Raw genomic sequence first — 60,948 nt, 5'->3', positions numbered from 1 at the left:
GTACTTCACCTACATCCAGAGAGCACTGTGGACTCAAACAATGATGGATCTGGACCAAACTTGGCACAAATATTCCATACTCAATATGCCCAAATGTGGACACTGGTGGAGTGTGGGAGAAAGTTGAGAGTTGTGGTTGCTGGGATTTATAGTTCACCTACAATCAAAGCTTACCAATGATATAATTGGACCATATTTCCCACATAGACTTACTTAGGCGATCCTTTGTTTTCCGAGGAGGATTGTCTTCCAATAGTCTTGTGGGTCCGTATGTGGCTGTGGAGCCCTATTCTTGCTCTGCATCTTCTTCCGCAGTGAGAGCATTGGTTTCCAGGTGGAAGGTGGTCTCGATTGGGGTTGGTTCCTCTTGGCACACTTCTCCCTTTCGCCCTCCATTTGTACCTCTTCAAATTCTGCAGCACTACTGGTCACAGCTGACCTCCAGCTGGAGCGGTCAAGGGCCAGGGCTTCCCACATAGAACCCCCATGACGAACAGAAAATAGTGTTTCCTGGTGGTCTTTGATTACTCCCCCCCCCCCAGGGTCTTGATACCCAGGTTGTGAAACACTGGCTTAAAAGGAAAGGGCTCGAGGCTGTTAGCAATGGTGGGAGTCCAAGTCCAAAACACCTGGAGGGAGGGCCCAAGTTGGCCCATGCCTGGTGTAGAACCTTTGTTGTTGGTGTTGTTCATTCGTTCAGTTGTCTCCGACTCTTTGTGACTCATGGACCAGCCCACGCCAGAGCTCCCTGTCGGCCGTCACCACCCCCAGCTCCATCAAGGTCAGTCCAGTCACTTCAAGGATGCCATCCATCCATCTTGCCCTTGGTCGGCCCCTCTTCCTTTTGCCTTCCACTTTCCCCAGCATAATTGTCTTCTCTAGGCTTTGCTGTCTCCTCATGATGTGGCCAAAGTACTTCAACTTTGTCTCTAGTATCCTTCCCTCCAGTGAGCAGTCGGGCTTTATTTCCTGGAGGATGGACTGGTTGGATCTTCTCGCAGTCCAAGGCACTCTCAGCACTTTCCTCCAACACCAGAGCTCAAAAGCATCTATCTTCCTTCGCTCAGCCTTCCCTAAGGTCCAGCTCTCACATCCGTAGGTGACTACAGGGAATACCATGCCGGATCTTTGTTGCCAGTGTCTCTACTCTTTACTAGAACCTTAAAGTACCCAATTGCAGAGCCTTTCCTGCAAAGCCACGCCTACTCCCAAACCGAAGCCCCGCCCCTTCCCCTTCTTCGCCCCGCCCCTTTTGTTTTGGGCTCCGCGCTTCCCGCTTTGGCTCCGCCCACCGTAATGCGTGATGACGTCGGGGAAGCTCGAGCGCTCTGTGTCGCGGCAGAGCTAGCCGGAGGGAGAAGGCAGGCGAAAGGGAAGGACGGCGCAGCCTCATCACCGAGCGGAGGGGGAGGAGGAGGCGGAAAAGAAAGAGAGAGACTGAGAGAGAAAGAGACGGCGGAGGGAGAGCAGTAGATCGGCTCCTGCCGCTGGCCGAAGGTTGAGTAGCGAAGCGGGAGGTGAGTGAGGGAAGGAAGGGGTTGCGTGACGACGACGGCGCTCTCTCTCTCTCTACGTTTATTCGGAGGCCGGGCCTCCTCCTGGGCTCGCGCTCTCTCTCTCCCCCTCCCCCCCCTCCCGCGCGCCCCAGCTCTTCTGCCTTAGTTCCGCCTCCCCTCCGCAGCCGTTTCTCCTTCCGGAGCCGAACAAAGGCCCCCTCCGTTGCCGCCTGGCCTTGGGATCCAAGGCGGGCTGGAAGTGGAGAGGGGGGGGGGGGAGAGAGAGAGAGAAAAGGTTTCGCTTGTCAATCCAGCGAGCCTGGCCTCCCCCATTCCTCCCATAGGATTCTGTAGGCACTTGTTGGAGCAGAGTATGATTGTTATTGTTATATCATCGTAATATTATTGTCGCATTATGTGGTTTTTTTTAAAAAAAATAGCCTGCGTTCCCCTCCAAATTGGGATTCAAAGAGACTCACTTTTTTTTTTAAAAAAAGGGCAGTCAAAACATACTCCAAGTGGATTTTAAAATAGAACTAGGCAATCTATCTATCTTATATCATTCAACTCATATTATTAATTCAGTTAAAATAGTATCCTTTTTTATAATTGGTCATGCTCTCCCTTCCAAATTCAAAGTGACTTCAATTTAAGAAAGCGCGATGCAATCCAAACCTATGCGAAGCGGATATTAAAACTAGAGTTAGGTTGTTATTATTATTGCTATATTTACCCTGGCATTAAGTCTAGTCATGTCCAGCTCTGGGGGTTGGTGCTCATCTCCATTTCTAAGACGAAGAGCCGGCGATGTCCACAGACACCTCCAAGGTCATGTGGCTGGCATGACTGTGTGGAGCGCCATTACTTTCCTTTCCTGCATAAGTGGTCCCTATTTATTATTTATTTAAAACTTTTATATCCCGATCTTCTCACCTCCATAGAGGGACTCAGACCGGCTTACAGCAAGGATTCAATGCCACTAATACAAGTTAAAACATCATACAATATAAGATTAAAATACATATAGATAAAATACATATATACCAAATCACCAGGGTAAAATCATGTTCAACTCAGTCCACATATGTGGTCACGCACTTTGGTCTGTAACCAGTCTCAGCCATTATTCTGGGAATGCTTCATTCCATAACCAGGATTTCACTAGCCTCCTGAAGGACAAGAGGGAGGGGGCAGATCTCACCTCACTCGGGAGAGAGTTCCATAGTCGAGGGGCCACCACCAAGAAGGCCCTGTCTCTCGTTCCCACCAATCGCGCTTGCGAAGGTGGTGGAACCAAGAGCAGGGCCTCTCCGGAAGATCTTAACATCCTTGATGGTTCATAAGGGAGAATATGTTCAGACAGGTAAACTGGGCCGGAACCATATAGGGATTTATAGGTTAAGACCAGCACTTTGAATTGTGCTTATGTTTTCAAACTGCTAGATTGGCAGAAGCTGGGCCTAACAGTAGGAGCTCACTCTGCTCCCAGTATTCGAACCACCAACCTTTCAGTCAGCAAGTTCAGCAGCCTAGCGTTAAACCCACTGTGCCACCAGGGAGGACATTGCTATATTTATTATGTTATTATTTTGTTATTATACTTATTTACAGCCTGCTTTCCTCCTCGGAATTGGGATTCAGAGTGGCTCACAATGCAGCCACAATGCAATCAAACACCTACACAGTGAATATTAAAACAAAATTACACTGTTAATAATAATAACTTTGTTCTTGTACACCGCCACCATCTCCCCGAAGGGACTCAGGGCGGCTTACATATGGGGCAAAAGTCCACAAACATAAAACATAAAAGCAAGACAATCTATAAAATAAAACACAATAAATTGGTGCATCATAAATACAACAACCAAGATAAAATACACTAAACCTAACATAATAAAACAGATTGCATTGGAGCTCCATTGGACCGCATTCAACAAAACTAATGATTGGATTTCTAAGATGGGCAAGGGCCGGGCAAGGAATAGTGCAAATAGTGTATTATCTAGCAACCTAGGGGCTGGGTATATATAACTAGCGACTAATCATTAATAATAATACATTTATTGCAATATTTTGTTCTACATACTTTTACGTTCCCCATCAAATTAGGATTCAAAGTGGCTTTTAAAAATACCAATGCAAGGAAAAGTCTACCTGAAGTGAATATTAAAACAGAATTAGGTTATTATTACTTTATTATTATTATTATTATTATTATCATGTTTTTATACTTTGTTATATCCAGCTTTCCCCTCAAAATTGGGTTTCAGAGCAGTTCAGTTTTAAAAAGAACAATGCAGTCAAAAAACCTACAGAAACTGAATATTAATAGAGAATTAATGTAACCACCTTCTTCCTCGCTGCCCTGCTCCAAATGCCAGCCTTGCACCAGAGGCTGACCTTCCTGCGGTGGAGGTGCGTGGGGGAATTTTTGTCTTATTTTTCTGGATGGAGTGGAAGATGAGGCAGGGACAGCAGTGTTCTTGGCTGTCACGAGCACTTGTTTCTAGGGCTTGAGTCAGTTTTCTGCCTCCTATTCACGGTCTTTCTCTCCCCTCCCCCACCCTTTATTTGTTTGAGGCGGGGAGGGCATGTGTAATAATCACAACACACCAAATCTTGAGAGGTTAGAAAAAGAAGGTGACTTTGGTGGGAGATTGTCTTGTTCTGAATTTGGTGAGAGATTGTCTTGCATTTTATAGCTGTATGGCATTTAAAAACAAAAAACAGGATGGTAACTTTCCCTTGGGTGGGTTGCTGTTTACAATATAATTAGAAAGCTTTATTGCAAACTTTAAAAGACTGGTTGGTATGGTGCTCTTGTACTGTTCACCTCAAATGGTAACAAAAATGGATGGGGAAATGGCATAGATGTTTTTTTCCTCCTTGTTGGGAGCAGAACAGAACAAAGAGCCACATGATACCATTGACAGCACCTGATACTTCAGGTCTTTTATTGTGAGAGCAATATGATCCATATATAAAGATAGATAAGATTTTATTGTTAGCTGCGTTAAGAACCATTATGGCTGAAAAGCATTGTACTACTATTAAATATTTAACCTTGGCATGTAATTTTGTTGGTTTGTAATGTTTTAAGAAAACATATTGGGTGAAGAGATGTTGAATCCTTTCCCATTGGGCTTGTTGCTGATTTTGTCATGCAAATGTTACATCTGTGAAAATATTTGAGGTTTAAGCAATAACAACTTCATTGGGCAAGACAGACGTATAGTTTCTATCTTATTATGGGATGGATCCAGAATTTTTCATGCTGCAGTATTTATGGAGCATTGTTTAATCACAAATGATCTGTCCCCTTATTAGTATCTTTATTGCAAACCTGAATAGGTCTACATTCAACAGCAAACAGTGAACATTACTTTGTCATGACTGCATTTCTTTAATCCGCTGACCGAAGTACAAGTTTTCCTACCATCTCGAAGAATGACTCTTAATGTTTAGAACTCACTTTTAAAGTCACATTTGGTGCAAAAATAAATAAATAAATAGGCCATTGCTTTTCTTTTTGGAGCTTTATAGGTGTAACTGAATACGTGTTATTATCGATAATGTGAATAGGTAAAGTTTCTTAGAAATAGTAAACACTAAATAGAGAAAGAGTATTCCTATTGCCTGGAAAGTACTGTTGATTGTACATGGTGAATGTTAACTGCGAGTAAAGCTTAGATGAAGGCAGTCTTACCTATGTCAGTGATTTATTTCCTGGGTTGTAGATTTTTCTGAGTTATATGGCCATGTTCTAGAGGCATTTTCTCCTGACGTTTCATCTGCATCTATGGCAAGCATCCTCACTACCTCTGAGGATGCTTGCCTTAGATGCAGGCGAAACGTCAGGAGAAAATGCCTCTAGAACATGGCCATATAACTCGGAAAAACCTACAACAACCCAGTGATTCCGGCCATGAAAGCCTTCGACAATACATTGATTTATTTCCTTCTCAATAGTTCATACTGTCCAAACTCTACAGTGCTGGTCATGTCAGCTAGAGCTTCTGAATGTGGAAATCCAAAATATCTGGAGAACCAAATGTTGAAAAACACTGGCCTAGGGAACTACACACAATAGGAGTCTGTACACTCACTACTGTTCTAAGATTTCGGTCTCCCATCAGTCTTCCTGTTTTTTTGCAAGTGTAAGACACAATATCCTGCAGACACTACATGATATTTACCTGTGAACAAGTAGCATATTAATAGTAACATTGGATTCTCGGGATTTGTTCTAGTCCCTCTTACATCACATCATCCTACTGTATATTATAAATGCAACAGAATTAAATACATAAATATTCTTCTCTGAAGATATCTTTTTTTCTAGCATGGTGAGCTCTAGATTCTTTAATAGAGAGGTTGGAACTACTTCATTGTGCCTCACAAAATATATCCTTGTATAGCCATACTTTGTACCATTAGATGAAAACCATCTTCCTCCCCATCTCAGACCTACACAATGCCTGCTAATGGAAGCTCAATACACAATTACAGGATTGAGGAATGAAATGGTTTATGGTAATTTATGTCCAGATCAGAATGTATTTTGTCAAAGTGAAAATGTACCCACAAATGTTTATCAATGGCTGCAGTTCAGGTTAGAGGTATTGTTTTTTCAGCATCAATTGGATTTGTGTTCTGCTATTCCCCAATGCTTGTAAACATGGCTGTGTGGGTTATGTCATCCAGTTGTATTTGCTTTCTGGTGATATTTAATTTTTTTCCCCCTCCACTCAAATTTATATTGTAAAATGAGCTAAGGCAATGGAATGTAGAGTATGTACTTGATAATATAAAACGCCGAAAGGTAGCAACTAAGTGCTTTAAATGAAAATACAATTCCTATTCTTTGTAGCAATCAGGAGCCTTGGGATTTCCTCACTGGGTTTTACTGTACGTATATAAGAGATGGAAATCGGTTTGTGGACTATTTTTTTTTTTTTTTTTTTACAAATGAACACAGGAGATTTTGCTTCTGTGCTGAATCTAAAACTTCTGGGAATAGTTGGTAAATAGAACTTACATTTGGAGCAGCAAATTGAGTAACCTATGTCAAACATTTTTAGAATCAGGTACTCTGCATATTAGTGTAGTTTTGTATGTATGTGTCCTTGCTTGCAAGTTTCAAAACTTGGTATCAGAAGCAAGATGCTTCATTATTGTCCACATTTGACAAAATGAAGTCTGCAAGCAAGACAACTGTAGGCCAGTTTTCTTTTACAAATTGAGGCTTGTTGCAAGTACATGAACAGAAAAAAATCCTTTATATATCATCTATAAGAAGTCCATCTACATTGGTAACCACAACAATACAAAATATGTTGGGATAGCTATGTGTGTTTGGAGTTGAACATTTTGGAATCAAAATCTGTTTTTGATTAAATGTGTGGACAAATATTTTTGTTCCTATTTAGTATTGATTTCACTGTGAATGTTGAAACATCTTCTGTTTCAGGGAAAAGCCATAGCATGCTGTTATTAATGCCCATTTGTCTCTCAGGTGTCCATTCAGTTATATGACAGTCTAAAACTACTGTCCAAAAAGTTATTTTCACTATAAGATAGGGAGAGGCCATTCAGAAATAAAATTCTTATTATTTTATTATTATAGATAGTTTTATGCAAACAACTGATGTGTATAGAAGAGCAAAACATGAGCAAGTGTATTTCCTGGCTTCATAGCATATTTGTTTTCCCACTGTATGTAAAAAAATTCACACCTATCCACAGAGGATACTTTACTCTATCTTGCCAAGTACCGTAGCATATTAGACATTCAGAGAAAACACTTACTAAATGGAAATGTTAAAAACAAGAAACCCCGCCCCCACCTTGTCTCATAGCTTAAATTAAAATATAGCCTTATCTAAGAGGAAAAACTCATCAGCCTAATCAGAATTGTAGGGAAGTTTTAATAGTCAGTGACATCAGACAATGGCAACTTGAAAATAATAAAAATACAATACTCTGATAGATGTTGCTTGTTGTACTAGCTGCACAGCAATGCCTCAACTTAGGAAAGAAAACCTGTGCCTGTAAATGTGATGCCCATTGGAACGAGCATTTCAGTGCATATACTATCATTGATTTCAGCTGCCATATCTGTTCCTGATATAACCCAGACTGCACAGTGAAATGAACATGCTGTTACAAACAATCTAGCATGGCAGGTGGCATCTACATTAAGGCATGCATTTTGATATGTACACATCTTTGTTGTTTATATAGCAGCATCAAATTTGACACTTTACAGTTTAAACATGTAAAAACAATGGGTTGTGACAAAGGTGTACCATCTAAAATATATGCATATACATATTCACACAGAGGGAAGGAAAAATAACATCAGAAAACTATACAGTACAATCGCACAACAAATTGTCCACATAAAATGAAATGTTTTAAAAAATACAGCTTCAATGCAGGGATTAACCAAATTTCTAAATTTGCTTTTAAAATGTACCTGGTAAAGAGCTTCCTTTTCAAAATATTATAGGTGTGCTATGATAAGTCTTGTAGAGATAATTAGTTGTTTTTTATTTCAGTAAAAGACATACTGTAAATGTGAAAGTATGATTTGATATCAAGTTTTGACAGATATTTTAGGTGAAAGTTTTAAACTCTACTTTGATGGTTCATCATCATCCATATGTACAGTGAACTGGTACACACTTGCAAATGGCAAGCATTATGATATTCAAAGCAGTATATACTCTGATGGTATTCCTTTTGAAATTTGCCCCGTCTCTTCATTTAGTGGTATTTTTAAGAGAGATATATATAAAACAATTCCATTAAGCATACGGATTACTTTAAAATGAAGATCAATATTCAAAAGCTATAATTGAAAGACCAGTTTAAACTTTCCCAGTGCTCTTTTCAGAAATATATATTAGCATTAACCTCTTTGCACAATCTGTCGATTTTTTTAGCTTTACTTGCCTGCATACATGAGATGATTCTAATGTATGCCCTAAAATTTCCCTTAAATAGATCTGCCTAGGCAATTTAAAAGTGCTGCATACTCAAGTGCAATAAGAAGTGCCTTTCAATATAACCCCTTATGCAGCAAGTGAAATGTAATGTTTCTTGATTAGATAACTGTCTAGAAAAACCAAACCAGAGTATTTCAATTGGCAAGTTAAATAGTAAGCTGCCATGAGAGGATGTTGAAGACCATACAGAAGAGGGTGGTCACTGCATTTGGTTAAGTGGGGAGACTTGAACTTGGTTGAATCTGCTCTGGAAGCCACTAGTCAAGAGGGCATACAACAGAATGCTTGCTTTGAATAAACAACTGGTTTCAGGGCCTATTCTGCTGTACAAGTTTTGTTTCGGTTTTTCCAAGGAGCAGCTATATTATATTTGTTGCAACAAAACCAACTCCTCATACATTCTTTACAAAGTCCCTAACCTTGTAAAGTTCCTTACAGTGGCAGCTTACTTCAGTTGCCAGTGTAGATTGATTGTTCCATTGATCTTTAAGGCATTTGAGGGCATGCATAGCAGGGGTTTGAACTAAATGGCCCTTTCCATATAATAATTGAGTCATATTATGGAGTCCCATTGAAATAATTACGTTTTAGAGGGCCATGGCTCTGGAAATGACTCGTTTGCTCCCTTCATAAGCATGATTAGGACTGTCATTTGTCTTCTCCTCCCCCAGAAATGGCTGCCCCAGCTGAAATAGTTGCTGCCTCACTATGCTTATTTTCCCTATTATTTCCCCATTTCATTCTCCTCCTGTATAATATGCCTTACGTTAACCATTGTTATAAACCGTAAATGCTTATTAGTGCTTAAGATTATACAAAGGTGAATATTTTGTTGTGTCAGCTAAATGTCATAGTTTTTTTTTTCCCCTTCTCTTAACTTGCAGAGGAATTCTGGCATAACGTGTATTCAGCAAACAGCATGCAAGAGGAATAAGTTCATCAGTGGAAAACAAGGCACAAAGTTTTCATCAGATACATTGAAAGATGTCATATTAATTTTGCAATATGTTTCAAGAAGAGCAATAAGAAAAAGAAAAGTAAGGTATGGTCATCTGAGCGATCAAAATACTTTATATGAATTGGGAGTTTAAAAAATAACTTGTGTGAGCCTCTGGGTCAGAGTGGGTAAATATTGCAGCACTGGAACAAGGGAGTAACTGTCCCCTTTTTAAAGCATTGGTTGCTGCACATTACGCCTGTCATCAAGCTCTATAACTTCGCAACAGAAGGTTAATTGTATTGCTTAGTAAAATTCTGGATGCCACATAGGAACACACCAGCTTGAACAGTTACTTTATTGAGACATAGCATATGGTGCCTTGGAGAAATAATCACATCCCCCCTTTTAGCTTTTCCCCATTTTATACAACTTATGTGCAAGACACTCAACACCGTTAAAGTAGAAAAATTGTTTTATTTGAGTGTCAAGGTTGAATAAACAAAAACAAATGTGCTTTCTGTTTGCAGAAGTATCCCCAAACCTCCCCCCCCCCCCTCAAAATCTGTAGAAATACCTTTGGCAACAATTTCAGCTAAAATCTTTTTTTTCTTTCTTTTTTTACTTTTTTTAAAAAACGTGGCAGTTGATAGGGGGTAGGTTAACATTGCCCACTCCCTTCTAGATAGTTCGAGTATTAAAAGTATTGCCTGACTTCTACGATCTTACTTCGGGAGAAATTCGTTTGACAAAATTGTCCTTGTCATCACAAGATTAAAAGACTGACTTAACTGCCTGATCACAATTGCTCTATCCTACTGTGCTATGGGCAAAAAGGGAAGGATGAGGCACTATTGATCAAAGCCACTATTTTTTATGGAAACAGTCCCAGTGATCTGCTCAATCTTTGAAGAGAAATCTTAGAAAGGCCTGCACCTGCTTTCACTTCCATCAGCATTCTGTAACTTTTGCCTGAGAAATTTCAAGTAAAATGATGCAGCATTTTATTAATTAAATCCTGCTGGCCCTCATAATATAAGTCTCAAGCCATCAAACAATAATCCCCCCCCCCCCATGACAATAAAGGCAGTAATCCTCCACCCACGGACAGGAAGCACAGTGTGCCCACTTCCAGTTTAGGCAGCTGGTCTTTTTTTAAGTGTTATCTTCCCATTATAAATAAACCATAAAGGCAACTTACAGAGGAAAACAAATCAAAATGTTACCAGATAACAAATACGTTTGGCAGCAACGAGAGAGAGAGTGCCTTCTTGGTAGCCACCCCAGCCCTTTGGAACTCCCTCCCCATTGAGATTAAAACTGCCCCTTCCCTGTTATCTTTCAGGAACCAATTGAAGACCTATTTGTTCAAGCAAGCTTTTGACAAATGAATTCAATTACTAATAACAGCAAGGTCGATCTGCACTGAGCTTAACAAAATATACTATTTAATTGTTAAGTCTCCACAATAATTGTAATTGGTTTTAAATATTTATTTATATTTATTTATATCTTATTTCTGGAAGTTACTATGCTTTGTATGATTTTTGTCTTATATTTTATGTTAAATGTGCTTTAATTTGTATTGTATTATGTTCTGAGCTGCTTTGGGTCCTGTTAGGGAGAAAAGTGGGATATAAATAAATATTATTATTATTAACCAAAATCTACATAGCAAAAACACTTTTTGCCAATTTTCACTCAATAGGTTGTGAATTTACTAAATGACTCACTTTTAGAGAGCACTAAAGTATCCTAAATTGCATTTAAGAAGCAGCAGCAGCATCAGCAGCTTTATTTATATCCTACCCCCTCTCCAAACAGGACTCGGGGCAGCTTACAGTAAATAAGGCACAGTACAAAAACACAGAAATAAAACATAATACATAAACAACAATTTCAAAATCCTAACAGAAAATAAAACACAATACAAAAATCAAGGCAAAAATAAAAACATAATACATAAACAGCAATAACACAATAGAAAATAATGCCAATTAAAAGTTTTTGCTGGATTTAAACATCCCTAAGATATAGTAGTTTGGCCTTTTGGTCTTGTTTTAAAACACAAAGAATTCAAGGAATGTTGTTTCAGAGTGTTCTGAATTCTAGCTGAGCTGTTTTAACCCCTGTAGTAGAACATCAGATATATTTTCTATCTGTAGAAAGATCCTTGCAGGTTGCAAATGAGAGAACTCACAGTAACATTCTGTGATAGCATATTTAGCTCAGTATGGTGTATGTTCTTATTCAGTTGACTCTTCAGGCAGTATTGAATGACATTTATATATTTCCTCCCTGAAAATTAAAACAATTGCAGAATGCTAATAGATACATCTGCACTGTAGATTTTAAAAATAGTTTCTAAATACATGTGAAAAAATGGGACTCCTGAGCTTTGAGATAATTAAAAGAATCTGCCAAAAAAGGGGATTGCAAATATTCCCAGACTATAAGTGTTGGTCGGAGGTGAAAGAAATCTGGGGTGAGCTATCCTGATATATTGTGATACTTAATTCTGTGAACTCTGCTTTCCAGGACTCTGAGCAGCACATATTAAAGTACCTCATTTCATCATCCTAAGAATCTAAGGAGATAATGAGCTTCATGCCTAAAGAGCAGTTTGAATCTAGTTTTTCTATCTCATGGACCTTTACTAAAATATGTTGCTCTTCATTATCAGCTGATAGATTACAACCATTTGTTTTAAATGACTCTTTATTTCCTTTGCATATTTTTGTAATTTTAAAATATTCAGTTGTTGGGGCAAAAAATATTTGGTAAGTCATGTCACATTATGTAATACTTCTGCTCTTCTCTAGGATGGCTGGCTGTGGTGAAATTGATCATTCAATCAATATGCTTCCCACCAACAAGAAGACAAATGAATCATGTTCTGGTGCAGCGCCATCCCTTATGGTCCCTGAATGTGCTATCTGTCTGCAAACATGTGTCCACCCCGTGAGTCTGCCTTGTAAACATGTCTTCTGCTATCTGTGTGTAAAAGGAGCTTCTTGGCTGGGAAAGCGCTGTGCACTCTGTCGGCAGGAGATCCCGGAGGACTTTCTTGATAAGCCAACTTTACTGTCACCCGAGGAACTGAAAGCAGCCAGTAGAGGAAATGGGGAATATGCTTGGTACTATGAAGGCCGAAATGGCTGGTGGCAATATGATGAACGTACCAGTAGGGAACTCGAAGATGCCTTTTCTAAAGGTAAAAAGAGCACTGAAATGTTAATTGCTGGGTTCTTGTATGTGGCAGATCTTGAAAACATGGTTCAGTATAGGAGAAATGAGCATGGACGCCGCAGGAAAATAAAACGGGACATAATAGATATTCCAAAGAAGGGAGTGGCTGGGCTTAGGTTGGACTGTGACTCTAATGCTATCAATCTAGTAAGAGAGAGCTCTGCTGATGGTGCAGACAGTATACCAGTTCTAGGAGCTGCTGCTGCTGCTGGGCAGCCTCTAGCAACGGTTGCTGTTAGACCCCTACCTTCACTAGATGGTCAGCTGACAAGTCCTGCAACGCCATCACCTGATGCAAGCACTCTAGAGAACTCTTTTGCCAACTTGCAAATAAATGGAGACAGTATGGTTGAAATGAGTCATAGGGGTGAGGGAGAGGAAGACCATGAATCATCGTCTTCTGGTAGGGTGCCAGTTCTTGACACCTCCGTTGAGGAGACAGAATCGGATGCTAGCAGCGATAGTGAGGATGTGTCTGCCCAACTTCAGCTGCCTGTATCCGCTGCTCAGCAGAGACACCTGAATGCAAACCAGCCAGCCTTGGATAGACCAGTGGCAGGGAGTGGGGCGGGAAGCACCAGCGTAAGATCTAGGAGGCCTGATGGACAGTGCACAATAACTGAAGTTTAAATTTAGAGCCATGTTTTTAAAACTCAGTCTTGTACATGTACATCCTGTCTGCATTGGCGTTGCACTCCAGCCTCGCAGTGTATTTAAAGTGTTTCAATGTGGGAGAAGGGGAAAGAGAAAAGCAAACGTGATCATCCAACTTTAACCTTATGAGTAGTCTCTTAACATGTCTTGGCTGGAAGACTCAATGTTAAAAACATCTGGGTACATGTTAATGGTTTGATGACTACTTAGCTATACCCAGTTTTGTAAATGTCTCATATTTTATTTTGTAGGATATGCCCTTTCCCCAGTAAAACTCCTGTTCCTCTTTTGACCAATGTATATCCATTGTACAACTTGAAACTGTCATTATTTGTTGCATTAAGTATATTTACTATCTGCATGGATTGATGTATGGAAGGAGTATTAAAACTGGAAATGAACAAGAGTTCGGATTTGAACAGGATGCTTAATTTTAACATAAAGTAGGTGTGACTTCTGAAGCTCAGATGTTTTACTAAAACCAATCATCTTGCTCACTGAAATGTAAAATAACTTCTGTTGCAGAGTTTTACATGTAAGCACTTCATGGTGTCTTCATTGGCTCTGTGTCTAGTCCCTGTAGCTTGTTTGCGTCCTTCTCGTATTGTCTTGGTTTTGTTACAAAATTTATAATTTAATAAACTACATTTTATCAACCATCTGAGCTGTTTCCACATGGGATGGTACCCATGTCACATTGCAGGCAGTTCTGAAAGAAGGGAGGTAAAGCACTGCCTTTGACGAGCTATCTATGACTTAAGTGCAGGGTTTTTTTGGTTTTTTTTTTAAAATGGAAATTTCCAGAATATTGTATATGAGGAAAATAAAGACTTTGCCACTATAGGTCCTGTAGAAACAAGAAAATATTAGGCATAATAATAGTTAAAATTCTCCCCTTTCTCTGAATGTGCCTATTTTTTTATTTTTACACACACACATACTTACATATGTACCAGCCTATAGAGTTGATAGAAAATTGGTTATGTAGTGAAAATGCCAAAATAGTAACCCATGGCTTGGCATTCTGCCAGAGCTCCATCTGTCAGAATGTACTTTTCCCAACCATATTTAAGTAACATATGTCAAGAAAAAATTTAATATGAATTTTACAGCAGTACAGTGTGAGAGTGAGGACTAATTGATGCCACTGCATAGATGTTGCAGTAATATAGCTAGAATTCAGGGGCCCATGCTGTGGTACTAGAAAGGTAATTGAGAGGATACTACTAACTGTGCTGTTTACTGCTGGAGGCGTCCAAGGGATAGCAATATAATTGTTTTGTTCACCAGTACATTCTGCAAAAAGGACATTGCATTGAAAACCCTTTTATAAAGGCTGCTTTTTGCTTCAAGGCTGTTAAAACAAGGAAAAATGATACTTTTGTCAATTACCTGTATTTTTCAGTGAGAGTATTTTAATAGATGTCTTTTGAATGTAGTAATTGTAGCATTTGCTATCTGAAAATGAAATTATAATAGCCCTTGAACTATCAAGTCTTTTATTTCAGACCCTGCTTTGTGCTATCATAATTGGCTATCCATATTGAGCACATTGCCAAAACTCAATATGAGCCCCCATGCGTTGTAAAACTTCTGCAAGATTTAGGATGAACCATGTGGAGGTGCTATATTGTACATAAAGTGGAAATAATGTAGCCATATGATATATTCAACTACAGTTATTATGTATAGTAACCATGGTCTTATGATCAACAAATCATGGTTAGCTAGCTGGTTGTTGGATGTGCCTGTGCAAGATCTGAAAGGGAAAGGAGGAGGTACGGCAATAGGAAAATTTCCATATTGAAATCAAATCTGACCTTTTTTATTTTTATTTGGTGGGCGTTGGAAGTGGGGTCATCTTATATGGCAATTATATCCCAAACTATATTTTAAATGGGAAAGTTGGGAGTCATCTTATACGCCCAGTGGTTTTATACACCGGAAAATATGGTATATACAACATCAACATTTCTACTTGTTCATAATTATCATAAAGAGCTTGGAGCCAGGAAACATCACCAACAAAATGTGTCTCGAATAGTAACTTCTTTTACTTGAATTAGATCTTTATGGAGATATACATTTCACAAGATCTAGCCATACTCTGTGACACAAATGAAAATAATACTGCCATGTCCAAATCTTCAGGTAAGAGACAATCTGAGATACAAAATACATCTGCATATTTACCTGCAAGTAGGATTTCATTGGGATTTGCCTACTCCATCTTGTCCAAATGGAAGTGTGTTGGAAGTGAAGTATAGTTAAAAATGTGAACAGTTCCTACCCCTAGTATACAGCAAACTACTGGAAGTGAAATGTTAGGAGCCTACAGAGGATTATTATTTGCTTTCTGGATTTTTCAAAACCAAAATTCCTTTACCTCCATTTTAGAGATAATTAAAATAGATATTTGCAATTTAGGGACAAATGAACACTTTGGAGCTATCTTGGGTACAATCATATAATTGCCTTGGTGAGTTTTTAACTACCCAGGATTTTATATGGATTCTTAATTTTTAACAAGTAGATCTATGCTTATCCTGTACATCATCTGCTTTCTAGCAGCAATTTCCTGTACTGTGTAGAGACAGGCATTGCTCTGCTACATTTTCAAGAGTTGTGACTCCCCAAAGTCATGTGTCTCGGATACCTCACATTAGTTCCAAAACGGTTAGAGGGGAATGGAGAATTCTGGGTTATAAGGACTCTAAAATACCCAAGTCATATATGCAGAGAAGCCCTTGTATACCATTAAACAATTTCTGACTTATAGCAACCCTAAGACAAATCTGTCACAAGATTCTCTTGACAGCATTTGCTCTCGCCTTCCTCTGAGGCTGAGAGAGTGCCTTGCCCAAGGTCACTCAATAACTTACCATGACCAAGCAAAGATAGACATTCTAATATCGCAGTCTCAGACATTTCTCCAAAACTGGCTCTAGAGACAGTACCTATGCATCTGATAAAGCCCCACAAACATGCATACATAAATGTGGAATATAAGCCCCTGGTCCCTCCTACTCATAAGACCACAAATGCAACCCTTCAATCTGCTGCCTGGGATCTTCCCCCATTCCCAGGGTAGCAGAATTATTCTAATTTACCTAAAACCTATAGTTGCCTGGCTGGGTGGGCATGCCAGCAAAAAAAGTAGAGACGGGAAGTGAAAGTAAGATGGGTAAACAAAACGTGCTCTGCTTTGCCTGGTAAAAAGGATTTTTTTAAAGTGGCAATGCTAGATGCCCACTTGTGGTACCAACAGATGCTACATTATTGAACGCAGGTATGGGGCAGATGTCCCAGAAAGTTTAATGTCTACTGAGGTAATAAACCTTCATAATGGTTTCGCACAAATCTGTTTGGCAGAAACTATTTGCAAAAGAACCATTTATTTTACACATTACTCATTTATGTTTTGTTCTCTGAGCCAAGGCATGCAAATTGGCAGGACCACCCCAAACAGTTCCAAAAATCTCTTTTTCTGTCCTTAAGGCAGCTTCTAACTGTAGCTCCCTTCCTGCTGAAATGACTTTCTTCACAGCCCGAATTACTTCTGGCGGACCCTTAGTATACAGATTGAGCCAGGTGTGTGCTTCTTGTAAAGTTCTGGGTTCCTCTGATGAGGGCAGCACGGCTTCTATCAGGCCAAGGCGAAGGGCCATCTCGGCATCCACTTTCTCAGCCCCACTAAGCAACCGGAGGGCAGGGCTGCTGCCAAGGATTTGGACGAGCCTGGCAGCTCCCCCCCAGCCTGGCACTAAGCCCATGTGCTTGTGGACAAATCTCATTTCGCTCTCCGGGGTCATTAACCTGTCAGTGAGAAATAAGTATTCTGTTGTTAATTTATACTGAAGCTTAGCAGTCAGGCCTTCTCAGTCCTCTGCTTCATTTCTATGCAAAGCACAATTCTGGGCCGCAAGACTTGCAGACAGTACACATTTTCTAATGTCAGGAGGCTAATCAAGCACACCCAGGAAGTGATTTTCAGTTTATTTTGTCCAAAACAAATGGATTGTGTAAAAATAATCCAAAATCCCTTAATACAGTGTGTTCAAACATTCATATTTAGGTATAACATTGGTATTCCAATTCAGAAATTGGGTCAATTCAGTGGACATAATATTGGGCAAGAGAAAATCTTTTTCAATAGCATCAGCTTGGATTTTATTCAGATAAAGAAACAACGTATGTGTTCAGGCTATAATATGTGTATTAAGTCTGGTATTAGCATGGGACCTCCATAACTGGCAGAGCTAGGACCCATCCAAATACAGGTGCATAACTTACCTATACTTGCAATCATCATGCCATTAGCTGACCCTCCACTGATATCTCAGTCAAAGAGATGCATTGAGAACAGGCAGCTGGAAGGTACTTCTCAATGTGACCAAGAGAGAACTTCAAAAATCTCAAAAGGTAAGTTTTTGAGGGTCACATTCAGGCATTAGCAGCCTAAACATGAATTCCAATCTTGTAACTTCTGAACAGGATGCCAGCCATTGTTCTCTTTTGTTTTCTTGAGCTCTTATAACCATTAGGTTAAGGCACAGAACATCGATTTCAGTTTATCTACTTAAAGTATGATTGCATCAATATTCTATCTACTGCCCAGGATTATAAACCAATGACATTTCAAGAGCTTTCTGTAACAATGGCTATGCTGTTTGGGCAGCGTACACTGCCAGAATGTAAAGACTTATTTGTGGGGAAAGAGAGTTCTGCAGATATTTTGCAGCTGATTATGGAGAAGTTTTAATAGGGGAAGATTTGGAACCCAGAAGGGGAACATGCAGAAAAGTACATTTTGTAGAATGAAAATACATTGCAGTAAAATAACGGGTATGATAAAATACATGATGTAACGCAAAGAGCTGAAGGTTATTGAGTTTTTTTGGCTCAAGTCTGCTTGAAACTGGTCCAGATAGTGATTAGAGCACTGAAAAGAAAGCCAATTTTTCATGTGCTTTGTGTGAAAAGAGAAAGTCAAAGACAGTTTTGTAATTTAGACAAGATCAAGAGAATGGCATTTTAGAGAACAAATCAGACAGCTTGCAGTATTTGGACATGGAACAATGGCACAGAAAATACAGATTTGGCCAAGAGCAGAATTGGGGATTTAATTCGATATTACAGCAGTGTAGCAGGGAATGCTTAATTGCCAGTAAAGGGAGGATGTTGCATTTTGTTGCATCTCATGAAAATACTCCCATTCTTTATTGTACTGAAGAAAGCACAGGGACCACAGTACTCTGCACATTCCTAAATGTAATACTGGACTGGAGGATAAAACTAAAGGATGCTAATGATATCTCTATCTTTTTTGGGCAAAGGCCGATGACTTGAATAGGTATCCCACAGTAAGTCGTTTGCCAACAGCTATTGGTCTGCAGTTACATCTCTTCCAACATCTTTAAATCTTCCTTATCTTGTATTGTGTTTGCAGAGATAAACCCTTGCCAAAAAGTGCTTTACGGAGGATAGAGGAAAAAAGCAGCATAGATAAGGAAAGAAATGCAGGGTTGTGGAAAAGTGACAAAGACAGATGGAGTGTGAAGAGAGAAGTAGACAGAAAAGTATGTTTACTGGAAATTGTAAGGATATCGTTATGAAGGAGGAAGAAAGTATATGATTGTGGTGGGGATCATTCACACAATGTGGAGATTAGGAGATGCTGCCATAGGTGTAGGGTGGTGAGTATACAACGTATGACAAGCAAAACTTCACACTTCTTAGCGGCAACTGAGCTATTAAAATGTGTGCAAACATTTTTTTCCCCAAAACAACTGAATTGCCAAAGCTACCAGAAATTAGTTTAACTTGTCTAACAAGCAGGATGTTCTACAGTTATGGAGCTACCCCTGCATAGGTACTGTCCATACATAGACTTCTGCTGAGTAAGCAGAATAATGAGCAGAGCCTCTCTCTTAGGTTAGGCTGAGTGTAATCAAAGACATTTTATAACATCCTGAAAAGGGAGTGCTTTAAAAGAAATTAGGATAAACCTGCCTTCCACAAACTGATTTCCAGCACTGAGGTTTCTGCATCAAACTATTTTTAGATATCCAGATTTTTATGGAATACTGTTCTTCATAGACAGGTACTTCTTTAACAAATAGAAAAAAATGCAAGTAATTAAACAATTCAAAGCATATTGCTTGCTGCTGCTGCTGCTGCTGCTGGTCTAGAGATTTCACTTGCATTGTTTACAGCATGGTAGAACTTGACCTGTATGCAGTTAAGATACACATAATAAATTGCATCCAAACATACCTTTCCACAAATGGAAATAACTTTACAGTACAGATTCCCTTTGTTGGAAAAAGGAAAGGGAAAGAGACCTTTTCCATGTATCCTTCCCTGCAGCCTTCTGCACCATCTCTCACATTTGCTGCTGATCCTTCAGAGCTGCTTTTCAGTGTGCACAGATAAAATATCCTCTCTCCACCAAGAGAATCTTATGGGTGCAGTTCAGTTTACAGGTGGCTCAAAAAAGATAGCCGTGCAAAGAAGATTCCCCACTTTCCATGATACTATTTGAATATGTGTTAAATTATCTAATCAAAAGATGTGATTGTGGAAGTTAGTTTCTTCAGGACTGAAGTTGGGTCATGGGCACACCATGAACTTAATAAGAAAGTACAAGCAATCCCCAAGTTACAAACATCAGACTTACAAACGACTCATAGTTAGGAATGGGGGTGCAACAACAGGAAGTGAGAGAAATCTACCCCCAGGAAGAGAAAGTCACTCCTGTAAGAATTACGTGGGGAAAAGATTTCTCAGCTGAAGCTTTATCAACCAATCCTTGTTTCCACAACAAGCCAATTTTTTTCAAATTTAACTTAAGAACAAACCTGCAGAGCCTATTATGTTCGTAACTTGTGGACTGGCTATAATGTGATCTGTATTTTGAACACTTTACTCTTGCATCTTGAAAATGTTCCAAAATGACACACAGATCTCTGTTGGGCAACACAGATTCAAGGTAAGGCGTAGAACTGACCACTAGAAGACTCAAAAGAAGAGAGACCAAAACCACCCACTAACCTCCACATATTGGGGGATAAGCTTTGTTTTCCATCCTGTTCTCTGGCTTCAGAGATATCAATGGTTTGCACAAACACACTGTGTCAAGCTTGAAGCAGTATCTGTCAGCTTGCATTTTTCAAAAACTCATGAATATGCAAATGCTCTGCATGAAATTTAGGCCAAAGAAAGACCACTAAATAAAGGCAAATACATTAAAAAAATTAAAAACATTTTTTCCCATCTAAGTCCTGCTTTTGACTGAAGAAATAAACAGATTAATAACACTACTTTAAGATAAACATTGTGTTTTCTTTATTGTTATATGGTTAAAATCAAAATAGGCTGAAAGGGCAATGATTTGAAAAGGCTGCTTTGGTTCTCATAGGTGAACAAAAAAATAGAATCATCTTGTCTGCCACAGCTATGTTGTTTATTAATGGGAGAGCAAGGAAGGTGTGGTTGAGTGGGAAGAGAAGAGGGGCAGTGTTATGAAACCATATGCTTGTGCCACATGTCCTAAATTCCACTCACATTCCTTAACACTCTCTTTTCCATCCCTTACCCTTCTCTCTTACATCCGAGTTTATTCTGCACACCTACAGTTCTGTGGTCCAAATAAAGAAGAATTAATTTCTAGTTCAAAATTGCCTGCTACATTTTCAAGCTCAATGAAGTCTTGGATATGGAAAATCCTAGATACTAAAATTACCTCAGCTGCCCCCAATGTCTTCTCTTTTTGTGAAGTCTCAACAGAAAGGGCACATCTAGAATTCACAAATACTATCGCTGTAATGGCTTACATTGTGGCTCTTGTTTTTATTTTGTACCCCCCCCATTCTTAGCCCCCTCCCCCCCTCAATTCACTGTACTAGCCATTTCAATGCTATTTTAGGGTCAATACTTTCCTGAGTGCTTTGTTTAAGTTAAGCTGCCACAAAAGATGTGTCAGGTTATGCTGCACTCGGCTTGGCCACTGTTTCCCAGAATTAATATTGACTACTTTCCTCTCATTGCTGGAAAATTCAAACACCCTTCAGTTGCTATTCTGGTCAGGCCTCTAAGCCTCGCTCAGCAAGCCTAGACTGAACAGTACTCAAAACCATTGGTATGTTGAGAAGCACTACTATGGTTGGCATGGAGACACTTGCATATAGATGAGATATACAGATAACAGAAGCAAGTTTCCTAAGGGAGTAATGGCCTTGGACAGCTATGTTAGTAAATGTCCCACAAATCCCACTCTTCCATTTCCAAGAATCTATGAAAGGATGGAGCCAGCTCTGCTAGCGCTAGCACTGTTTCATAGACATGGCTTCTTTCTTCTAAAATACTGAAGTACTGAGATGGAACCCCTGGGACTATGCTGTATCAAAGTCATATTCCTTTGTACTGCAGTTGCTGGAGAGCACAATAGGATCACATAGGCATTTGTTTAACCATTGTGACATGAATGTGTAGTTCATCTTTGGTTTGATCCAACATAACTTAGTTATGTTCTTGAAGAGAAAATCATTCTATTAAAACAAACATAACAACGAGACATACTCTACAATGGCCCTATTCTTGCCATTGCAATGTTGCTGCTAGTAATGCTGAGTGCTCTTTATCCCAATTGAAGTCGAAGCCAAATCTTCAGCTAGAAGAATAAAACATGTGATATCAAAGTAAAGCTTCTCACCTCAGGCATGTTCCTAATGATAAGTGTTTCGTGACTGTAATTATACAGCAATATCCAAACTGCATAACCAACGTATACTATTTTACAATTTTTTTTGAACAACTGAAGAGCCATTTCTGCACTGGGCTCTTCTGATTTCACCTTGTTTCGAGCCAAATATCTTAATTAGGGCTGTCTGTCAAAATTTATATTATGTCTACTATCTAATTACACAGATTTTAAAATACAAAGACCTGACATTTATAGCTTGTAGTCTGAGCTTTGGTTGCTGGGATATGAGCCAAGCACTTCCCATTCAAAAGAGGTTATGCAGGTGGGGAAACAGTAGCCTAAGACAAATATCACCATAAAGAGGCACCATATTAATGAACTCTAACAAAATGCACAGAAAGGACTGGCATGAACATCTTCATTTATATTCCCAAAATATCAGCAAACAAAAAAAATATAATGAGATACACAAAAACCTGAATATCGGTAAAGATAATAAATGATGGTACTACATGCTCCAAAATATATCCATGTGATATTTCATGAAACAATACATTTGGTTTTAGGAATATTATCCAACATAGTCTATATATCCACAAAACTTTCAGTTGATAGTGAAAATTCATTAGGAAGACACTGATTCTCCATGCAGCTTTCCTCTTAAATCAGCAAAACATTGTATACACTAAATCTAATTGTTAGTTCCAATTATAGTAAACCCGTTAAAATAAATGAAACATACATAAGTTCCGATTGATTTAATAGCAGATTCCTGATTCTAAGTTGGGATTAACCAGTAGATTCAAGATATAAACTCCTATCACCCTTAAAATCAAGTCAGGTGTTTAAATACTTTCCATGTACTAGCATCAAATGCCAAAGTATTTCTCAGAGATTCCACCATAGCTCTGAAACTCTGGGAAAGCCTCAATACATTTATGGAGATTATAGAGGTTTATCGCTGGCTTTCAGCAGTGCACATTCAAATGGGGACCAGGGATTTGAGTACTGTTTTTTTAAAAATTACATTTATTTCAGACTTTTTTGACATGGATGTTTTGGGCCTATGTTATCTGCTGAAGCACATAGGATAAGTAGCTTTAGGTCTGAACATGAGAGCATGTTTCTGACACAAAAGGAGATTCATAGACGAAACGTGATGCATCAATTCCACTACAGTAGAAATTAGGAAAATTTCAGCCTGGAAACTCATTAGGTAGAATACTGGGGACCACATCCCAGATGTTGTGGATTATCGGTCTTGATATTCTGGGTTATATGGCTGTATGGAAGGGCCTCTAGATGCTATGTTCAATAAATAAGGAAATCTGAGTTTATTATTTCAATTATAGATTCTAAGATCAGTACATCTCACTCCTAATACTAGATATGAAATACAGTGTGTTCTTGGTATCTGCTGGGGTTTGGTTCTGGACTCCCCATGGATATGCAAGTCCCATTATATACAATGGAATAGTAAAATGGTGTCTCTTATATATAATGGCAAAGTAAAGATTTGCTTTTTAGATGTTTTTAAATAAATTCAAGCCATCACTGGTGGACTCCATGGACACCGAAGGCTGACTGTACGTAGGTCAGCATGCAGAGAACAGAGTATTACTACTGCCTGTAAACAGGAGCTAGCAGCAGTAAATAACTGGGGCAGTCTGCAGAGAAATGACGACCAACATCTTGTGGGGACACTCACAACACCACAGACAGATATCATCCTGTGAATGATGGCACACATCTATTGACAGTTTTTGGCAGAGCATGTCCAACAGTAGGACAAGAAACGTGATGCGATGTACGTTTGGCACGTTTCCCCCAATTCAGAAAGCTGAAAGTCAATTGTGAGATTTGAAACAGATTTCCTATTTGTCCCTAGTAGACAGACTCAGGGGAGTAAGAAGACCTGTTCTACCTGTGTAGCTAGAAGATATCTGTATCTTGACTAGAAGCATGCTCTAAGAGAGAATTGAGGCCTCTATATCAGGTTTTTAAAAGAGATCTAGTTTCCGATACTCAGGCAATGATTCACAATGACTCATTCAAATTTAAAGGAAAAGACAAAGATACTACTCTCACAAATGCAGATTTATAACTAATGGAAACAGCAATTTATCTTCTTCAAAAAATTAGGAAGACTGATCTCACTCTTTTGCAAAATAGGAGGAAAAACTCAAGGGGCACAGGTTGCATATCAAGATCAGAGTCATTGCCGAATTCAATCACAAGCAGGATTTCCTGGTTTCTTTAGTCAGAACTTATCATTTGTTTTAGTTATTTTATTATAATTTATTTAAAATGTTAATTGCTTGTAACGGATTGGCCTACCCTGAAGGTGTGTAAAGGGTTGGTGTGAAAGGCAGAAGCCAAGCCCAGCTTACTGAAACTAAGCAGAGCTCATGGGTGGAGAAGAAGTCAGGCGCAGCTTGCTGAAGCTAAGCAGAGCTCAGAGGTGGAGCAATCAGGCTGTCTCTAAGGCAGAAGTGCAGTCTGATTGGCTGATAGGAAAAACTCAGTAGCTGGAGATGGGTGGAGCCAGAGGCAAAGAGAAGAAAGAAAGCAGCTATTTTAATGCAGTTTGGAGATTTGGATGGAAGAAGAAGGAGTTAGGGTTTTATTGAAGAAGGAGCTAGGAGTCTGAAGAGGAGGAAGGGCAGAAGGAAGGATTTGGGGGACTGTTTTGGGTTTTAAGAAAGAAACCTCTTTGAGGAATAATAGTTATTAGGCCTCTATAGTGTTTAGAGTGCTGTGAAGGAAAGAAGGAAGGACGGAATATTTTAAAAGGTTTTAAAAGATTCCTGTTTGTATTTCTGTGTGGGGAACTTTGTTTAAAGAAATTCAAGAATATAAGTACCAACCTCTGTACTGAATAAAAGCCTGACAAGTGCTGCAACCATTAAGCTTATTGGCTGTTCAAAATAAACAACATTTTCCTGTTTTATTCCAACTGAAGTTTTTGTGTGGCTTTATGAGCATCCCAGTAAAGGAGACCCACTGCCACTCTTCCTCAGGGTGAAATCCCAAATGAAAATAGGGTCTGCATAGGGTCTGTGTCTATTCAGTGGTGCATTTAATCTCACCTGAAGTCACATGCAGTGGTCAGTTCTGCTCCTCCTCCAAGAGCTTTCCCTTGAATCAATGCAACTGTAATTAAAGGTAACCTATCCCAAGGAAGAAATCAAGAGGACAAATATTTTTTGAAATTGCAAACATAAAGGCAATCAGCAGAGATAAATAGTAAGAAGGTTTTTTTATTTGCAAATCAGGGTCAATATTTACTTTGCAAAAACTAAATACCACACTACTAAATACATATACATTGAAGAACTTGGGTCAGCAAGAAGTTCAATACTGTCACACAAGAGATTGAATTATTTTAGGCTTATTTAGCATGGCATAATAGTTTGAGAATTGAACTATAACTTTTGAAAACAGGGTTTGATTCCCTGTTCAGCCATGAAAATCCACTGGGTGACCTTGGACAAGTCACACACTCAGCCCTAATAAACCCCATGATATGGTCAACATACATTGGAAATACATACAACAACGTGGATTATGGCATCTTTGTTTTTAAAACTACCTCTGTCCCTTTTAAACTGGGAATTATTCACCCTATTTATGCCCAAAACTGTTAAAGAATCACTGTAACCAAGTAAACAGTGTAGAATCCAGAAGACATCTTTGAAGTTGAAGTGCAATACTACCACTGAAATTTCACTTGCCTTTCCCTTCTCACAAAGTTCAGAAAACATTATCTTTATTTTTATAAGTTATGAGAAAGTCCCATTAATTATGTCAACCTTCAAGGATGGTATGAGCTGCATTTGCAGTAAGCAATATCCATGAAGTCCCTGAGTTAAAAAATCTCTGAAAATGTCATTCAAGGTGCAAAGTGAATATGGCTGGGAATATTTAACAGCCCTAAGACCAAATGCTGTACTAATTTCACAGTCTGGCGATCTAACTTTCACACTTTCTGCCAATCTGAGTCCCTGCGGGTTAAAAATGGTTACAAGAAAGATGCAGAGCAAGCATTGTAGAATGTGTATAACAATAGGCATAAGCTTTGTTTTCCAGGACAAAAATAGTTCCTTAGAAGAGGCCTAAGGTTTGGCTTCTTCTGTATATTAAACTGATGGGGGAAAAAAACCCTCCATTTATAAGAAACTATGGAACTGATCAACAAACATGTTAGTAACACCCATTCACACCTGCATGTGCTCACTTTTACAGTTTTACAATTCGGGGAACCAATACATGAACATTTTAGGATAACAATTTTAAGCCTGACAATAGCACTTTTTTGGGAAAATTGTAAAGTTTACTCAATATCCAAATATGCACAAATGCCTCACAATATTCATTTTGGCAAGCTGGTGAACTATGAATTATCATCAACTTGCTAAATGACAAAAGGGATGCTGTGGGCATAGTTTTGTTCAACATCTTTATAAATAACCGTTATAAACCGTTTGCACAAAGAATTAGAAAAAAATGTTCCTAAGCCAACTGGGTTGCTAAAAGCCAAACATGATTCAAGACAAGCTTGTCAGGATGAAGAAAAAGACCTAACAAAATGGATTTTAAGAAAAGTTCTGCATTTATAGCAGATAAATAATATACAAATAAATCCAGGCCTAGTAATACCTGGCTTGACAGCGATCTGTGTAAAAAGGAGCTAAAGAAGTTAGAAGACCACAAATTTAACATGAGCTGGCAGTGGAAAATGGCAGCTAAAATGTGAATATGATTCTAGGTTGCCTTAATGGAATTATAGAGTCCAAATCATAATAGGTAAAAGGCAAGAATATCAAACTATATTTTGTTAGGATGAAGATCCAAAGGGAACATTAACCAATGAAGAAAAGTTGGAGGTGTTGGGCATGTCTTTCCTCAGAAAGTTAGGGGCTTTAATGTTTTTAAGTAAAGATGGTTACTAAATACGGATGCTATAACAGTGGACTTTCTGTACTGACCTGGGGTTGGACTAGGTAATCTCTGAGAGGTTGAGCATCCCTTATTTTGAATTCCAAAATCTGAAATAGTCCAAATCCAAAATTGCCCACATGGATAGCTGAGATAATGACAAAATGGCTTGCTGGGTACACAAACCTTGCATCACATCACATCACATCACAAAATGATTTAAAGTATTGTATATAATTACTTTCAGGTATGTGTGTAAAGTCTATGAAACATAAATGAATTTTGAATTTATACTTAGGTTCTTTCTCCAAGATATCTCATTATGTATGTATGTGCAAACACAGATATTCCAAAATCTAAAAGTATAAAAAAAAAACCCTCTGGGTCCCAAGCATTTTAGAGTACCCTTTTCTAGTTCACCTCAGTCTGCCATTCTATTTCTCATTATTTTTGAAGAGTGATTCTTTATACATCTGACCAAATACTTGCAAGCAATAAATCTACAGTCTGTTAGAGAAATGACTCAAATAATTTGGAATGTGATTAAATGTGAGGTATAGAAAATATCTCATCTCCTACTCCTCAGGTCAGTTATGTCAACATTGAACTGAAGGTTCAAAATAATCCACAAAACACATGTGCATGAGAAATATGAGTTTAAAATTATTGAGGAGGTAGTAATGAACCTGGGGAGTAGGGTGGGACGAGAACAGGTCTGGATTTTACTAACATTCTCTTTCTTTTTACATGTTCCTCCTATGTCCCTGCGTAACTTGTGGGTGATATTTCATGCCCTTTTGGAAAGATTACTGACCCACTACATCTTTCAAAAACATCTTCAATACCTTTTACTTTCTAGCATTTTATTCCTCTCAAGGGTTCTGCAAAAATCTGTAACTCAAGCATTCTAGTTGCTAGATGTGTCTGTAAGTGGAACCAACTGTCCTGTTTACAAAAGTTTTCAGCCTTACAAATAGCACTAAACATTCAATGCCATTTTTGAAAATGCTGATTGTACATCAATTTGAGTGTCTTCACATTTTAGAAATACTGTAAAACAGAAATGTAAAGCCGGAACCTACCTCATGAGCCTGGTTAAGATGTTCTGCATGAACATACACATATTCATTCCATCCTACAAATTAGAAAATCATCATAAATTATACTGAAACGCTGAAAGGGAATATGCCTTTCAGAAAGCCAAAGGACAGTAACCATGGGTTTTCTGCAAAATCTAAGGGGAAACACACTTCTTAAATTGTGACACAATGTAGATACACCTCTCTGTTTTCCTACAAACTGACTTTGAATTTGTTTGAATGTTGTAGGAGGACAGCACAGTTATCGTATATACCCTTGATGAAAGAATGGTAGTCCTTCAATCTGGGATGGTTGTCCTCTTGCACAGAGCAGACAGCTTTGGAAGGAACACACATGGAGCAGTGAGGGAATAAGGGGACACCTGCTTAGCCAGCCAGAACAGCCAAGTTAACACTAGCAATCAATGGGGTCACAGATCACCCTCCTATCCAACACACATATATGCATATTTCTAGAGAAAAATCCAATGGGCAGGCTTCACCGATACAAAATTTTACAAATATTTACATGTCTGGGCTATTGATTTTTAAATATATAAATTGAATAATTTCTACATATATTGCCTCTCTTTTCCCCCAGAACGTATTCTAGATCATTGTTAAAAAATTTTTGTTTAAATGCTTGCTTAAACATTGTCATCATCACCACCTCCTCCTGATTATTACATTCTTGGAGAGAATCTGGATCACTGATAGCCTAAAACAGCAGTCAGTGACACCTAGTAAGATTATGAAACTGAGCAGCAAAAGGAAAATGGGTTTTTACTGAATTTTTTTTATTCTATCAAAACTTATCCTTGGTACAATCCAAATGTCACGTATAAATAAAATTAATCAGAATCAAATATAAGGACAACATTCAGGGAGCCAGAGAACAAAGCGGTTTCCTCATACTAACATTCTCATTATTTCATTTTTTTAAAAAAAAAAATCCAGCTAAAGAGCTGACAAAGAAACCAGAACAGAGAGCTGAACAGCCACTGAACACAAAGCTGTGTGTGTTAATTGAGGAGAAGGAAAAAGAAATAACAAGAATTATTCACAGTGGAAATGTTCAATACAAAGCTACGCTAATGATTCTAGAACGTCTCTACTTTTGCACAGCCAATGTGAACTCTCAAATGGTAACCAGAAATACAAGTTGTGAAGCTGGGCTTTCCACAGAAGTTGAGGAAGCAGGAACCCATTTTGTTTCCTTCTGCTTCAGGATAAGCTTTGTTTAAATTTAACTGCTTTCAGTGCTGCTTGTTTGAGAGGCGGGGCTTCCTGAGTTTAAAAATTAACTGCTTTGTTTGAGAGGCGGGGCTTCCTGAGTTTAAAAATTAACTGCTTTGTTTGAGAGGCGGGGCTTCCTGGTTATCCCATATAAACCAGTGTCTGAACCCAAGGGGCAGCTGGGCTTTCCACAGAAGTTGAGGAAGCAGGAACCCATTTTGTTTCCTTCTGCTTCAGGATAAGCTTTGTTTAAATTTAACTGCTTTCAGTGCTGCTTGTTTGAGAGGCGGGGCTTCCTGGTTATCCTATATAAACCAGTGTCTGAACCCAAGGGGCAGCTGGGCTTTCCACAGAAGTTGAGGAAGCAGGAACCCATTTTGTTTCCTTCTGCGAACTCATACACTCAGTAACCTATACTTTCACCCCTGCATACAGACAACAACATAAAACACACACCAAGAGGAGGTCATTAGCAACCTCCAGATGGAACAAACACGAAAACTTCCTGTCTCATGCACAAGCTGTGGCATGTTCAGCTTTTTCACACTACAATTACTCAATTACATCTGCCCCAAGTGTAAACAGATCACTCGCATGGAACACAGGATCCGACAACTCGAGGACCGTATTAAGACCCTTAAGGACATTCAGGAACTTGAGCTGTTCTTATTTATTTATTTATTGCATTTATTGACCGCCACTCTCAGCCCTAGGGCGACTCGTGGCGGTGAACAGCAACATAGAAAGACAGTGTACAGTGAATCAAACAATACAAACCAGACTACTACCACATACATATACTTATGCTAAAAATCCGCTTCGTCAAAAACCTGGGGTCAAAGTCAATTCCATAGTCCTAGTCCATTCCAGTGTCGTTCCAAGATATTCAGTTGAAGGCCTGCTCGAAGAGCCATGTTTTCAGGCCCCTACGAAAGGCCATCAAGGAGGGCGCCTGTCTAACTTCAGTAGGGAGGGTGTTCCACAGCCGGGGGGCCACCACCGAGAAGGCCCGCTCCCTCGTCCCCGCCAGGCGTGCCTGTGAGGCAGGCGGGACCGAGAGAAGGGCCTCCCCGGATGATCTCAAGGTCCTCGTGGGCTCATAGGCCGAGATGCGGTCTGCAAGGTATTTTGGGCCGGAACCGTTTAGGGCTTTGTAGGATAACACCAGCACCTTAAATTGGGCCCGGTAGCAGATCGGCAGCCAGTGGAGTTGGGACAGCAGGGGCGTTGTATGCTCTCTGAGTCCAGCTCCTGTTAACAACATGGCTGCCGCGCGTTGTACTAGCTGGAGCTTCCGGGCCGTCTTCAAGGGCAGCCCCACGTAGAGAGCGTTGCAGTAGTCGAGGCGGGATGTGACCAAAGCATGTACCACCGTGGCCAAGTCAGACTTCCCAAGATACGGGCGCAGCTGGCGCACAAGCCGAAGCTGTGCAAATGCTCCCCTGGTCACCGCTGAAACCTGGGGCTCCAGGCTCAGCGATGAGTCCAGGGTCACACCCAAGCTGCGAACCTGCGCCTTCAAGGGGAGTGCGACCCCGTCCAGCACAGGCTGTAACCCTATACCCTGTTCGGCCTTGCGACTGACCAGGAGTACCTCTGTCTTGTCTGGATTTAGTTTCAGTTTGTTCGCCCTCATCCAGACCATTACAGCGGCCAGGCACCGGTTCAGGACTTCGACGGCCTCCTTAGTAGCAGGTGGGAAGGAGTGACAGAGTTGGACGTCATCTGCGTACAGGTGACACCGCACCCCGAAACTCCGGATGATCTCACCCAGCGGCTTCATGTAGATGTTAAACAACAAGGGGGACAAGATGGAACCCTGAGGAACGCCACAGGTCAACGGCTGTGGCGCTGAACAGGAGTCCCCCAATAACACCTTCTGGGTACGGCCTTCCAGAAATGACCGGAGCCACTGCAGAGCAGTACCCCCAAGACCCATCTCTGCAAGGCGCCCCAGAAGAATACCATGGTCGACGGTATCGAAGGCCGCTGAGAGGTCCAGGAGCACCAACAGGGACACACTCCCCCTGTCTAGCTCCCGGCGCAGATCATCCACTAAGGCGACCAAGACCGTCTCGGTACCATGTCCCGGTCTGAAGCCAGACTGTGCCGGATCCAGATAATCCGTGTCTCTCAAGAATACCTGGAGTTGTGAGGCCACCACGCTTTCCATGACTTTGCCCAAGAAGGGAAGATTGGAGATTAGACACCACACACCACACTGGCCCAGACACGCAGCCCATATCACACCAACATTACGGGGAGGCTCAACAGAACAGCACCTCAGATGAGGACAACCCTCAGGCTTGGAGAAATGTCACCCTTAGAAGGACACATAGGACCCGGAAGCCTCTTCAGAATACTTCCGCTCAGCTGCAGTTACACAATAGATTCCAAATTCTCACACAACTATCACCTGACCAAGAAACACAACATATTGGGGAAGACCAGAATGGCTTAGATACTGATCAGTGGCTTATCCTTGATCAGTGTGCAGGGGATAGCCCTGACTGGGACAACACTTCACAACATTCACACTTGCACAATCCTGCAGGTGTACCATCCCCAACCATAGACCAGGTGCAACAGGAACACATACAGGAGAACCATAGGCTCTTGGACGAATCTCAATGGATTGTCCTTGACAAATGCACCGGGGATGTCGAGGAGGAGGACAACACTTTTCACCTACACAATTCACACCAACACGATCACTTTTCTGGAGACCTACACACTACATTGCACAAAAGGGGCCCTGTCATTCCCGAAAGTAAACAGGTCTTGGTAGTAGGCGACTCCCTCCTTAGAGGAACGGAAGCTGTCATTTCCAGACCGGATGGGATGGCTCGAGAAATATGCTGCCTACCGGGGGCAAAAATACACCATATCACTCAGAGGCTCACCAGGCTCCTCAAGCCCTATCACTGTCCTTCCCTCATGTTGATTCATGTAGGAACCAATGATACTGCAAGGCATACATTTCAAAAGATCACAAATGATTTTCGAGCTCTAGGAGCAAAGCTAAAAGAATGTAATGTACAGGTGGTCTTTTCATCCCTCCTCCCTGTTGTAAGACACGGACCCACAAGAGCCAGAAAAATAGTACAGGTCAATGACTGGCTTAGAAAATGGTGTCAGGAGGAACGCTTTGGCTTCCTCGACCATGGCCTGCTTTTCCAGGAGGATGGCCTACTGGCAAGGGATGGGGTGCATCTCACACAAGTAGGAAAACACCTTTTTGCTCACAGACTCGCAAACCTCATTAGACGCACTTTAAACTAGGTCCACCGGGCGAGGGGGACAACAGCCTGGCGAACACTACTTTACCCATAATGTCTGGGAATCGCCAGAAGGCTAAACGGAGGGCTGCACAAACACAACAAGGACCAAGTACCAAAAGCACAATAATCCCAATTAAACAGCTCAAGGGAAGATCTCAGGGGCTCACATATCTTTACACTAATGCACAGAGCATGGGAAATAAACAAGACGAACTCCAACTTTTAGCACAACACCACAAATATGATATCATAGGGATCACTGAAACCTGGTGGGATGACTCCTATCGCTGGAATGTAGATATCGAGGGGTATAACCTCTTTCACAGAAACCGAACAAAGGGGAGAGGAGGCGGAGTAGCCTTATATGTCAAAAACTCTTATGCTGCAGAAGAGATTAAAGACAGCAATCTGGGAAACCAGCTTGAAATCATCTGGATAAGAATCAAGGGAACTGGGATTCAAAAAGATGTCATTGTAGGCGTCTACTACAGACCCCCAAGCCAGGAGGAAGAACTTGATGAAGTCTTCTGCCAACAGTTGACCAAACAGGCACAGAGAAGAGATGTAGTAGTCATGGGCGATTTCAACTATCCCGATATTTGCTGGAAAACAAACTCGGCCAAGAGTACAAGGTCCAACAAATTCCTCGCTTGCCTTGCAGACAATTTCATGGTCCAGAAGGTAGAAGAGGCAACAAGGGGATTGGCTACTCTTGATCTCATCCTAACAAATGCGGAGGACCTGATCGATGCGGTCGAAGTGGTAGGATCCTTAGGGGCAAATGACCATGTGCTCCTGCAATTTGAGGTACAAAGGAAGGCCGAAACTAAGACAAGTCAAACCCGCATTTTGGACTTTAGGAGAGCTGATTTCCAAAAAATGAAGGAAACGCTGAGCAGCATTCCGTGGACACAGATACTAAAAGACAAGGGAGTTACGGATGGATGGGAATTTATCAAGAGTGAAATACTCAAGGCGCAATTGCAAACCGTGCCAACAAAGAGAAAAAATAGGACAAGTGCAAAGAAGCCAGAATGGATGTCCAAAGAACTTCTAACTGTGCTAAGACACAAAAGAGACATGCACAAGAAGTGGAAAATGGGAGAAATCACCAAAGAAGAATTCAAACAAATAGCCAACACCTGTAGGGAAAAAGTCCGCAAGGCTAAAGCAAAAAACGAGCTCAGACTTGCCAGGGACATTAAAAACAATAAAAAGGGCTTCTATGCTTATGTCAGTAGAAAAAGGAAAAACAAGGAGGCGATAGGACCTCTTCAAGGAGAAGATGGGGCAATACTGACAGGGGATAGGGAAAAGGTAGAACTACTTAATGCCTTCTTTGCCTCGGTCTTCTCACAAAAAGAGAGTCTTCAACCTCAGCAAGATGGAGTGGATGAGGGATTGGAGGACATCCAACCCCAAATTGGGAAAGAAGTCGTCCAGGAATACCTGGCCGCTCTTAATGAGTTCAAGTCCCCAGGGCCAGATCAACTACACCCCAGAGTATTGAAGGAACTAGCAGAAGTCATTTCGGAACCATTGGCAACCATCTTTGAGAGTTCTTGGAGAACGGGAGAAGTTCCAGCAGATTGGAGGAGGGCCAATGTGGTCCCAATCTTCAAGAAGGGAAAAAAGGATGACCCAAACAACTACCGTCCGGTCAGCCTCACGTCGATACCGGGCAAGATTCTGGAAAAGATTGCTAAGGAAGCAGTCTGCAAACACTTAGAAACAAATGCAGTCATCGCTAATAGTCAACATGGATTTATCAAAAACAAGTCATGCCAGACTAATCTGATCTCTTTCTTCGATAGAGCTACAAGCTGGGTAGATGCGGGGAATGCCATGGATGTAGCGTACCTGGATTTCAGTAAGGCCTTCGACAAGGTCCCCCATGACCTTCTGGCAAGGAAACTAGTCCAATGTGGGCTAGGCAAAACTACGGTGAGGTGGATCTGTAATTGGTTAAGTGGACGAACACAGAGAGTGCTCACTAATGCTTCCTCTTCATCTTGGAAAGAAGTGACGAGCGGAGTGCCGCAGGGTTCCGTCCTGGGCCCGGTCCTGTTCAACATCTTTATTAATGACTTAGATGAAGGGCTAGAAGGCATGATCATCAAGTTTGCAGACGACACCAAATTGGGAGGGATAGCCAATAGTCCAGAGGACAGGAGCAGAATTCAAAACGATCTTGACAGATTAGAGAGATGGGCCAAAACTAACAAAATGAAGTTCAACAGTGACAAATGTAAGATACTCCACTTTGGCAGAAAAAATGAAATGCAAAGATACAGAATGGGTGACGCCTGGCTCGAGAGCAGTACGTGTGAAAAAGATCTTGGAGTCCTCGTGGACAACAAGTTAAACATGAGCCAACAATGTGATGTGGCGGCAAAAAAAGCCAATGGGATTTTGGCCTGCATCAATAGGAGCATAGTGTCTAGATCTAAGGAAGTAATGCTACCCCTCTATTCTGCTTTGGTTAGACCACATCTGGAATATTGTGTCCAATTCTGGGCACCACAATTCAAGAGAGATATTGACAAGCTGGAATGTGTCCAGAGGAGGGCGACTAAAATGATCAAGGGTCTGGAGAACAAGCCCTATGAGGAGCGGCTTAGGGAACTGGGCATGTTTAGCCTGAAGAAGAGAAGGCTGAGAGGAGATATGATAGCCATGTACAAATATGTGAGAGGAAGCCACAGGGAGGAGGGAGCAAGCTTGTTTTCTGCTTCCTTGGAGACTAGGACGCGGAACAATGGCTTCAAACTACAAGAGAGGAGATTCCATCTGAACATTAGGAAGAACTTCCTGACTGTGAGAGCCGTTCAGCAGTGGAACTCTCTGCCCCGGAGTGTGGTGGAAGCTCCTTCTTTGGAAGCTTTTAAGCAGAGGCTGGATGGCCATTTGTCAGGGGTGATTTGAATGCAATATTCCTGCTTCTTGGCAGGGGGTTGGACTGGATGGCCCATGAGGTCTCTTCCAACTCTTTGATTCTATGATTCTAAGTGTAGACCCTTATAAACATATTAATTAATATTATGGAAGGTATAATCTGAAGATACCTAAACACAACTCCAATGTCATTAATTTCTTTGTAATGCATAAAACTGAATAATAACTCTTTTCTCAGTACATCTATATACTTCAACATCCAGATTCCACAATGGCTAACCAAATGCCTATAAGAAGCACATAAGATAAGACGAGAGTACAATAGGACTTTCATGGTTAGATTTGGTATTCAAAGGCATACCTTCTCTGAAGGTGGGAGTCAATCAGCCTTCTTGAACACTAGCTATTCAAGTCTTGAGAGTTAGCATGATGTAGTGGTTAGAACATTTAGCTACAACTATAAAGATCATAGCTCAAATCCTGACTTGGCCTTGAAAACCCACTTGGTAATCTTGGACAAGCTACATTCTCCCGGTCTCAGAAAAAGGCAAAAGCAAAGCCCCTATGAACAAATCTTTCCAAGAAAACCCCATGAAAGATTCACCTTAGGATTTCCACAAGGCAGAAATGACTTGAGGGTACACAACAATTAAACCCTTGATCTCAATACAAAGATCTAGTAGAAGACTATATATGAAAGTGGCTGTTATTAAAATTGTTGTTTTTTTTTAGTGGCTTGGGTTTTGTTTTTAAGATACAAAACTTCTCAGAAAACTCTATGTGGCAATTAACATGCTGAAACAAGCAAACAAAAACAAACCTGTTAATCAGGAATTGAGAACATAAAATGATACTTCACAAATGAGTGGCTCCCTACAACATACACACTGATCTCCTTCTCACACAAAAGTTCACTTTGAAAGATTCCCAACAGGCCACACACCTCTTGCTAAGATGAAGCCATGTTGGCGAAGTTGTAATATCAAATCAAGCAACAATTCACTCTAAGAAAAATAGCAGTTTTGGATTACAGCTTCTCATTTGCAGTTCCCTCACCAGAGAAGAGAATTCCCTAAATCCACAATCTTATGAGCACTGTTAAATATTATTGCATTGACTATAACCTTATTGTGTAATACTGTTCTAATAGACATGTGATCACACACCTACTGAAGGGTTAAGTGGGTGGTGATGTGAAACTGAAGGGACAGGTAAAAGAAGCTGAGTCATCACCATGTGACAGGTATGACGAGGGTTACATTATTTACTTTTGTCCCTGGTTGATGATGAGAAGCAATGAGTGTAAAAGAGGACAGCAAGCATGTGTTCTTTCTCTTGCCATGATTCTCTTGCTTCTCACTGTACATCTGTTGCTGATATCTGTTGTGAGTATATTTCTGCATATGCCACTGACTGATGGGACATCAGGGAATCCTGATGTGTGTTTACAGCTCTACATAAACCAACGTGTCAAGATTAAAAGCCTCCACTGGAGAATGAGTATACAGTGCATTGCTTCTCTTGGGAATCACAGAATTCCTCCAGTACAATTATCAGAAATATACAGGAGTTTTCTTGCTGGATATTATAAAAAAATCCCCAAGGGAACATCAACCTCATTCACAATATGCTCACTATCCTCCCAATATCATAATTGTGTGGAAAAAGACATATCAAACCATGGTTACTAAACCATAGGAAGATTCTGGGGTGATTTGGAAGCAAAATTTGTCCCCCTAAAGCCTCAAATTAAAATGAAAATGGGGTGGAATTTGTGGGCTTTGAGGGTCATCTGCCAGGTCACAAAAGCCACACTTTGGCATCCCAAGGGCTGGATGCGGCCTGCGGGCCATATATTGCCTATTCTTGCATTACAGTATTAATCTGGTTATCCAGAATCCAAGGCTTTTAAAAAATATATTGTTTATTTTGTTGTTTGTTTTTAGCAAAGATTGTGGGTCTGTAGTTGCACAGAGGTCTCCTCAGTAAGATATGAATTTAGTTGGGAAAACTAGCAAACACACATTGCTGATAAGGATAATAGCCAGTTCAACACTAGGGATTTATTCAGTAATCTGCAACCTTTAATGTAAATTTATACCATTATCTATACATGGCTGCTCTCATTAAACTCATTCTACTCAATGGGGCTTATTCCCAGGTAAGCATGTATAAGACAATCATCTGCATAGCTTCCATTCAAACTCTGTTTTCTTTCCTGTACTTGTACTGAATTGCATAGAAAGAAAAATGATATTCTTTAGCAATATGGGAAGCCTATCATGCTTATCATTCTATCTGTAAAAAGTCTCATTCCTCTGAATGGTTCTGAAAGGGAAAAAAAAGTTTAAAATTAAAAAATGCTGAAAGAACTTTAGAAATCTAGGCAATAAATCAAATGTACACTTGTAATTTGTCACTCGTCTTTGGAACACTGATAGCGTGTTCAGCACCCAGCCTCAGAACAGAATAATTTCAACTTTTTATTATTACTTTTCTGCAGCACTGATGTTTTTGGAATGTCTTCCTTTGAGCCATAAATGTTTCAGAACTTTAAAGAGTGCATGGAAAATTGATTCCAGCTACCACTTGCCTGTGGTCTGGACAGTGTCCTGACAGCATTCAGATCAGATCCTGAGCAAAATGTATTTTCTGCACCATGGACGATAAGCCCTTTCCCATTCTTCCAGTTTTCCAATTCAGCAACTCTCTCTTGTAGTTCTATCATCATCGTTCCTGCCATTAAAGAGAAAGAACAGCCAAGGGATATCTTTAGTGTGGAGTTTTATATTAAGCTTCAGACAACAGAAGAGGCGGCTATGCTACTGACATCAACCCACTTTAAAAAACCAAATCACTGTATTTCACCAAATCTATGGTGCCATCAAATGTATCCCATTTTTGAAATGTCAATTTTAGGGGGGGGGGGGGGCAATTTTATTAGAATATTTTTAGTACTTCCTCTGCATATGAACTTTTTGTTTATTTTAATGTGTCTTTGCAGAGCAATCTTTGCTGTAGGGAGAGGAAGGAGTGTGAAGAAACTCAGAACTATCTTGTCTGTATGTGTGTATTTTACTAAGTCTATGGGCCTGTTAAGGAGGCAGCAGAAGCAGGAAGCAGTGCTTAGTTCAGCCAGGAACAGGTGATGTCTTTCACCTTCGCACTAACAGATGACATTTTTCAGCTGCTGGCTCTGAAAAGCAGATGGTTCTGAGAGAATGAAAAATAACAATGGTGCATCAACGATCTAATTAAGACACCGATCATGTAAGAAGATGAATTCCCATAAAGTTGGCCTTTCCTTATCTGTTTCTCCTCCACAAGTATTTTTGTGGGGGGAAGGAAGAAGAATAGACCTCAGCAACCCTGCAGGAATGTGGCTAGAATAGTTTGATGCACAGAAAGGAGAAAACAAAATGGCAGCAGGACATCAATTCCTTACCTCATCTATAAAACAGGGAAAACTTTCTCTATAAACCTCAAGGTTGTCTGACATTAATAGCTGCAATTATGGCATATCATTATTTATGACTTTCTACTATTTACTACTTATTGCTGTCCAAAATTTAAAGTGGGGAATACTGTGATGTGTTGCATTCATTTTTTGATTCAGTGATCATAATTCATGGCTTGGTTACCTTGCATGTGGACTATCCTAATAATACTGGATATTTTGAATACTGAACAATAGTTTATTTCATGATGTAAATCAATGAACCATTCTGCCAAAACACTGAGGTGATGGAAACAACCATGGATTGCATCCAATAAATTTTCCTGACTATAAAATGGCTTCTATCAATAGAATAGGAAAAGGGACAGTTCCTGTTCCCCCAGACTAACATTGCCTCAATGCCCTTTTCTTCAGCCTTGGAGATATATGCCTGTGTGGTTTCTGCTACTGTCTATCACCTAGTCATTTCCAGTGCTGGTTTCAGCAAATTCTGTCTTAAATCCTCCACCCCCGTGATCTTTCCCTGAGTCAGTCAAGATCAATCCCTTGAATTTCAAAAACTAATAGTGAGGGCATATAGATGCATTCATGACAACTGATAGGGCCTTCCTCTGGTGGTTGAAGAAAATCAGAAAATTGTCAAAAGCTGTACAAGAGATTTGTAAGTAACTGAGCACAGAGTGACAATGACTGATTTATGATTGAAGTCTACATTTATTTAAAGATTATACGTCCTTATAACTATTGTTGTGTAGCTGGAGTCTTAGGGAAAGACCAGAGTGTAAATATAATGAAGAAATCAATTAATAAGTTATCATATCCTTTTGTTTCACTTACTTTTGAGAACCTTAGACTGATTGCTATGTATAAGATTAGAATCACAGAATCATACAGTTGGAACAGACCTCGTGGGCCATCCAGTCCAACCTCCTGCCAAGGAGCAAGAAAATCGCATTCAAAGCACCCCTGACAGATGGCCATCCAGTCTCTGTTTAAAAGCCTCCAAAGAAGAAGGAAGCTTCAGTTACAGTCAATTTATTTTTATTGTATTTAAACTATAGAATAGCCAGAGAAACCAGAGAAAAGTGATAATATGCTTGATGAAACTGAGGTATAAATATTCAAACGTATTCCTATACCTTTGTAATTTGTGAAGCAAATAATAAAATAATAAATAAATAAATAATCTTTCAAGATAACATCTTTTTAATGTGTTGTCGAAGGCTTTCATGGCCAGAATCACTGGGTTGCTGTGAGTTTTCTGGGCTGTATAGCCATGTTCCAGAAGCACTCTGTTCTGACATTTTGCCCACATCTATGGCAGGCATCCTCAGAGGCTGAGAGGTCTGCTGGTAACTAAGCAAGTGAGTGGAATGTCCAAGGTGGGGAAAAAAACTCTTGTATGCTTGAGGCAAGTGTGAATGTTTCAAATGACCACCTTGATTAGCATTTAATGGCCTTGTAGCTTCAAAACCTAGCTGTCTGTTGTCTGGGGGATTCCTTTGTTTGTTTGTTATATTTTATGCAAGGTCATATATAAAATTATACAAACATTTTTCAAAAGTGGGTAGTCACTATCTTTTCCCTTATACTAACAAAGAAATAAAGTGCCTCAGAACAAACTGCCAGATCTGACCCACAAAGAAGAAAGAACTGGGACTTATGGTTGAGACTCAGTGAACTGTTTTGACAACCTTTTCAAGGTATAAAGTATTTTTTCATTATTAAGAAGTATCTGTGAAACACAAGACTCACTTAACAACTTTATATTTAAAAGCAAATTCTTGTTACTGTTAGTGATGCTAACTAAAGTATCGTTTTTTGTCTTTGCGTATACTAAGAGGCTACAAACCCATTAAGAATGTTTAATACCTGTAAAAGCATTCATAAACCTTGGGTTGTTGAGCGTGAGTATCCCAATCCCATCATCTTTCGTTGAAAGGTCAACAGATCCACCAGTGAACTGTTGAAGTTTTGCTTTGATTTCATCCTCCTGAAAACCATGGGTCTGATTATAAAGAGCCATTGTCCTTTGCTGCATCAGCCTGCCATTTGCAATTTGATGGAAACGTTTCCATAATAATGAGACTGTCATTTCTGGAAAAGAGCACATAAGCAAAGTCAATCTGGGCCAGTGCTTCTTGCATTACATTTTTTTTAAACCGCCCTTAAGACCAAACAGCTCTGCTTTGCTCAAGTAGAGCATGGCTTTGATTCAACTTAACAGCAAAGTCACAAAAGAGCCATGCAGACCAAGGTTATAAGGAACAGACTGGAAGCTGTTGGGAAAGAGACACTGATCTTTCTGTACAACAGACGCATTATACAGTATACGGTGTTTAATCCTGTCCATGAACTTGAGGAAAACGTGAACAAGAACTCTTCTAAGAAATATATATTGGGGGAGGATTTGGGGGTTCTAGGGACTGCACTTTCAAAGATCCACCAGTGAACTGTTCGAAGCTTTCAAAGTTCACATGTTTCCACTACTGATACCACTACACTCCAATGTCCTCGCTGTGGAAGAAGATGCAGATCGAGAATAGGGATCCACAGCCACCTACAGACTCACAAGAATTCTGATCCTAGAAGACTATCCTACTCGGACAACGAGGGATCGCCTAAGTAAGTACCACTATACCAGTTGCCACTGAAATTTGGTGCAGCCATCTGACACCACAAAAAATTAGATACAAAACCGAATTACATTTTTCAAACTCTTTTGCTAAGCTAGTCATTGGATCATGATTTGGTTCAAACACCTAGAAAAGAAGAGCGATTGCATTATTTCTAACATTAACTCTGAAAAACATGGCACGAGTGAGAATGCATCATAAAAAATGCATTACTTTTTTCAAACTTAAAAAAGATGTTTTCTGATTTTCATTCTCTTTTTTCTCCCCAAAATATTAGCATTTCATTTATATGGAAGTTTTTAATTTATTGAATACCTGACATTTGATTTGATAAACTGAGTAATATAAATACCTAATTAACATTTTTACAAAGCGTCCTTGACAGTTTAGTCTTGTTCCAATTAAACAAACAGGGACCAGGCATATTTTGAAGTTTTCACTTTAGTTTATTTATTGAACATAATTTTACCCCAATTTTTCATCCAAAAGACTCCCAGGATGAGTTACAAATATGACAAAAGCGACAGTTCCTGTTTGCCAGCTTAAAATATGATACAAGAAGAAGCAGAATTGGGAAGGAAGAATTAAATTGACAAAAATCCAAACATGACATCATTGGTTATGAAGTTCATTAAACAGTAAATCATAGAGTTGGATTTAAGCCCAATAGAAGGTATACTCGGGTGGGGAGGATTAAAGGATTTGCAGTTGATCCCTTCGTCAAGTTGGAATTGGCACAAGGAAAGGATGTATGGTTCTTGATGCTTCTCCCTCCAAGAGTACAAAAAGTTGGTAGCTGAAGGGCTCTTAGGAAAAACTGCATCACATCTACTAGACATTTTCACACATTCACAACATTTAACTTGTTCCTTTGGTGTCTGCATTGTGATCATTTGCTTCCTTAAACCAATGCTCCCTAGATGTCTTGCCGAACTCCCATGAGACCCTGACTCAAGAAAAGCAGCAGGGTGGGACGAATGAGTCAGAGACTGAGAAAGCACAGAATTCTGGGAAATGTAGTCTGGGAAGACGAGGAATCTAATAGCAGATAATTCAAAAGGTTCTGCCCTAAACTACATTTCCCAGAATTTTGCTCAGTCGCAGAAAGCTCCAATTAGGATAGGAGAGAGATTTGTCCCTCTTAGTAGTAGGCCAGAATTCCAATAAATTGTTGAATCTGCAAAGAGGAAAACTGACTGATACTTCAATACAAGTAAGTAAATCAGTGCTGAGCTGGGAAGAAATCCCTAAATCAAAGTTATATTGGTTAATATGAGAGATGAAATAGATGCTGTGGCTTTTTAAAAAATGTTTTTGTCAAAACTTTTTAAAAATTCCCAAAATCAGGAGATGTATGAATATTTCTGAAGCTTGGGGGAGTGATATTGTGTCATTGTATAGAAAATTCAAGGATATCGCTCTTGTAGTGTTTTTTTTGTTTTTTTTTAAAAATGTTGCCTGCAAAACATTTGAAAATTCCCAAAAACTCTGTGAATGAGTCAAAAGCTCTGAAACTTGATGGGCTAACAGTGGTAAATGTGTTCTATAAATGTACCAACAGCTCTAACAAGGAGGGAGAAAGGCGCCTCTGAAGTTTCCCCATTGGCATAATTAATTAATTAACTAAAAAATAGTTAACTTTTTGGAAACATTTTAGAAACAATTTCCCCCCCACTCCCTAATTTCGTAATAAATATTGAAACATTTTTTCATTGATCGTGCAGGCCTTGTAACCATCTTTTATTATAGGAAGGAAATGATTGTTTATAGGAGTTTATACAAGTTTTAAATTTGAATCTTTATAAAAAAATATTAGGCACCATGAATTGTTTTTGGGATCTATGACAGGATCCTGAAGGAGATGAATACATTCAGCTTGTAAAAGAGACAATTAAATAGCACTGCAATAACCATCTCGAAACAACTGGAGGGCTGCCACACAGATTAGGAGCATTTTGTTGTTGTTCCAGAGGGCAGAACCTGATTCAAGCAGTTCAAATTAAAAGATGGATTTTCACAGAACCTCCACAAATTGCTTGCATAGAAGAGAAAGCCCCAGAAGGTGATAGATCCTCCTTCACTAGAGTTATTCAGCAGAGCTAGATTCAGCCATTCATCTGGGATACTGCAGCAGAGGACCTCCTGAACTGGAAGAAGATAGACTTTGAAAGTCAACTTTGAACATTTGGTGTTATGTTTTAGGGGTTTTTTTTCCAGTTTTGTTTCATTTATTGTTTCCTGTTTTAAAACACTTTTATTGACTGCAAACTGTGAAGATATTTTTAAAAATAACAAGAATAAAGGTCAGTGCAGGAATTTCATAAATAAATGACCATCAAAACATATAAATAGGTTTTGGGGTTTGTAATACTGTATAAATAAAACTCAGTATACCTCCAAGTTATGTCTCCAGCATAAAGTGAACAGTTCAAAGATCTAATCTAAAGACCATTAGCCAGCACACATAGTAGTCAGCCTGAGATGATGGGAGCTAGTCTAACAATATCTAGATGGCTGCATTTTTGCCATTGCTCTACCTCTTCCTTCCCCATCATTCCATGTATTGCTACAACAAAAGAGGAAGAACCATGCTGGGGCTGTGAGAGTTGGAGAGGAACTCTTTATTACAGAAATATCTACAAAGGTATCTACTCTTGACTGATGTATCACCACAAACTGAGTTCTTTTGTAAATGGAAACAAAAGTTTTTCTGAAGATGCCAGCCACAGATGCAGGTGAAACATCAGGAGAAAATGCTGCTAGAACATAGCCATACATAGCCACACAATATCCCATTGATTCTGGCCATGAAAGCCTTCAACAATATAGAAGTTTTTATTGTCTGACCTTTACTTTCTTTGCCTCCAGTCCTCTTACTGAAGAGTTATGGCCACTGGCTAAATCAATCTATTGTCAAGACCACCTGGAACACCAGTTTCTCAAACAAGTTGCTGACTCATCGTGACTTCATCATCATCACTTTTCTTTTCCTGTATTATTTTTAACATCCATGTGTGATGAAGAAGCCAGTGAATTTTTAGTGAAAGCACAATGTATTTGAAACCTCTGATTGGCCTAAGAATATTTAGTGACTTTGGATTTTGTTGGATTTTGCTGTATTTTTATTTATCGTGTCATCAGCAACCATACCATTGTATTACATTTCTAACAGAACAGAACAAACAAACAGATTTTTAAAAACACAGATTTTGCAAACTTGGTAGCTGTATTGTCAACTTAGGAAACTCTGAATCTATTGCCCTTTTTATTGACATTCACGGTGATTACATTATAGCAAAACTATGAGTCTTATATTCTTTGTTGTACTAACAAAAACAAAATCTTGAGCCTTTCAGACAAATAAAGAGTACAAAAGGCAACAATAATTTGTTACCTCTGAATGAGAAATGTTTTGCTTAAGCTAAATAAGAAAAAGGGAATAAAGAGCGCATTCATTACCAAAATTACACCTGAGCCCTTTATTGTTTGCTTTTCCATTAGCATGTATTTCTTATGCCTAGCTTAAACTCATTTATAGCACTGTGTGTTTTACGATATTTCTTCCTCCTCCATATATATGGCAAATGATTCCCCCCCCCCAAAATTATACAGATTTGTCATTCCTTATCCAGAATTTCAAAATATTCCAACATCTAAAATTCTCCTCATACATTGCTCAAGTAATGACACCTTTGCTTTCTGTTGGTTCAGTGTTCACAAACTTAGTTTCCTTCACAAAACTATTACCAATATTGTATGTAAAATAATCTTCAGGCTACATGTATGTGGTATACACGAAACCTAAATGAATGGTTCCCATCTCCAAAATAGCTCATTTTATAAGTAGTCCCAAGCATTACAAATAAGGAATATTCAACATGTACTGATATATTTTATTTGTTCCTTTGATGTTCCATAACAACTAGGTCTGCATGAGATGTCGACTTTAAACTCTCACCATGCATGGAGGGTGTCACAGGCCCACATATCAGGAAAGCATATGTAGACCATTTTTTAAATGATCAACAGAAATACATTTGCATATGTGTACACATGATGTCTTTAAGACAAGGTGTTTTACATGGGGCTGCTACATTTACAATTCTCCAGTTATTTCTCTTCTCCCGACTTTTTCTGATTAACCAAAAAAAGGAAAGCCATTAAAGAGCAAAAGCTGGAACAGGTGTGCACTGCCTCAGTTGCTACCACTTGGGAGCTTTCTAGCTAAAAACAGTCCTGAGTTTAGTGGCAAAAATATGCTTTCAAGAGACTTACAGTGCTATTCCATACAAATTTACTAAGAAATAAATTCCATTCAGTTCAATGGAGCTCAACTCTAGATAGTTTAGATAGGTACAGGATTACAGTTTCATACATTCTCATTTGATGGTGGGAAGTCTGATGTTAAAAGCAAAAAAGGAAGAATTAATAGACTATCTTCTCTCTCTCTCTCTCTCTCTCACACACACACACACACACATGCAAAACTGTATGAGAACATAAAGTTTCATCTATTTGCATCAAAACTAGCATATACATATGCAAGGTTTTTCAGAAAAAATACAAACTTATTTTTACACACTATTTATAAATAGCCTTTCACTTTAAAAGTAATAAAGGAGGCCTTTAAAAAAAAGCAGATATAAGATAGTAGTGGAAAAACCACAAGACTCAGCCCATACCTTCTCTCGTTCTGCACCAAATCCAAAGCAATAAATCTGGGGGATGGGGGAGGTAATTTTTAACAACTTTCCAGCAAAAATTATGGAGTAACACCTGTACATTTTCCTTCCCTTTCAAACTAATAATCATAGTTATAAAATTAATATTGAGTTCATCCAAAAAAGCTGAAAATAGCCGAGAGACAATATATTGGAAAACTGAGCACACACAGAATATCTTACGTAAAATCAATAAAATTCAAAACAGGCGCTGAAATGACAAGAAATACTTCATCTGACTTCTTAACTGTTGTCCCAAATTAGAAAAAGAACCAGGAAGATTTTAGATCATTTCAGAAAGATTGTTCCAGGTGGGTTGCTAAAGAACGTTAGGTGGGTTGTCAAATACCTTTTTGAATGATAACTGGTTGTTGTTGTTGTTGTTTATGGCCAAATGTTCCTATATAGGATGGTGGAGGGAAGAGTGAAGCCCAAGAACTGAAGTCCTTGAAAGTAACCAGCAGCAACTTGTAACCAAAGCAGGAATATGCTATCTCTGGGAGTTGTTACCTATACTTCCTGTAGTCGTAAAGAGCAAGAGAAAAACAGCTTCCATCTGTACCAGGTGAGCAGCCTTGGATGTGTACTTTTTAAATTACAGATTAGCTTTATGGCAAACAATAAAAAGATTTTATTGCCCTGTCTTGTGTAGGGTCATACCAGCAAGAGCAGTCAAGGAACTCAGATATAAAACAAAGGAATTCATTGAGAATTAACTTTTCTTCTTCCTCTCAGCACCCATCACATTTACAGTCAGAAAAGGGGAAATAAATCTAACAGATGGATATCCATATTCTTGTAAAAGACTGGTTGGTGGATCAACCAGACTATGTATATTTTAGCAATGCCGTTGAGGAATCATACTTACCTTTAGACAGTATGTGATCATCGAGGCACAGATGGATTGAAATTCCCATCAACCCAGCCAACACAGTAAAGAGGGTAAGAAAAGTTCCAGTCTCACTATTGGAGGGTTTTGTGTCCCTCTATTTAAAACCGCAACCAACAGGGCCATTACCCATATCAGCCCTGTCTCACTGTCCTCCTTAAATCTTTTATTCTGTAACAGTTCTCATAAACGTTTCCTACATTTACTCCAGTTTAAAATAGGGTAAAAATAATTTAACTTAGTATGGCAAAGGAAACAAATCTTTCATTGATTGAGATGATCACTTCTACTAAGTTTCCAGTTAGACTACCTTAATATTTAAGGTCTATTTTGAGGGATGAGGAAAAAATAAAGTGAGCTCCTAAAGTAAGGAAAGCACCACCCTAACAGATGGCCATCTAGCCTTTGCCTAAAAACTACCTGATAAGGAGACCCTTCCACAATCAAAGGTGACACATTCCATTGTTCAATATAGCTCTTTTGAGGGTTGTATGTTTTGCCTTCTCCCAATCAATTTTGTGGAGTCAGATGAAATGACAAAGACAATGACACAGGAGGTCACTCAATCGTCATAATAATTTGTAATGGCAGACATAGATAATCACCAAATACATTGCACCAACCAGAGTAGTTGCACCTTTGCAGAAATATCTTTTTTTCCCCTTTTGGAGAGGTCTTTCAAAAAGAAACAGGGAACTTGCTGGGCCACAACAAGAGCTGTAGACAGCAGGAGAAGTACTATGTGGTATGACTAGGGGCCCTTCCAGACAGGCCCTTTATCCCAGGATCTGATCCCAGTTTTCTGCTTTAAGCTTGATTATATGAGTCCCCCCCTGCCAGATAATCCGGGATAAACAAAACCTGGGGTCAAAACCTGGGATACAGAGCCTCTCTGGAAGGGCCCTAGGAAGTCTGGTTTCTCCACCAAAACAGGGACAAACTGGCCACTGGTCACACTGTACTGTGTCTGCTGCATACATTTTCTGGTGCTTGATGCAGAATATATCTATTTTTTAACAAATTAACACTGTTGTGACTCTCACCTACTCTTCATTTCAAAACATTATCATCTTATGCACACAGCATCACAACTCACACTTCAGAGCTGAGCTGACTACAACAACTCCTCCTTCATCAGCTAGCAAATGGTAAGAGACTGTGGGAGTTGTAAAGCAACAACATTTGGATAGTCACAAAGAAAAGTACATAATTAAAATATAGAGAAACAACTGATATACAGAATATCAAGCCAACAAAGACCACAGGAGGCTAGAAATGGGATATGAGCCTGGGAAAGCTAATATTCCAATGGCATTATTTTCTCTTGATCACCACACTGGTAAAGTCAGATAGGACATCTTACATTTGCACTCAAAGATTAAACATACGGCTCTCTTGGGAGGGAAATAAAGCTATAATCTTGCGCAACAATCTGTTCAGAAATATTAGACTCCATGTAGAGAAACTGAGAGAATGGTATATTGTAAAAAGTTACAAAGAAAACATCAATCATCTTCTAAGTGAACGGCATTCACTTGAAACAGCGAAAGAGGCCTTTTCTTCTTCAGAAGTAGCGAAGTCACACTTTGGACAGCAATCCATAACACACCAGGCACACTGATGGCACACAGCATGTAATTATAGGCTACTCCAGATGGAGCAAATAGTGCAAAAGGTTGCAGTACTTCTAGTTGGGAGTTCTTTTTAAAAATAAAATAAAATAAAATGCCCAGACTATTTGTTGGCAATTCCTGGTACTGACTGCAAATTTTTATTTCCACCCTGGGTGGGCTTTTTTTTTTTTTTTAAAAAAAAGAAGAAGATACATTGTCACACAAAAAATCCTAAGGGATATGTGTGCATCCCTAACTATGGTTCATCAGTTCCATTGCCCTCAACATTTCTTCTGTCATGACTTTTGCCAAACCAACTCTATGTCCTCCAGGATTTCCTGAGATGTTCCTACCTCTGCAAAGAGCTTCTCTTCTGTTTTTCATGAGAAGAATGTTCCCCCTGCCATTTTTCCTATCCTTTCCCTGAAAAATATGATTAGGGTTGCAACGGGAGATATTTTTTCCCACTGCTACAACTTAAGACTTGTTTTTTTAAAAAAATACAAGGAACAAGTAGATACAGAAGTAGCAACAACTGACAAAACCCAGCAAAATTACAGGACTGATCTTACTCTTTTGTTCAAGGATCTGTTTTTACAAATCGTAGCTACTTATGTATTCATGAGCTCAAGATTCATTTTATTACTGACTTTCTAGTAGCCAAGTGGATTTTAAATGTAAGTAAGTAAGAAAAACCTGGAACTATTGAAAACACAAGTAAGTGGGTCGTAAGGAAAATCTGAACTTTCCCTAGAAGGCAAGATGACTAAACTGAGTGCTGTAAGGAATGAAATAAGGAATGGAATTTGGACATGGTTTTTAACTTGTTTTAACCTTGTTTTTATTAATATTATGTAACTTGTCATTATTGTTTTTATGTAAAAAAAATTGTCAAATGTTCTGTACTGTCTATTTGAATTGTTTAGTTTGTTGTTGTATTTTACAACATTGAATGTTTGCCTTTTATGTTGTGAGCAGCCCTGAGTCCCCACTGAGAGACAGGGTGAGATAGAAATAAATAATAATAATAAAATAATAAAATTTTATTTATACCCCACCACCATCTCCCCAAGAGGACTCGGAGCGGCTTATGTGAGGCCATGCCTGACAACACATCAATAAAACAAAAACAATCAATAAAAAAACCCAACACAATTAATATAACTCACATATAAACAGTAACACGCAAGGATTTAAAAAACCTATGGCCAGGGCAAATGTAAGTTTAAAATTTAAAAAATAAACGCTGGGCATGAACAGAGGTAGGATGTATCTGGTAGTAGGGTTTTAAAAGTTTCTCTTTCTAAAAACAAAAAAGGGTTTTGGACTTAACCTTTCAAAAGGATAATTTACTTTTAAAAAATGACCTCTATGTTATGTTCAACTGTGAGTCTAAATGTTATTTATTCAAATGAGGATTGCTAAAAATGCAATTGAGTAGGTTGCTGCTATATTAATGAAAAAGAGGTGTTTTATGCCTTTAAGGAAGCAATATGATGTCACAAGAAATAAACAAAACAGCATCTTCCTTTCTTCCTAAATGCACATCATGTACAGACTGTACATCAAATAATTTTCAAAGTACTTAAAAGGGATCTCCATATTATATCTAATATCTACTGGATATTCAAAATGAAACTGCAAGTAAAATGAGTACTTGTTTTGCACTGGGGGTTTAAAATCGTAGTTTTTTCTGGAAAGGACCACAGCTAATTTGTCCAAGGGTCTTGTATTAACCTGTCAACCTGAACATAGAGATAATAATATAACGAAATAGATGAATTTAAATATTTATTACAAAAGGAGATCCTCTAATGTCGAAAATGTGAAACAAATCTCCATCCCTCCCTCTCTTCCTCACTGACACACAAATACTCCCAAGAGTCCCATAATGCAGGGCTGAGCAAATACACTTTTTTGAGTAAGTGACTATCTTACACCATAGTTCTCATCCACATGCCACTCTCCAACCTGAGAGCATATAACTTTGCATGTATCTCTAAATCACAATCTTGCAGCATGAAAAAATAAAACAAAGGGCTTTGTTTCCTTGGTTTTTCTTCTCCCCCCCCCCCCCCCGATAATTCTACAATTGGACATCACTTCCCAGAGACCATTTGTAACATGACAATGCTAAACTTATAAAACTTGAGTCTACAAGAACATTTACACTACTTGGGACTAGGTAGCAAATGTACAGCACTTCAGATGGTGTTGGAATGCTGTTTCTATCTGTCCCACCTAACATAGCAAAGAGTGATGGGAGCTGGAGTCCAACATCTGGGGAGGCAGCTTCCACATTCTTGCCCTGGCCTTACACCACACATTCCCTTGCTTGAGCTTAGAAAACAGCAGTATCTTAAAAGATAGATATACCAGCCCAGAAAAGAATTTTCAGAGTTACATTTCTGTGCTTGCATAATGCATTGAAAAGCTGATATGAATTGCAAACAGCCTTACCCAAATCTTATGGAGTGAGAGTTGTAATTTGCTCTGCTTCTAAACATAATTTCCGCCTAGACAGGTATGTCAACCTCCACCCTAATATTTACAAATGTGGCTGCATTTCAAGCTGTAGTGATTTACAAGGAGCAAACAGATATTCATAGCATAGCAATTTAGAAATAATCAATGATATATGCATTAAACTGGTAGTTGGTTTGGTAATAAAATTTAGAATTAGATTTTTTTCCTATCAGTGATTAGAATTCAGTACATTCACATTTCACTGTCAACTCTTTATATGTAAGCTTTAGGGAGAGAAAACTGTAGTAGCTCCAGGATATGCTTCAGGAAAACATTTTTTCCCTACCATCAACTCTAATTACTTTATTACTAATCAAAAGGAGAACAAAAAATTAATGGAAGAACAATGGGAGATAGATGTGCAATTTGGAAGCAATCTCATGCACATTTACTACCAAGTCATTTCAATTGTGTGAATGAGATTCCACATAAATATGCAAATCTAAAAATGAAAGAAAAGAGAGGCTGCCAAGTATTTCTTCATTTAAAATAAGGGAGAACTGGCCACTTTTCCTTATCATCAGTATATCACGGCTAGGCAGGATACAATCAATAGAACTTCTAAACCATGTATGCAACCCCTAGATCTTATTACCAAACTTCCAATTCTCCAGGTTTCCAAAGATCTGGGTTACAACACATTCTCCATAAATCATTCAACACAAACCAAACTACAGTGTTCACCACAAAGAGTTGGTGACCTATAGAAAACAGTCTACAGAGCAAATATATACAGATGACTAGTAACATACATATGTTTAATTAGAACATTTACTGAAAATGAAACCACGAAAAATCAAGAGAGAGCAAGAGAGCCTGTGTGGTGTAGCGTTTTGAGTGTCAGACTAGAATCATAGAATCATAGAGTTGGAAGAGACCTGGTGGGTCATCCAGTCCAACCCCCTGCCAAGAAGCAGGACAATCACGTTCAAAGCACCCCCAACAGATGGACATCCAGCTTCTATTTAAAAGCCTCCATAGAAAGAGCCTCCACCACACTTCAGAGTAGAGAGTTCCACTGCTGAACAGCTCTCATAAGAAGTTCTTCCTAGTGTTCAGATGGAATCTCCTTTCTTGTAGTTTGAAGCCATTGTTCTGCGTCCTAGTCTCCAGGGCAGCAGAAAACAAGCTTGCTCCCTCCTCCCTATGACTTCCTCTCATGTATTCATACATGGCTATCATGTCTCCTCTCAGTCTTCTCTTCTGCAGGCTAAACATGTCCAGCTGTTTAAGCTGCTCCTCATAGAACTTGTTTTCCAGACTCTTGATCATTTTAGTCACTCTCCTCTGAACACAACCCAGCTTGTAAATATCTCCCCTCAATTGTGGTGTAGAGATTTGAACACAGTATTCCAGGTGTGGTGTAACCAAGGCAGAATAGAGGGGTAGCATGACTTCCCTGGATCTAGACACTATATTCCTATTTATGCAGGCCAGGATCCCATTGGCTTTTTTAGCAGCAGCATCACATTGTTGGCTCATGTTTAACTCGTCCACAAGGACTCCAAGATCTTTTTCACATGTATTGCTGTCAAGCCAGGAGTCCCCCATTCTGTATCTTTGCAATAATATAAAGACTAAGTTCTGAATCCCCATTCTGCCACAGAAACTTAACGGGTGACCTTAGGCAAGTCACACTCTCTCAGCTACAGAAGGCAATGATAACCCACCTCTGAACAAATCTCACCAACACCAAATGGAGTCCCTTTAATTCAATGTTGGGGTCACAACCGCAAACCTGAAACCAATCAGTGACTAACTATTTGCTAAGATTGTTATCTCTGTATTAGGGCCCCATCTACACTGCCATTATAATGCACATTGAACTCCATTCCTTGAAGATTAACATGAAGGTGTACACCAGTGTTTCTCAACCTGCGGGTTGGGTCCCCTGGGGGGTTGCGAGGGGAGTGTCAGAGGGGACACCAAAGACCACCAGAACACACATATGATGATCTTAGGAACCAAATTTGGTCCAGATCCATCATTGTTAAGGCATCAGCACTCTTTGGCAGGGAAAGCTAAAGGTTAGGGTATTGTTATGGTATTATAACTCCCATGATCCCACAGCATGGAGCCATGGCTGTTAAAAGCCATTCAGTGCCCTTCGAGACAGCCATATAACCCAGAATATCAAGGCAGAAAACCCCAAAATATTTGCTTTGAACTGGGTTATCTGAGTCCACTCTGCCAGATATCCCAGTTCAAAAAAGATAATGTGGGATTTTATTCAGCTGTGTGGAAGGGCCCTCATTCTGCAGTGTAAGTCCCTTGCACACAGCTGAATAAAATCCCATATTTTCAGCTATGAACTGGAATATATGGCAGTGTGGACTTAGATAACCCAGTACAAAGCAGATATTGTGTGTTATTCAGCCTTGATATTCTGGGTTATATCGCTGTGTGGAAGGGGTCTGAACTTCCCAGATTTTAGGAGCAAAGGCAAAACATAGCAGTAGTGTATTTGGATGCATGAAGTGGCAACACTGGGTGCATCTTCACTGCAGGATTGAGGCCGTTCGACACCACTTTAACTGCCATGGCTTTGTGCTACATGGAATCCTGGATTTGTAATTTGATGAGGCATCAGCACTCTTTGACAAAGAAGGCTAAAGGTTTTGTTGTGTTACTACAATTCCCATGAACCCATAGCATGGAGTCATGGCTGTTAAAAACCATTCAGGGCCCTTCCACACAGTAACGTAACCCAGAATATCAAGACAGAAAATCCCACAATATCTGCTTTGAACTGGGTTTTCTGAGGCCCCTTCCATACAACTAAATGAAACTCCATATTTTCTGCTTTAAACTGGACTATATGGCAGTGTGGACTCAGATAATCCAGGTCAAAGCAGATAGTGTGAGATTTTCTGCCTTGATATTCTGGACTGTATCTCTGTGTGGCAGGGCCCTGAGTCCACACTGCCATATATTCCAGTTTAAAGCAGAAAATGTGGGGTTTTATTCAGCTGTGTGGAAGGGGCCTCATTCTGCAGTGTAGGCCCTTTCCCCACAGCTGAATAACATCACACATTTTCTGCTCTGAACTGGAATATATGGCAGTGTGGACTCAGATAACCCAGTTCAAAGCAGATATTGTGGGATTTTCTACCTTGATATTCTGGGTTATATGTCTGTGTGGAAGGGCCCTGAGTTCACACTGCCATATATCCCAGTTCAAAGCAGATAATATGGGATTTTATTCAGCTGTGTTGAAGGGGCCTCATTCTGCAGTGGTAGGCCCCATCCCCACAGCTGAATAAAATTGCATATTTTCTGATCTGAACTGGAATATATGGCAATGTGGACTCAGATAACCCAGTTCAAAGCAGATATTTTGGGATTTTCTGCCTTGATATTCTAGGTTATATGGCTGTGTGGAAGGGCCCTCTGTCGCAGCGCCTTCCACCCGGGAAGAAAGGAGGAAAAGGCGCCCAGTGCCACACAAACACAGGCAAGCCAGCATCACAAACCTGCAGCAGGACACGGCTTCCCTTCCCTTTGCAGTGACTCCTTGGTGTTCCAGGAAAAGGCTTCCTGGAGGAAACCGTCACTCGAGAGATACGTTCCGCCTCAGTGCAGAGAGTGAAAACAGCCCGAAAGAGGGCTCTCAGTCCTGCGAAAGAGGCGTTTTAGGGTCACTTTGTGGAACATGATGGGCAGAGGGATTGCTTGGCTACTCTGACCTTCAAGAAGGGATGCGTTTAAAGAATATAAGACGGAACAAAGCACAAACAAAAGCCCGCAGCACCCTATCTATGAGTGTCTGCTTGCCTGCGCCCCCGCGTGGTTTCGCTTTGAACTGCAAAGGTATAGGAATTGGGAAAAGAACAAGGATCCAGATACACTAGGCAGGCATGGGCAAACCTTGGCCTTCCTCCAGGTGTTTTGGACTTCAACTCCCACCATTCCTAATAGCCGGTAGGCTGTTAGGAATTGTGGGAGTTGAAGTCCAAAACACCTGGAGGAGGGCCCAAGTTTGCCCATGCCTGCTTACACTGCAAATAGTTGCAAGTCTATATAAATAAAAATATAATGTTCGTTTGTGGGATTAACATAACTCAAAAACCAGTGGACGAATTGCGACCAAATTTGGCCACAAGAAATCTACTAACCCAAGAAGTGACCGTCACTTAAAAAAAATAGATTTTATCATTTGGGAGTTGTAGTTGCTGGGATTTATAGTTAACCTACAACCAAAGAGCACTCTGAACTCCACCAATGATGGGCACACAGGATTCCCGGGACCAACACAAAACACCAGAAGGGTTTGGTGGGCATCGACCTTGGGTTTGGGAGTTGTAGTTCATCTACATTCAGAGAGCACTGTGGACTCAAACAATGATGGATCTGGACCAAACTTGGCACAAATATTCCACATGCCCAAATATAAACTCAGATGGAGTTTGGGGAAAATAAGCATTCACATTTGGGAGTTGTAGTTACTGGGATTTATAGTTCACCTCCAATCAAAGAGCATTCTGAACCCCATGAATGACAGAATTGGGGCAAACTTCCCACACAGAACCCCCATGACCGACAGAAAATACTTAAGGCCATCCAGTCCAGCTCCGTTCACCAGGGCAAGAAAACATAATCAAAGCCCTCCTGACAAAGAGCCATCCAGCCATAGATATTGATAGATAGATATGATTCGCACACAGAGAGATATAGATTTGAAAGGGACCCCTAAAGAAGGACAATTATATGTTGCATGTTCCAGAGTAGGGAAACCACACAATCTCCACATCAACACTGACAAAGAAACAGTAAGAAATACTGTTTATCCACAAGTATAAAGAAATTACATGTATTAGAAACCAACACTCTCATTACTTTATTTTCCAGATCACCAGACTGGGCCGCATAAAGGCATGGCAGGGGATGGCTAGCACATAAATAACTTGGTACTTCAGTAGGGCATTAACAACAATAACAATAGTAGCAACAATAACAACAACTCTACATGGACCGAACTAGGGAGCATTCCGTGAAATCTATAAGAGAAAAGGGAGGCATGTCACAGATGGCTGGAAATAATGAATTTTTTATTAGCTAAAAAGCCATTTTAATGGATGGAGGATGCATTTCAGCCATTAGATACTGTTAAGGCTTGTAGGGAATTTATATCTAAACATGACTAAAAGGACAACTAATTGCATTTAATTGTATTTCATCATATCATTGCCATATTTGAGTATTGGTTATAACTGAACATACCCACTAAAAATCAAAACTGCAAAAGTTCCTGAGCTCGAAACATTTTATTAGCCTTCTTTTTTTTTTCCCTGTCAGGAGCGACTTGAGAAACTGCAGGTTCTGGTGTGAGAGAATTGGCTGTCTGCAAGGATGTTGCCCAGGGGACACCCAGATGCTTTACCATCCTGTGGGAGGGTTCTCTCATATCCCTGTATGAGAAGCTGGAGCTGATAGATGGGAGCTCACCCCGCTCCCTGGATTCGAACCACTGACCTTTTGGATTTAACCCATTGTGCCACCAGGGGCTCATAAAAATATATGAATAAAAGCTGACTGTGTGTGGGTGTATCTTTGAGCAAATGGAAGAAAATATGTTATGTGGGACATAAATGTATATTTGATAAAGAAAAAAAAGAGAGCTTGACAACTCTGAAAAATGTTAAGAGTGTGGGAAACTTAACATCCTAATTTAAGGTTAGGACGTTAAGGTTTTAATGATAAAAAAGCTGCACTAATTGAAACCTTCCTAAATCTGGTACCAGAAAGAAAAAAAAATATCCATGATAAGAGAATATTTCAATTAGAGCCATTTGACACCATCATATGTGTTGTTGTTGTGGGCCTTCAAGTCATTTCCGGCTGAAAGAGTGTAGGTTGCTGTGAGTTTTCTGGGCAGTATGGCCATGTTCCAGAAGCATTCTCTCCTGGCGTTTCACCTACATCTTTGGCAGGTATCCTCAAAGGTTGAGAGGTTTGTTAGACTTGCCCAAGGGCAGAGTATTTTGCTGGCCCATCCATTGAAACAATGTGCTTGCACAGAAAAACGGTTTTATCCAAGGCCAGCTCAATACAGCATTCTCATCCATTTTACATACAGAAACCTAATGGGTGGCAATTGAACATTGAGGTTTGGTGAATCTTAGGGGAAGAAGTCCGGACTGTGTGGCACCAATTAAAGGTGTACTAATTAAAGGCCAGACTGGATGGCTATCGTGGAAATATAATGACTAGGGAACCACTGTCTCTTACCAGTTGTGAACTAAAAGAATTGTCTGGTTCTACCTAACAGAAGAACAAGCCCTGACTCCATTTCTTTCCAGATGCACTAATAAAATTGCATCGAAAAGGAATTCTGGTTAGATGATACTGTAATATCAGGATGTGTGTTTGTTGCATTGTCTGCACACAAATCACATTTTCAGCTGTCTGTGGCCACAGATGGCCATCAGAAATTTGGACCTTAAAAAAAGCACAAGCAAAAAAAAGGCCATCTTGTGTGCACCTGATATTTGCAACATGTTAAAAATACAAACAATAGATCAATAACTTATCAGATTTGTTGCAGAACCAGAAAATTGAAATGTAAAAGGAAATTCAGATGCACAGAATCTTGTTAGCGTCTCTAGTATTTATTACCTAATTATCCCTTTCTTTCTACATGGGCTTGGTGGTGAAAAGAATAAATTACAGCTTTAATGAAAGGTCCTAAAATCCACATGTCGTTTCCATACACAAGGAAAAGAAACCCATGCCTATTATACATAAGCAGATGCTAACCGTATTCACTAAGAGAAAATTGAATATCATGGTAGACTATATAAAAGTGATACTCTTTGCATGAAGATGCCTGTAAATGTTATGCAGTTGATCTTCAGTATTGCTTTTCTTAAAGAGACTGTTAATATCCAGCTGTTTCATTTGAAGTCTCAGCCTTGTTTTGTTAAAAGCTTTCAGTCTTATTACAAGTGTGTCTTAGTATTTTGTGACACAGTCTATATAATGAATCCAGTTCTTCATAGAATCATAGAACTGGAAGAAACCACGTGGGTCATCTAGGTTCAACTTTCTGTCATGCAGGAAAAACACAATCAAGGCACCCCTGACAGATGGCCATTCAGTATCTGTTTAAAAGCCTCCAAAGAAAGAGCTTCTCTCTCTTTTCGAGGATGAGAGTTTAACTGTTGAAGAGCTTGGTACAGTCAGGAGGTTCTTCCTAATGTTCAGGTGGAATCTTCTTGCCTGTAATTTGAACCCATTGCTCCAAGTTCTAGTCTCCAGGGCAGCAGAAAACAAGTCTGCTTCCTAGCCAGTTTTACACAATTATGAAAGAGGGGCAAATATTAAGAAAACACATGTCAGAATTGTAAGGTTTTGTGTGTTAGACCTTGGCACCTCACCTACTGGTAATATGTAGGAAACATATACTTAAATATCCTTGAACATAATAAGAGGGCTTCTGATTTTCATTGTCCAGGACAGACTGATAATATATTTTGGTTTTATCTTGATCATGATGGCAACACAGTTCTTGATAGAAACAGGAAGTATGTAGGACAAGAAGGGAGTCGGCCTTCCTTCTTCTAGTTTCTGATTTTACTGTTTCTATCCTCTAGTTGCACAATAGTGTTCAGAAAGGGAAGCAATTACACTTGTCTGCTGCACATGTTGGTCAAAGGCTGACAGTAAAAGTAAATTAGGTCCTGGTAGAAGTCCTTAACCTCCATGAGTCCAGTTAATTAAAGATGTTGTTGAGGAGGCCTTTGGTGACATGAACTGAGCAAGTCCTCTTCCAAGTTTGTCACAAAGATCCTGGACTTCCATTGCTCTTTTCTCTCAAACTCCAAGTATCTGTTGATAAGTGCAGCCTGGTAAAACTAGATGTGCTGCAATACTGTCATAGATTTTATTCCTTATAGTCTGTAGTCCATCCTTTGGGGTGGAATGGTTATTGGTGGTTATCATTGCAGTTCTGCAATGTCAACAGTTCCCAATAGTCTTACTTTCTCCCCTCTCCCCCAAAATACCTCCTCTGAATAACAGTGTGAGCCCTTCTCAACAAAATTGATATTATGATAATCTTCAAGGGATGAACTATTAACAAGAAATAGGCCAGTTAATCATCAAGTACCCCTGTGCTCTATTTTTACATTCAGATGGTGTCAGAAAATAGGTCAAAATCACACAAATCTCCATCACTTCTTACAGTACCTTTCCTGAGCCAAGTATACTATTTCAGCCTAAATTACTATGAGCACCAGTTTGCATAACCCAGCGTGTAAAATATTCAGTTATGAGATTATTAATTCTAGTTGTTGTGAAAAAGAGCCACTTACTACTACATATGCATATGCAGATACCAGTCTTAGGTTTTGACTCAACAAATACCCAGTCATCAATTGTTCTTTACAATGAGGCTCCCGTGTTCAGGATTGTGTGCGTGCACACCTTGATGTTGCCTGTTGACTTATGGTGATCCTATGAATTTTTAGGCAAGAAATACTCAAAGGTGATTTTGCCAGCACCTGCTTCTGAAAGGTACCCTACAGCACCTGTTATTGTTAGTGATCTCCCACCTAAGGATCAACCAGCTCTGATCTTGCTGAGCTTTCAAGATCATATGGGATAATGGATAAAATCAACGAACTCACCTCATTGCGCAGTACCTTGCAGGATCTATGGTATGTTTTGATTTTAGGCTTATTAGAACTCTGAAATATATCAGCCAAAGTCTGGTGAACATGATTCAAAAGAGTATTGATCTCTGCAATTTGTTTTAAACTAAATGGACCTCACAGTTCTTTCAGACACAAGTTTCTCTGAGTTACCACAAGTTTTCTCCATTTTAGCAATATAATTTAGGGCAGGATATGGGAGAATTCACTTTACAGCAATTGTTAAATAATTAAGTCTCAGATATTTTTGTAAATCATCTACAAATGAGAGATTTACTCAGTATATCAGGAGTGGGAAATATTTGCCATTCCAGCTGCTACTGCAGTGTAGTTTCCACCAGCCTTGGCCAATTGTAAAGGATGACTACTAGGCCTGGGTAACAACGCAAAAAATTGTTTCTAAAATCGATTTGTAATTGGGGTGTTTTTTTGTTTCGATATTTAAAATAATTACAAAATTTTCCAAAAAAAAAGTTCGGTATTTACGAAATTTCGTAAATATTTACAAAACATTTTGTAAAGATGGCGCCCTTTTTTTTTCAATATTTTTAAAATATTTTTTAAATTTAATTATTAATTTAGTAGAATAGGGAGGAGAAAATATTATTGAGGGAAGGCAGGCACTCACTCTGGCGGGCCCTCTCGCTCGCCGCTCGCCCTCTCGCTCACCCTCTCGCTCGCCGCTCGCCCTCTCGCTCGCCCTCTCGCTCGCCGCTCGCCCTCGCCTTCTCGCTCGCCGCTCGCCCTCTCGCTCGCCCTCTCGCTCGCCGCTCGCCCTCTTGCTCGCCGCTCGCCCTCTCGCTCGCCGCTCGCCCTCTCGCTCGCCCTCTCGCTCGCCGCTCGCCCTCGCCCTCTCGCTCGCCGCTCGCCCTCTCGCTCGCCCTCTCGCTCACCGCTCGCCCTCTCGCTCGCCCTCTCGCTTGCTCAGCCGGCGCCGAGAGAGGAGAGCTCCCAGCAAGCCAGGCGGCCATCT

General features: G+C 39.7%; 2 protein-coding genes across 3 annotated transcripts; one reads left to right on the top strand and one right to left on the bottom strand.

Annotated features, from left to right (window-relative positions):
- Positions 1-1,285: 1,285 nt before the first annotated feature.
- Positions 1,286-14,008, top strand: RNF146 (ring finger protein 146). Its single transcript, XM_060753306.2, has 3 exons — positions 1,286-1,517; positions 9,394-9,551; positions 12,269-14,008. The coding sequence occupies exon 3, from the start codon at positions 12,270-12,272 to the stop codon at positions 13,323-13,325; it is 1,056 nt and encodes a 351-aa protein (XP_060609289.2). The 5' UTR covers positions 1,286-1,517; positions 9,394-9,551; position 12,269; the 3' UTR covers positions 13,326-14,008.
- A 1,377-nt stretch (positions 14,009-15,385) lies between these two features.
- Positions 15,386-55,084, bottom strand: ECHDC1 (ethylmalonyl-CoA decarboxylase 1). 2 transcript variants are annotated; one of them, XM_060753308.2, is made up of 6 exons: positions 54,798-55,082; positions 40,812-41,036; positions 38,076-38,218; positions 28,074-28,126; positions 25,143-25,223; positions 15,386-17,165 (listed from the first exon to the last, which is right to left on the bottom strand). In XM_060753308.2, exons 2-6 carry the CDS (start codon positions 41,032-41,034, stop codon positions 16,760-16,762), a joined length of 906 nt encoding a protein of 301 aa, XP_060609291.1. In that variant the 5' UTR covers positions 41,035-41,036; positions 54,798-55,082; the 3' UTR covers positions 15,386-16,759. The 2 variants fall into 2 exon arrangements, with proteins under 2 accessions (XP_060609291.1, XP_067322922.1); XM_067466821.1 differs by lacking the exon at positions 40,812-41,036 and having other exon boundaries at positions 54,798-55,084.
- Positions 55,085-60,948: the final 5,864 nt, after the last annotated feature.

The sequence above is a fragment of the Anolis sagrei genome, chromosome 1 (assembly GCF_037176765.1).
Source record: "Anolis sagrei isolate rAnoSag1 chromosome 1, rAnoSag1.mat, whole genome shotgun sequence".
NCBI classification, from domain to species: Eukaryota; Metazoa; Chordata; class Lepidosauria; order Squamata; family Dactyloidae; genus Anolis; species Anolis sagrei.
The sequence above is the reverse complement of the archived record's forward strand: the minus strand, read 5'-3'. Positions and strand labels throughout refer to the sequence as shown.

Bases quoted from the DNA above. Each gene is read 5' to 3' on its own strand.
- RNF146 (XM_060753306.2), top strand. From the start codon at position 12,270: ATGGCTGGCTGTGGTGAAATTGATCATTCAATCAATATGCTTCCCACC.
- ECHDC1 (XM_060753308.2), bottom strand. From the start codon at position 41,034: ATGACAGTCTCATTATTATGGAAACGTTTCCATCAAATTGCAAATGGC. The intron at 28,127-38,075 runs GCAAGTGGTAGC...TCTAATTTGTAG, and splicing joins GGACACTGTCCAGACCACAG to GATGGAATGAATATGTGTAT. The intron at 25,224-28,073 runs GTAGGTTCCGGC...TCCTTGGGATAG, and splicing joins ATCTTAACCAGGCTCATGAG to GTTACCTTTAATTACAGTTG.